General features: G+C 44.7%; 3 protein-coding genes across 17 annotated transcripts in view; all 3 read left to right on the plus strand.

The window, feature by feature from the left end:
• The first annotated feature begins 2,979 nt into the window (after positions 1–2,979).
• On the plus strand, positions 2,980–15,551 carry LOC130852643 (zinc finger protein 425-like). Its single transcript, XM_057733812.1, is given in 7 exon segments — positions 2,980–3,654; positions 6,461–6,588; positions 11,147–11,302; positions 13,537–14,527; positions 14,530–15,005; positions 15,007–15,126; positions 15,128–15,551. Coding segments are annotated over 4 exon segments (1,221 nt in total). The 5' UTR covers positions 2,980–3,654; positions 6,461–6,588; positions 11,147–11,302; positions 13,537–14,049; the 3' UTR covers positions 15,275–15,551.
• A 5,783-nt stretch (positions 15,552–21,334) lies between these two features.
• ZNF786 (zinc finger protein 786) lies at positions 21,335–36,626 on the plus strand. Of its 15 annotated transcripts, XM_057733826.1 has the most exons (7): positions 21,948–21,971; positions 23,389–23,435; positions 28,056–28,182; positions 29,919–29,965; positions 32,677–32,728; positions 33,013–33,165; positions 34,367–36,626. In XM_057733826.1, the coding sequence occupies exons 3-7, from the start codon at positions 28,149–28,151 to the stop codon at positions 36,190–36,192; spliced, it is 2,112 nt and encodes a 703-aa protein (XP_057589809.1). In that variant the 5' UTR covers positions 21,948–21,971; positions 23,389–23,435; positions 28,056–28,148; the 3' UTR covers positions 36,193–36,626. The 15 variants fall into 15 exon arrangements, with proteins under 15 accessions (XP_057589805.1, XP_057589806.1, XP_057589807.1 ...); XM_057733822.1 differs by lacking the exons at positions 21,948–21,971; positions 23,389–23,435 and adding an exon at positions 21,335–21,473; XM_057733824.1 differs by lacking the exon at positions 23,389–23,435 and having other exon boundaries at positions 21,354–21,971.
• A 20,418-nt stretch (positions 36,627–57,044) lies between these two features.
• PDIA4 (protein disulfide isomerase family A member 4) overlaps positions 57,045–71,105 on the plus strand; it is an 18,542-nt gene continuing 4,481 nt past the window's right edge. Inside the window, exons 1-7 of the mRNA XM_057733416.1 lie at positions 57,045–57,432; positions 63,080–63,257; positions 64,401–64,606; positions 66,697–66,835; positions 67,795–68,000; positions 68,131–68,289; positions 70,795–70,946. Of these exons, the coding sequence (XP_057589399.1) occupies positions 57,345–57,432; positions 63,080–63,257; positions 64,401–64,606; positions 66,697–66,835; positions 67,795–68,000; positions 68,131–68,289; positions 70,795–70,946 (1,128 nt within the window). The 5' untranslated portion in view covers positions 57,045–57,344. The remainder of the gene's footprint in view (positions 57,433–63,079; positions 63,258–64,400; positions 64,607–66,696; positions 66,836–67,794; positions 68,001–68,130; positions 68,290–70,794; positions 70,947–71,105) is intronic.

Raw genomic sequence — 71,105 nt, forward strand, 5'->3', positions numbered from 1 at the left:
GAAGGGCGAGGGACCTGGACTGCCAAAGCTCATCCGAACCAGCTGCTTTGGGTCTTCCTACGGAGACAACTGAGTCCTGTCTGAGATCTCCAGCCCTGCTCTAGTCACTCCAGGGCTGACTGGTCTACGCACGGCGGAAGCTTGAGGAATTCGACGAGGGACATCTGAGAGTCAGGGTTATGATAACACCCTGCCTTGTAGGGCTTGGTTGCACCACTGGCCTTGATGTTTTCTATAGGCTAAACACAAAAGGTCATGTTGGCCATAATCTACCCAAAGGTAATGGAATCCTGGAGAACTATTTGGGGATTGGTTTTCTTACCTAGGGGGATTCAAAACACTTGTGGGAATAGTGCTACTCCTCCTTGGGACCTGTCTCCTTTTACCTTGCCTCCTGCCCTTATTTATGAGGGTAGCTTCCAGCCTAACTGGGGCCACCGCTAGGAGGGCCACCACACGTCTCCTAGTCCTAAGAGGTTATCATCCCCCAGGCTTAGAAGATCAAGAAGTTGATGCCTTATAAGATTTAAGGGGCATCAAGAGGGGGGATTGAAGAGGAAAGTTAGAAACTTACACTCAGCTAAAAACAACTCCATGCTTGTTTTGCTTTTGTGAAATATGCTTGCTGTGCCAAGGAAAACAGGATGACCTAACAAATCAATGTAACTTTAAGATGTTTTGCTAAAAAATGGAATGTACTGCACCTGCTCTTGTAAGTTTCTGTTTAGAAACTTCCATGCTCTGTAAACATGTGCACTATAAAAGTAAAGCTCACCCTGAGTTCGGGGCCCAGAACTTTGGAGCGTTAGCTTGTCTGGTGCCACCAGTTTAATAAATCTGAATTCTCCAACCCTCCAAGTGTGGTGCTTGGTTTCTCCATGGACCAATTTCTGCAACAGTGTCCGTTTCAGGTGTATAACAAAGTGATTCAGTTATACATATACAGATATTCATTCTTTTTCAAATTCTTTTCCCATATAAATTACTACATAACATTGAGTAGAATTCCCTGTGCTACTTGTTGGTTACCTATTTTATATATATAGTAGTGTGTGTAGTTAATCCCAAACTCCAAATTTATTCCCCCCTATGTTTCCTCTTTGGTAACCATAAGTTTGTTTTCAAAACCTGTGAGTCTGTCTCTGTTTTGTAAATAAGTTCATTTAAATCATTTTTAAATTAGATTCTCCCACTCGTAATATATGAGTGATACCATATGATATTTGTCTTTCTCTGTCTGACTTCACTTAGTATGGCAATCTCTAGGTCCACCTATGTTGCTGCAAATGGCATTATTTTGTTCTTTTTTATGGCTGAGTAATATTCTATTTTAAACCACATTTTTGTTATCCATTCCTCTGTCAATGAACATTTAGGTTGCTTCTCAATTATTATAGCAACTCTTCAGATATGGAAACTAAGGCTCCAAGCATTCAAATGATTTGCTTCGTGTCACAAAGATGGTAGGTGGTAGAGCCAATATCCAAAGCCAGGTTTTTCTCACTTTAAATTCAAGCTGTTTCCACCATAGCTGGCTTTCTTGTGGGATAGGACTTCCTAAAGTCAGTCAGAAAGAACTCTGGGGAAAATGGAGATGTTCGAAGTTGGTTTGGGGTGGGCTAAAACTTGTGCAGGATTCTTGTGAGGCCATGTAGGGAAGCACCTTCCTGCTCATGGAGAACAGAAGGGCTGAGCTGGTGTGGGTGATTTAGGAAGCTAAGCAGAATTTTACAAAAATAGCCATATTCATGCCTATTCGTGATTTCTTTCCTTCTGTGTAACAGACATCCAGAGACTGGGCCACCATGTAAACACCAAGTGTGTAATAGGTGGTGTGTCCTTCACGTACTCACCTTTCTGGTCTCTTGGGAATAACACATAAATGTTCCAGTAAAAGACATCATAAGCCCAGAAATTTAATTAGGCTGAAAACCGTAATCACTTAAGACCCAGCAGCAGCTTTAGGAGAAACAGTCACTGGCCACCACAACAACAGTGACACGCTTCTTGGCAGCAGCAGAGGGACAACACTGGAGACACTACAAGAGCCACTAAGGAAGTTTGTGATCCCTCCGGACGTGCATAAAGGGGAAGGGGCTCCAGTGGCTTTGAAGGCTCAGGAACTACTTGTTAAGGGTGTAAAGCAAATGTCACTGAGATAGAGCAAAGGCTGTCCAAGTAGTACAAATAGGTATTAGAATAATAAGAACTACTTCAGATCCATATCCAACAACATAAAATGGATAGTTTTACATAGCTGAAGGGTTTATCAAAGAAAATAAATTTGTATTTATTAGGCACTGTATATACAGAGAAATTCTAAATACTGAAGTATCAGATTACAGCAAAGACAAAAATAAGTGAATTTGAAAATATACATTTAAAAAATCTGATAAGTCAAACTACTGAATGAGAGATATGCAAAACGTGGTTGGATCATGTGATGTGAATGTGATGTGATATGAAATTTATATAAATATGTATGATAATTTTTGAGGATCAAATAGGGAAAGAAGCCTTACAAAGGAGGAAAAGTAAATTAATGCATAGAAAAGCCTATGGCCTCACGGAACTAAATACCCACACATACAAATGAATAGAAGTAAAACATGGGACCTTTCTTCATTATTTCTTATAACTGCATATAAATCTACAATTATCAATACATTTCTCAATTTAACAAAGTCGACAGCTTCAATAGTAATTAAAGAAATGTAAATTAGAACAAACTGAAAATAAGACTTGTTGACGTGAAGAGACATTTCACCCAAGAGGGCCTGTGGGTGAGAATTAAGCACGTGATAAGGTGCTGAGGGCGGGGGGAGGGGGGAGGGGGGCGGCATCCACCCTCTCGCACTGCGCGGGCGGCTCCTGCGGTAGGCGTTCGCTCCTCCCGGCAGCAGGGGGTGCTGTTGAGAGTGAAGAGGCCGCGAGTCCCAGCGTGCACCGCGCCCCAGCTGGGCCGGCTGGTCTGGGCGGAGCGCGAGGCCGCCGCGGGGGAGGGGTCGCGGGGCCGCCTGGACGGCCGGGTGGCGGGGGCCGCGGCCGGGGGGACCGCGAGGGGCCATGGCCGAGCCGGCTCTGGTAAGAGGGGCTGTGGAGGATGCAGGCCCTGCCGAGTCTCCGGGTGCTGTCGCGATCTGGAGTGGGCTCCCAGTTCAGGGAGTGAGGCGGTGGGAGCCCCGGCCGGGGATGGTTCCGTGAGCAGGACTGAGCTCCGAGCCCGGACCGGAGAAGGCGCTGTCTGGGTGCGCGAGTTGTTTTGCACTTGATCTGGGAGAAATGCGCCCCGGTGGAGAAACCCAGGGTCTCGCCCGTGGTGTGCTCAGGCCCCCGCCGTTCCCTCCCTGTGTCGGGCCTCTCTGAACCTCCTAGTTGCTCTTGGGCTCACGTTCTGAGCTCTGCTGGAAAATGTAGCCTCAGAGAAGCGCATCTTCATCAGCACATGAGGAAAAGTTAGAAGGAAGACTGGAGACTGCCTCCTTTAGGAAAGAACGGAAAACTTAACCAGTTTGGGTCGTTATCCTAATTCACATTTACCACGAAAACTCTAGTGTTTTAATGGAAAGTTTGAACACTGGTTGTAGAGTTTGAAAGGCATATCCGGAGCCTAATCCAGGAAACTCTACGTTGAATTCAGTATAACCTGTCTAGGTATGCAAGTTCTCCTTGTATCTCCACTGAGATTTTCTGTCTAATAATCTCACTAATGTAATGCGTTTTCTTCCCTTCTGCTTCTTACCCCCTCTCCCCCAGCATTCCTTGGCAGGTACCAGTTCTGTTCCGATTTCTTCAAGCCGCCTGCTTCTCACCCCCTCTCCCCCAGCATTCCTTAGCAGGTACCAATTCTGTTCCGATTTCTTCAAGCCGCCTCTCTTCAACTTCCAGGAATATCCTTCTCTGTTCTGTGAAAGCTGGTGGTTTGTAGTAGTTCTTCGTTGGCTATGAGTTTGAGTCCACAGCGAAAGCTCAAGTGATGTCAGCTTCTTGGCTGTTGTATTATTGGGGGTAGGCAAGGAAAAATCAGCATTTTCTGGTTGATTTTCTTTTACACTGGAGCAGTTCAGTGCTAATTGTGAGACTCTTACAGAGAAGTCTTTTGTATGTGGAAAACACGTGGGTGAGTTGTAAATAGTAGAGGAATTTTTTTTGAAAGCCCCACCTTAAAAACAACACCAAGTTTAAACTTGTTTGTTGTACTTGCTGATACTTCAGGCTTGGGGGCCTGTAATAGTTTTGATGATGGAATTTTATCCCTGCAACTTTTCAGAAAGTGTCAAATGGCCCTGGTTGTGGAGTTTCCTAGATTCCTTTATTGGGAGAGTTTACTTTGTAGCATTTGGGACCAACATTTTTCGTATACTTGGGAAGAGCCCTAGCTGTCTTGTGAGTTGCCCAGCACTTGCCCTGGTTGGCGCTCATCTACGTTTGTAGCACAGATTTGAAGGGAGTGAAATGGAGTCTTCAAAAATTAAATTATGTATCTTCTCTTCCTTCCCTATTGTCACAGTGCATCTGTCCTTCGAACCTCCCGGAAGAGCAGTCCTGGTTAGTGATTCCATCCCAGAAGTTGTAGATTAAAGGTCCATGTGAATGAATTATGGCTTGCAGCTGTGTGTTTTGGATTTTTTGTTTGTTTTTAACCATTCCTTATTAAAATTGTGAATTTTAATTGCCAAAATGTAAAAATTAGGAGAGTTCACATAAAACTGTCACATCCAAATGTAAAGTGTTAAGCTATAAGATGACGTTGGAGAAAACCTTTGGGACCTAGGGCTTGAGTTTGTAGATGTGGCACCAAAAGCACAATCTATAAAAGAAAAAAAAAGTTGGATGTCATCAAAATTAAAAACTTTTGCTCTGGGAAAGATTCTGTTAAGAGGGTGGAAAGGCAAGCTACAGATGGGGGATGGCATATTTGCAAACCACATATCTGACAAAGGACTTATATCTAGAGTATATAAAGAACTCAAAATTCAAAAACAACAGCAGCAACAACAACAACAAAATCCAATTAGAAAATGGGCAGAAGACATGAAGAGACAGTTCACCAAAGAGGATATGTGGATGAGAAATAAGCACAGGAAAAGATGCTGATTATCATTCACTAGAGAAGTGCAAACAAATCACAATGAGATCACTGTACAACTATTAGAATAGTGAAAATAAAAAATAGCAACATTGGGGCTTCTCTGGCAGTCTAGTGGTTAAGTCTCTGCACTTGCAATGAAAGGGGCGCAGGTTCGATCTCTGGTCAGGGAATTAAAACCCCACCTGTTGCACAGCAGGGACAAAAAATAAAATAAAAAGTAGCAACATTACCAAATGCTGGTGAGGGTGCTGAGGAGTGATCTCTCATACATTGCTGGTAGGAATGTAAAAGGGTTCAGCCACTCTGGAAAATAGTTTTTTAAAAAACAACCTATACTTCCCAGCAGTTGTAGACCTCGGCGTATATCCCAGAAAAACAAAAATGTATCCCCATCAAAACACTTGTATGTGATTGTTCATAGTCATTTTTTTGGTAATAGCCAAAAATTAAAAACAACTACATTATCCCTCAGTAGGTAAGTGGTTAACCAAACTGTGGTATATCCATACCATTGAATATTGCTCATCAATAGAAAGAAGTGAAATATTGATAAACAGTAAACACAACTTGCATGGCTTTCAAGAGCATTATGATGGCTGAAAAAAGTCAATTTCAAAAAGTTGCATACTGTGACTTTTTTTTTTTTTTGGCCATACTCTGTGGCATGCAAGATCCCTGTCCCCCCACCAGGAATTGAACCCAAGCCCCGGGTAGTGGAAGCACAGGAGTCCTAACTACTGGACCGCCAGGGAATTCCCTGACTTCATTTTTGTAACAGTCTTGAAATGACAATTATAGAGGTGAATAATAGATGAGTGGGTGTGATTATGAAGCGGTAGCCCAGAGGAGATCTCGGGTGACAGAGTGGTTTTGTTCATGATTGCACGGTGGTTACGTGAGTCAGCACATGTGATGAAATCACTTAGAATTATACACACACTACCAATGTCAGTTTCATGGTTTTGACAGTGTGCTATAATAATGTACCATGTGACCATTGGGGTAAACTGTGTGAAGGATACGGGGAACCCTTCTGTACTACATTTGAATCTATAATTGTTTTAAATTTAAAAAGTTACTTTAAAAATTGACATATCCAGCAACACTGGCCCAGTCTTACACTGCAGTAATTGGTTGCTGCTTTGTAAAGGATCCTCCTTTAAATGGTACATGTGCTCAAAGGCCTGCTATTCATTCATTCACTTTACTTAGTTCCAGTAGTCCTCTGTGACCTCTTTATTTTGTTCATGGCACCATCCAGAGATAACTGTTTTAATACTGTTTCTTCCTGTCACTTAAAGACATGGATGTTGAAAAACACAGTAGCCTGAAGGTGAAAATATATGTATGTACCATTTGTGATTTCAGTTAACCATGGCATTTGATGATGTGGCCTTATACTTTTTCGGAGCAAGAGTGAGCAGTCCTGGAGAAGTGGCAGAAGGAAATGTATCAGCAAGAAATGAAGGCCAATTATGAGACCCTTGATTCCCTGGGTAAGATGGGTTTCTAAGGTATCGCTTTTTGGGACCCAACCTAACATTAATAGGCTTTCTTCCCTTTATTGGCTATTGACTGGTTGAATATGATACTGTGCCCAATTCACGTTCAAAACATCTCTTTAACTTCCTATAATAGCCTGGGAATATTGCCCCTTTTTATCCAGTGATGTCAGTGCCTCCCAGCCTTTTAACACTCTTAATTCTCTGTCTCCCACTCCAGCCCTCCCCCATTTCTCCCACAGTTAGAATTACCAAATAATCTAATTGCCCCTCTCTTTTTTAAGTGTGTTGTTTTATTTCTTTTTTAAAAATTAGTTTATTTACTTATTGACTACCTTAGGTCTTCGTTGCTGTGCATGGGTTTTCTCTAGTTGCAGTGAGCAGTGGCTACTCTTCATTGCAGTGCAGGGGCTTCTCATTGCGGTGGCTATTCTTGTTGCAGAGCACGGACGGGCTCTAGGTGGGCAGGCTTCAGTAGTTGTGGCACACGGGCTCAGTAGTTGTGGCTCTCGGGCTGTAGAGCATAGGCTCAGTAGTTGTGGCTCATGGGCTGAGTGGCATGTGGGATCTTCCTGGAGCAGGGATCAAACCCATGTCCCCTGCATTGGCAGGCAGATTCTTAACCACTGCACCACCAGGGAAGTCCTGAGTGTGCTGCTTTCTTTCTTTAACTGATACTAGTGCCTGGTTATGTTGCCTGAATAAGATGCATCCTTATAAGAACTATGGCTCTCATAAAGGGGGCATAGTTATTATATTAGAATAAGCTGAGGACTCAACACATTGCACAGCGTGGATACAACAGGGGAGAGTTTCCCTGGTAAAGGGAGAGAGAAGAGAGCAGGGAGATGGGGTACTTAGATATCTCCAGGGAAGTACACTGGAAGTGGCTTGGAAGAGAAATTTGGGGAGATTGTACCTCGCTGCTTACCCATCTTGTTCTAACTCCGTCTGTATCATTAAGAATATTTCTCCTCTTACCAATTTAATAGGTGATCTCAGTATCCCTGAAGGATTCTTTCTCTCTTTGGGGGTTTATAATTTATTCTATCTGACATATGAATGACAAGAGGGAGTCAACCATGTGAAATCAGGGGGAAGAAAATTCTAAGCAGAGAAAGAACTAGTGCAGAGGCCCACAGGTTGGAGTGAATGAGCTCAGTACATTGTGGGAACCACAGTGAGGCTACTGTAGCACTTGCACACAGGGTTAGCACAAGAGTGATGGGAGAAGAGGACAGGAAGGTCAGCAATGCTGAATTGTGACGGGCCTCTAGGCTGAGGTGCAGGGTTGGATTTTATTCTAAAGACAAAGGGAAGATGATAGGGGGGTTGCTTCCTCCCTCCCTCCCTTCCTTCCTTCCTTTCGCCATGCCCCACAGCTTGTGGGATCTTATTTCCCCAACAAGGAATTGAACCTGCACCCTCGGCAGTGAAAGCACAGAGTCCTAACCACTGGACAACCAGAGAATTCCCATAGGGGGATTTAAATAGAGGAGTAATATGTCTTTTTTTTTTTTTTTTTAATGATTACTTGGGTTGCTATGTGGAAAATGAATTGTGTGCATAGAAATAAAGGAGAGACCAAGCAGGAGCTTTGGCAGCACTGGTGAGTCTTTATGGCAGCTGAGGCAGGTGGGCAGTAATAAAGCTAGAGAGCAGAAGGCAGTCTCCAGGTATGTTTTGGATGTAGCATCCCAGATTTTGTCAGTGGCTTGCAGTGGAGTCTAAGGGTAAAAGAAGAACCAACTTCTAGATTTCTGACTTGAGTATCTTTTTTTTTTTTTTAAAGCTCTTTATTGGAATATAATTGCTTTACACTCTTGTACCAGTTTTTGAGGTACACCAAAGTGAATCACCTGCATTTATACATATATCCCCATATCCCCTCCCTCCCGCAACTCCCTCCCACCCTCCCTGTCCTGGCCCTCTAAGGTATCACCCATCATCGAGTTGATCTCCCTTTGTTATACAGTAATTTCCCACTATCTATTTTACATTTGCTAGTCTAAGTATGTCTATGCTACTCTCTCACTTCGTCCCAGCTTCCCCTTCACCATCCCCCCTCCAACCCTGTGTCCTCCAGTCCATTCTCTGCATCTGCATCCTTATTCTTGTCCTGTCAGTGGGCCCATCAGTACCATTTTTTTAGATTCTGTATATATGAGTTAACATATGGTATTTGTTTTTCTCTTTCTGGCTTACTTCACTCTGTATTACAGTTTCTAGGTCTATCCACCTCATTACATATAGCTCCATTTCATTCCTTTTTATGGCTGAGTAATATTCCATTGTATATATGTGCCACATCTTCTTTATCCATTCATCTGTTGATGGGCATTTAGGTTGCTTCCATGTCCTGGCTATTGTAAATAGTGCTGCAATGAACATTATGGTACATGTTTTTTTTTTTTTTTCTTTAAGAACTTTTATTGACATACAATTGACATACAATAAACTGCATATATCCAAAGTGTACAATTTGATATTTTTTTCCTTATTAGTAAGGTACGTGTTTCTTTTTGGATTATGGTTTTCTCTGGGTATATGCGCAGTAGTGGGATTACTGGATCATATGGTAGTTCTATTTTTAGTTTTTTAAGGAAGCTCCAAACTGTTTTCCATAGTGGCTGTACCAACTTACATTCCCACCAACAGTGCAGGAGAGTTCACTTTTTTCCACACCCTCTCCAACACTTATTGTTTCTAGATTTTTTGATGATGGCCATTCTGACCAGTGTGAGGTGATACCTCATTGTGGCTTTGACTTGCATTTCTCCAATGATTAGTGACATTGAGCATCTTTTCATGTTTTTGTTGGCCATCTGCATGTCTTCTTTGAAGAAATGTCTATTTAGGTCTTCCACCCATTTGTGGATTGGGTTATTTGCTTTTTTGGTATTAAGCTGCGTAGGCTGCTTATATATTTTGGAGATTATTCCTTTGTCCGTTGCTTCATTGGCAAGTATTTTCTCCCATTCTGAGGGTTGTCTTCTTGTCTTGTTTATGGTTTCTTTCTCTGTGCAAAAGCTTTTAAGTTTCATGAGGTCCCATTTGTTTATTCTTGATTTTATTTCCATGATTCTAGGAGGTGGGTCAAAAAGGATCTTGCTTTGATGTATGTCATAGAGTGTTCTGGCCTTACGTTTAGGTCTTTAATCCATTTTGTGTTTATTTTTGTGTATGGTGTTAGGAAGTGTTCTAATTTCATTCCTTTACATGTTGCTGTCCAATGTTCCCTGCACCACTTATTGAAGAGGCTGTCTTTTTTCCACTGTATATTCTTGCCCCCTTTGTCAAAAATGAGGTGCCCATATGTGCGTGGGTTTACCTCTGGGTTCTCTATTCTGTTCCACTGATCTTCCTATTTTTGTGCCGGTACCATATTATCTTGATCACTGTAGCCTTGTAATATAGTTTGACTGACTTGAGTATCTTGATGGCAGTGGTTTTATTCACTGACATGAGGAAGGCTTGGGAGAGAGCAGGTTTTGGCCACATTAAGTTTGAGATGCTTATTAAACATTTATATGGACATATACATTAGATAATTGAGTGTGTAGGACTGGAATTCCAAGTGAAGATCAGGACTTGATTCACACATTTGGGGTCACTATATAGATGACATTTAAACCACAGGGCTAGGTGGGATCATCTGGGGAGAACATGTCAATAGGACAGGACATCCCCAGTAGTTAGGGATGAAGCTAAGGAGACTGAGGCCAGTAGGGTGGGAGAAGCTGGAACCCTGTGCTGATCCAGTGCTGAGTTTTGAGTTACCAGAATTAGTGTCCTTGGGCTTGGAGAATCCAATCCGATTTTCCCAAATGTTAAAAACCAAACACTATTGTTTGCAAATGATTTTCTTTATAGGATGTCCAGATCCTAACTCCAGAGATTAGGAATTAGCAGGTCCGGGCTCAGGCCCAGGAATCTACATTTTTAAAAGTGCTTCAGGTGCTGCTAATGCTGGTGGTACACAGTTCACTTCGAGAAACACTGATCCACGGGCTGAGCCACAGGTGACACCACTGCAGGGTATCTGATGCATCTCCTAAAATCCTTCCACTGCTTTGTAATGAGCCCTCTTCCCTTCAGGCTGATGTCATTAGACACATTACTCTCCACCTCTTCATAATCACTGTCATTTAACAGCCTCCTGGTTCTTTCACTGCATTGATCAAGAAAGAATGTGGGCACCTCAGTAATTAGTTCCTTAGATGTGCAGTCTAATCAGAAAAGTTTAGTCATCTGGGTTCCTTCCTTGAGCCCCACCCCCACCCCCAGCTGCTTTTTATTCTGCTCACATTGTTATCATAATGACCCCTTTTGAATACTTTCTGCCTGGGTCCTTATCATCCCTAACCTGTTTCCTTTAATTTTATGTAATATACAGGGAACATTTAACAGTTATTCATATAATTTCAAGGGTTTCCATTTTTTTAACCTAACTTTGGTCTCATGTCTCCAGGAATCAAAGTCAGTGATGAAAATTGTTTTTAGTCAAGTACTCAGGAAACCCAAACTGAGTCGCTGTGGACTCTCTTTGCAGGCTGTATTTCTTCAAAACCAGATTTGATCACTTGGATGGAATGAGGAAGAATGCTGTTAATCAGAGGCCAAGGACACTTAGAGAAAACACAAGTGACACTCAGCCTTTCTACTGATCAGCAGTCAGACTTGAATGCTGGCAAGTTGCCATGTGTTGGTGAGTAGATGAATTTGAGGGCCTGACTCATTTATTCTCCTGGCCTTGTTTGCTGATCTTTCTGCAGAGTCAGCAGGATGTAGTGAATAAGAAATATTATTTTGATAATGTTCTTTTTTTTCACTCAAGTGCATAGCAAACATAAGAATATCTTACTTTTATAAAGAAGGAGGTTGTGTATATTTCATTAAAAAAAAAACAAAACCCACAAAATAAGAACTGGCTTTAAGAGAACAGTAAGGATCTGATTATCCAGTCCTGAGGAAAAACCACCTTCCCCATCACATCACTGTGTCCATTTGAATACAGAGAAGTGAGAAGCCTTCCGATTTTGTACAATATATTTTTTTATTTTACAGATTTTTAGAACTTGGGATTTTTTAAATTCCTTTTGAAGGATTACTTTTTTAATTCCTTGTATCATAAGGAAAACATTTTAAATATATTAACACTTTAAGTATTTAAGAGAACGTGTCATTTTTTAGAGTATGTTAATGCTTTACTAAATGGAGATCTGCTAAGTCCCTGGGTATCAAGAACTCGCCTGAAAAAGAGGGAATTTAAACCCAGGCAGTGTGTGGCTAGCTCCATCAGAGGATAAAAGAATCCCAAGGGCTTCATTTTACTGCTACAGTCTGTTAATTCATTCATCTAATCAGTATTGTCCTTACCATGTTCATAGGACTATGTTACATATTACTTAGGCCAGGGGTTGGGAGGGATACATATACATACACACATTCCCCTCTAAGAGTTTATTGTCTTACTGACCTACTGCCATGGTAGTTAGGTTAGTCAGTTATATTGAACTATTGGATTAGTCAACTATAAAATAAGACTGTATATAACTTCTAAATAATAAGTGGCAGTGGTAATAAGCACTGTAGGGATTTAGAGGAGAGAGCAGAGGGGAGACAGCAACATCCCAGGAGGACTTCTAAAGGAATTGGGATGTAAACAGCATAAAATGGGCAGATTTGGTTAAACAAAGAAGATTCAACAGGGGGTCATACATGGGCTGAGGCTCAGAGGTGGGAACAAGCCTGTTATATTTAGAAGATGGAAGATGCTGAGTATAGCTAAATGTTATTTATGGGACACAGTGGAAGATGGGGGTGGGGGGCGTAGTGGTAGTGGCACATAATTGGTATCAGAGGCCAAAAATGCCATGGTGAGAGTTTAATTTCATCTGTTAGAAAGGGCCTGGAAAGGTTTTTGAGTACCAAAGAATGAACTACGTTGGTGGCTGTCCCTAAAAACAAATGTTCCCTTTGTACCAGGTGGTACTCACCCAGTAACACAACTACTCCCCTGCCTGGGATAAACAGTAAGTGACAAGAAATAGGATTCAAGGAGACAGGATCATGCTTTTCTTATCATCCAGGCAAAAGCTGTGGGTGCTAACTTAGTAAAGACGTCATCTTGTTGGAAACATAATCTGTGTTGTTGTTGAGGTGGCCTCAGAGCAGTATCATTCTTGCTCTAGGGCAGGCCTGATAGGTGAGGTTTCCTCCCACGTTAAAAGGTTTAAAAAAGGAGGGCCCTGTGACCCAACAGGATGAGGGAGAAAAAGGTTCTGGAATACAGTAGCTCAGGTGAGTGTCAGGAATTGTCCTCTCTAGGTGTAGTGGGTGAGAATAAGGTACCAACTCAGCTCCCTCTGTTCCCTGTCATCATGGCTTTTACTTTGGGAACAGCAGTGACTTTCTTATAATTTGGAGTTCCTTGGGAAAGGGAATTACTTCCACAGTGTTCTTTGTGAATTCAGTAAATTGCCATTTCACATTCCTATGAAAGATACTTCCTATTATCATTTCTTCAGAGAACTTTTCCTGAAATTTGTGGTGGAAGGGTGCAAGAATATGACCCAAAGCCTTCCTACTTAAATACTGTGCTATTTATTTCACAGATTTAAGGAAATATTATAATGAAATGGTCAGATTCTCAGAGTAACTCATTTTTATTTTCTTCCAACTTCTGCTTAGCCTCTGAGGGTCCTGATAGGCTCAAAAAATGTATTTGCCTGCCATTTTTTTCATGCTAAGCCATTTCTTAACACATGATGAAAGGATTTGTACATCGAAGTTAACCTTCAATATAATTCACCTGTGGCAGGCAGATTCACAATACCATGGGACAATGGGAGTCCCTTTCCCACATTGTTAGTGATGTGAAGATGGTCCTTGACCCCAGAGACACATCACTGATGAGGGGGGGTGTTTTTGTCTCTCCAGGTGACCAGGGAACTCTCCGGGCAAAAGAGAAGGAATGCCATTTAAATGGTCTCCAAGAGCAGGGTTCGTATGCTCTCTTATCCAAGGAGAAAAGAAAGATTTTATCAGATCAAAGGGCCGCCTTACAAGTCTGCAAGAAACAGAGATTCTAAATAAAAATCTCGACATCATAACATCTGATCAGGACAAGAATGATCCACAGCATAAACCGACGGGAACCCCAGGTCACCTGGAGATTCCACCAGGGCCGAGACTTTATCCCTGCTTTGTCTGTAGGAAGGTCTTCCAGATAAAGAGAGACCTGGTGAAGCGCAAAAGGAACCGCTCTGAGACCCAGTGCTGTCAATATCCGAAGCACAAAGACAAGTCCAGGGGGAAGGCCCAGCTCAGGTGGCCCCGGCCGGTCCCGTGTAATAAGCAGCCTTTCCGGTGCGGCGGGTGAGAGCAGAGCGGCCGGCTCGGGTGCAGCCCGGTGCGGCAGGGCCTTCCCGTCCGAAGCCACGCTGAACAAGCATGTGTGTGCGCACAGAGGAGAGAGGCCGCTTTCCAGCGAGGAGCGCGGCCGGGGGTTCACCCATCAGGGCGAGCTGGCCGAGCACCTGCGGGTGCACAGCGGGAGGACACCCTTCCAGGGTCCGCAGGGCAGCAGAGGCCCCTCCCCGGAGGCGACCGCGAGAGCCCCCCCGGCGGGCGCCCCGCGGGGAGAAGCCGTTCTCCTGTGCCGGCTGTGACCGGAAGTTCACCCCCAGGCGCAAGCTCACCGAACTCGTCCGGGTTCACAAGCGGGAGAAGCCCTTCCGGTGTCCCGAGTGTCAGCGAAACTTCTGCCTCGAGAGCAGCCTGCGGGCCCCTCTCTGTCAGCACAGCGGGCGGAAGCCCTTCCGGTGCCCCGAGAGCGGTCGGGGCTTCTGCTGGAGGAACCCCGTGAAGGCGCCGCATTGTCTACACAGCCAGGAGGAACCCTTCTCCTGCGGGCAGTGCGGCCGGGGGTTCGCCACGGCCGCGTCCACGCCAGGCGGATGGCGTTCCCCTGCGAGCGGTGCGGGAGGGCCTTCCCGCGGCGCTCGGGACTCACGCGGCACGTCCAGGTCCACAGCGAGGAGAAGCCCTTCTCCTGCGCCCAGTGCGGCCGGGGCTTCCGCCGCCATGCACACCTCGCCGAGCACCGGCGACTCCACGGCGGGGCAGAGCCCGTCCGGTGCCCCGAGCGCAGCCGGAGCTTCTCCCGGAAGGCCTCCCTGAAGCTGCACCGGCGGCGGCACGCGGGCTTGCGGTCATTCGCGGGCGGGGAGCGCCGCAAGGCCTACGCTCGGCCATTCCAACTCGCCGAGCATGCGCGGGTCCCCAGCGGGGAGCAGCCCTTCTGGTGCCCCAAGTGCGGCAGGGGCTTCCGGCTGGAAGGGAACCTGAAGGGCCACCTGCTCCAGCACAGCGGCCCGAAGCCCTTCCTCTGTGCGACGTGCAGCCGCAGGCTTCGCTCAGCGGTCCCAACTCACAGAGCACCTGTGCGTCCACAGCGGTGAGAGGCCCTTCCGGTGCCTGGAGTGCGGCAAGCGCATTCTCCAGAAGCGAAGTCTGAAGGCCTATCTGCGCCGCGCGTCACCGCGGGGAGAGGCCTTTTTCTTGCGCCGAGTGTGGGCGGGGCTTCACATACCTGGGGGCGCTCACCACCCACACGGGCGTGCACGCCAGGGGACAGCCCTTCAGCCTGGAGGTCCCTCCACTCAGGAAGCAGTGACCGCTCTGCCGTGGGGCCAGCGGCTCTGTCGGCTCTGGTTGAGACAGGACAGAGAATTCATCCCGCACACTTAAGACGCAGTGGCCGGCATGGAGCAGGCGACCGTGAGGGCTCCTTGACGAAGGTTCTAGATAACTCAGGCATAGAGTCTAGAGACTGGAGGAAGGCAGGCTTTTTTGGAAAGGCATTCTAGTCATCCTGATATGAGATTCAGGTTAGAAGTCCTCCTTTAGACTTTCTTCGGTCTTTTTTGTAATAAAGCTTCTTGTGATAAAAATTCCTTACATTATGGGTGTTTTAGTCTGCTTGGGCTGCCATAGGAAAATGCCACAGAGTGAGTGGTTTAACCCAGAGAAATTTATTTTCTTACAGTTCCAGAAGACCAGGATCAAGGTGCCAGCAGGGTTGGTATTTTGTGGGGCCTCTCTTCCTGGTTTGCAGATGTCACCTTCTCCATGTCCTCATGTGGCTGTTCTCTGTGTGGGGGTGGGGATGGGCGGATCTCTAGTATTTCTTACTCTTATAAGGATACCAGTCCTATGGGATTAGTACCGCAATCCTATGATCTCATTTAACCTTAAGGAATTAATTTTGGAGAACGTGGTCATATAGTCCTGGACCTGAATGAAGTGAATGAGGAGGAAGAGACTAGGAGTGATGTGTTGATGGAGCCTCCCTGAATGGAAAGAAATACCAAGAATGGGGAAGAAGTGCACCCCACCAAATCTAACAGCTGGCTGTACTTGTCCATTCACCTGTTTGGCTCTCCTGAGTCACACCTTGTGCAGCAATTTCTTCTGTTATCTCTGAGGTGCTGATGCCTTTCAAATGAGTAAATCCATCTCCATATTTCCAACTCCCCCAGTTATTTCTGAATTCCAAAAACACAAAAGGCCAAAATAAGACTCATTATCAGTACCAGCCCTCACGCTACACCTTTTTTTTAACACTTCCCTGTTTTTCTTACCTCAGAATTATAACTAATCCCCCAAACTGAAAATCTTACAATGATTCTAGATATTCCTATACCAATCTACTAAATTCCTCCCAAATAAAAGCGCTTCTCTATCTGTGCTGCCACCAACTAAGCTCACTTTTTTAAAACTTTTTTTCAAGTGTTTTTCTTAACAGATTTCCCTGCCTCTGGCTTTTTCCTATAATGCATTATTACCCTTGTGACAAATCAGTTTTCCTAAAATGTAACTCTAATGTTATTCTCAAAAAAAATTTTTAAGAAGTTTCTAATTTTGTTATAAATGAAAACTCATTTCTCCAAAGAAGACATACAGATGGCCAACAGGCACAGGAAAAGATGCTCAACATTGCTAATTATTAGAGAAATACAAATCAAAACTACAATGAGGTACCACCTCACACCAGTCCAAATGGCCATCATCAAAAAGTCTACAAATAATAAGTGCTGGAGAGGGTGTGGAGAAAAAGAAATCTTCCTACATTGTTGGTGGGAATGTAAATTGGTGCAGCCACTATGGAGAACAATATGGAAGTTTCTTAAAGAACTGAAAATAGTTACCATGTGACCCAGCAATCCCACCCCTGGGCATATATCCAGAGAAAACTCTAATTCAAAAAGATACACGCACCCCAGTGGTCATAGCAGCACTACTTACAACAGCCAAGACGTGGAAGCAACCTGTGTGCATTGACAGACAAATGGACAAAGAAGATGTGGTAGATACACATAGTGGAATATTACTCAGCTGTAAAAAAGACTGAAATAATTCTCTTTGCAGCAACATGGATGGACCTAGAGATTATGATGCTAAGTCAGAGAAAGACAGATATCATATGATACTGCTTATATGTGGAATCTAAACAATGATACAAATGAACTTACTTACAAAACAGATTCACAGACATAGAAAACAAAATTTTGCTTACCAAGGGAGGATATATATATATACCTGAATCACTTTGCTGTACACCTGAAACTAACAACATTGTAAATCAATGTTTCAAAAAAATTTTAATTACAAATAAAATTTAGAAATAAATGCAAACTCTTTAACATGACATAAAAGAATCTCTGAGCTGAACTGGACCTGCCTTTTCAGCTTCATTTTGTTACCTATTCACAATATGAACTTCACTCGTATCAGATGACTTTCATCTTTCCCAAACACATTATATTCTCATGAGAGCCTCCTCTGTCTGGAATGCCTGGCCTCTCATCTTCCGAACTCCTTCATATTCCACCATTCAGTTCCTCGACACCAGGAACATTTTAGGCATGTGCGCATCTCTTCATAGCATCCTCTCAATACCTCTCTCTAATAGCACTCTCCACATTCAACTGAAACCTGCCTGCTTCCCCCACAGACTGAACCCCTGGAGGGCAGGGATTTGATCTTGGTTTTGCGTTTTCTCCATCCAGACCAAGACATTCTCTTGCTTAATGCCCGGATCTGTGATATATCCAGTGACACTGTTGGGGAGAAGCACTGAACCGCTGACAGTACTTGACTGTGGATTTGAGGGTCCCCGGGAACCAGGGAGAGGCCACTGCAAAACAGCTAGACAGGAAGTTAACTGTGCACATATCACACATATGTGGAACTGACTCCCCCCAATCAAAATGATCCTGTAAACTAAAATTCTAAAGCCCATAAAGAGATCCAAGTCTATACACACCAACAGCAAGCAAATCAAATGAATTTACTCTAGGTAAATTTAAAATAAAGAAGTCTGCAAAATATCTTTAAAACAGTATTTTTTTCATGACCTTTTACTCTTTTAATTATAAAATAGTCTTCCTTTATTTTTATTGAAGTATAGTTGATTTACAATATTATATTAATTTCAGGTATACAAATAGTGATTAAATATTTTTTAAAAAACTATTTTTGATTCACTAGAATATAGTGAGTTAAAACATTTTAAAATATTAGGAAATCTTGGAAACTAAAAATATACTAAATATCTCAATAGTTTGAAGAGACTCAATGCAATTTTAGAACTGAACAGCATTGACATTTCTACATTTCAAATATGTGAGGTGAAGTTAGAATGACACAGAGATAAATCATATTATGTGTGTATACATATATATTTTGAAATACATAGTGAAAAGATTAGTTTCATGGTCAACTCAAAAAGCTAGGATAAGGAGTTTTTCAGTGAGCTCTTCCTCTAGAGATTACTAGCCAATCCCGGCTCCGATGCTCCCATAGCGTTTGTGCTTTCCTCTGTTAATAGCAGTTGTCAAATATTATTTTGACATTGTTCCTTTACAAGCCTATGTCCCTCCCGGCAAAACAACAAATAGTCAGTGATGACTTGAGTAGTTTAATTAAATATGTCTTGAAACATTCAAACTATTTAAAGGGTGTAAAGGATGTTCACCTGTTTGTCTTTGGCTAAACTTGAGTCATAACGCATTAGTAATACTGATGGAGCACCTGTGTGACCACCCTTGTTTCTGTCATCTCTTCACCACTCCTCCCGCACCCCGGTTCCCAGCGGTCACCACTATCTCAAATTGGGTGTGTATTCCTGAAGAAATCATTATCATTTTCCCAGATATGTAGTACTGCTAAATAACATGTAGTGTTATTTTATATGTCCCAAAGTCTCTATAAATGGTACCATACTGTGTGTAATCTGCAATATGCTTTTTCACTCAGCATTATGTTAATGCTATTCATCATGGTACCTTTAGCTGCAGTTCACTAATTTTTACTGCTAGTTTTCAGTGTATAGGGAAAAAACTCCACAAGATATCCATCCTCTGGGTGATTGGACAGTTAAATTATTTTACTGTTTTTACTTTTAAAACAATGCTGCTTTAGAGATTCTCGTATATGGCTCTTGTGTAAATATGCAAAAATAGCTCTGAGATAAGAATTGCTGGTTGATACGGTATACACATCTTCATAAACAGATACTTCATTTGCCAGACTAACAATGAGATAGAATATTGTTGTGCGTTTATTGCCTATTCATTTTTTTCCCTTTCTGTGAATTCATAATTTTGCACATTTTCCTCTAGGGTTGTCTATGATTTTTAGCAGTTATTTACATTTATTTATATGCTATTCCATGTTGTGAATATTTCTTACCAATCTGTGACATGGTTTTGGCTACTCTATCACGTCTTTTGATGGAAAAAGTTTTAAATCTTTTTTTAAATTGAATTACAGCTGATTTACAATATTATATTAGTTTCAGGTATACAACATAGTGATTCAATATTTTTATAGATTGTACTCCATTTAAAGTTGTTACAAATTAATGGCTATATTTCATTGTGCAGTATGTTATGTGCTTGTTTATTTTATACATAGTTTGTACCTCTTAATATCATTCTCCTGTCTTGCCCCTCTTCCCTTCCTTCTTCCTGCTGGTAACCACTAGTTTGTTCCCTATATCTGTGAGTCTGCTTCTGTTTTGCTATATACATTCATTTATTTTATTTTTTAGAATCCACATATGAGTGATAGCGTAGAGTATTTGTCCTTGTCTGACATTTCACTAAGCATGACTCTGCTTCAATTCTAAATGATAATCTTGCTGTGTAGAGTATCCTAGGTTGCAGGTTTTTCCCTTTCAGCAAAGTTTTAAATCTTAATCTAATTTAATGTATTGATCTATCCTTTGCACTTTGTACTTTTTGTATCTTAAGCCTATGTGTATGAAAATATTCAAGCAGTATTATTTATGGCCACAAATTTTTTTTAACTGTCTGTAAATATTTCATACTACCCTACCTGTTAGGTGCTTATTTGTGTTTCCAAACATTCATTTGTTGAAGTTCTGACCTCAGGTACCTCAGAATGTGACTATATTTCAAGATAGGGCCTTTAAAGAGGTAATTAAGGTAAAATGAGGTCTCATAGGTGGGCCCTAATCTAATGTGACTGGTATTCTTATAAGAGGAGATTGGGACCCAGAACACCCAGACTGGGGGGACAACCATGGGAGGACAGGGAGAAGGCAGCCATCTGCAAGCCAAGGAGAGACTTCAGAGGAAACCAACCCTGCTGACACCTTGATCTTGAACTTCTGGCCTCCAGAACTGTGAGAAAATTAATTTCTGTTGTTTAACCTGCCTAGTCCATGGTACTTTGTTATAGCAGCCCTAGCAGATTAATACACTACCTTAAATTACAGCCATTTAAGAGTATAATTCTGAGATTATGAGAAACATGGAAAACTTTGATATAAGTGGAAAACAAAAGAAAAAAACAAAAAAATTGTGTGTCTTTGAACCGTGTAAAAAGTACATGTCTTTGGGCAGAGATTGGAAGTCTATAGGAAACAATAGAATACCAGAGTTATGGACAACTTTCACTTCTTTTAAAATTTGCTTTATTGTTGTTAAATTGTATTTTGTTCATTAAGAAAACCTTTAAGGTAGGGATAGCAATTACATATATCTAAGCAGCTCAACCATACTGGCTGATGAAGAGTGAAAGGCAGAGTAAATTTAAGATCCTTTTCATATTTAGGTTATAGACCATTTCTTAGATTTTACAGACTATGAGTCATGTTCCTAACTTAAGTCCATGGGGTCAGCGATGCCATGCCTCTGCCTGACTTCCTGAGGATGAATACCCAGCCTCCTTACCCTTGGCTGGACAATTCTGATAGGTGGTCTGCACCCTCTGAGTCCCCAGCAGGATGGACTCCCAGGTGCCCACAGAGGGGACCTGCTCGTTAATGCCCCTTGAGTTCTCATCTCCCTCACTTGATTCCTGGGATAACCTCACAGATGACCCCTTGAACCTAATCCTTGGCTGGGGTCGGCTTTGGGGAGGAATCAAACTCCTGCACTACTTTTCATTGTCTCCATCTCAGTAAAGAGTGAGTCTCCTATCCATCGATTTGCAGTTGACAGTGCATTTCCCCCCTCTCCGTCCGCGTCTCTCTCCCCCTGCTGGGACCCCCAAGAGAGTGCGAGGATCTGTCACCCCCAGGCGGATGAGGCTTGCGACTGGTGCCTGGTGGGAACAGCGCGGGCTGCTCCCACGGGCGGCGCTCGCTCCTCCCGGCTGCAGGGGGCGCTGTTGGGGCGGAGCGGCCGCGAGTCCCAGCGTGCACCGCGACTGGGCTGGGCCTGGGGGTCGGGGTGGAGAGCTAGGCCGCTGCGGGGAGGTGCCGCAGGCGGGACGCCTGTCTTGGCGGTAGCCCGGTCCGGGGCCGGGTGGGACCGCGAGGGCCCATGGCCGAGCCGGCTCCGGTAAGAAGGGCTCCTCCGCGCGGACGCCCGGTTCCGGCTCGGCGGGCCAGCATCCTGGGGCCCTCTCGGGGCGGAGGCGGACGGGTGGGGCATGGTCTGAGGGTCGCTTTATGCGCCTGGTGTGGGGTCTGGACCCTGGACGGAGCCGGGGACCGCTGCTCCTGGGGCTCGTCCGTGGCCAAAGCCCTAATCCAAGCCGAGCGTGGAACTGGAGAGTCTGGGCGGTGGGCACCCGTGCGTGACGAGGGCGGACGAGGGAAGGGATCAAAATTGATGTGGGGCCGGCGATGAGGGTTATAGTTCAACTACTTTTATATTATAGTTACGGAATTTAGAACAAGTGTTTTAAAAGATTTAAGATTCTGAGTGATTGAAAAGATGGTTGGCAGGGGCTTAAATGTTAGAATTTAGCGCTAACGTATTGAAGTTTGTGTTGAGTGTAAAAAGGAAGGAGGACACGTTGGAAGGAATAGAAGCGCTTAAAGAAACCTAAGTAAGGTACACATTATTTGATTATTTAGTGTTTTGTTGAAATTGAGGCTTTATGTTTTTCTGTATTTTATAAACTTACTTATTGAGCATTTTTGCAAATTACTAAATGAATTCATGAGATCATTACTTTTAAGATACTGTTAAAAATCTCAGCAAAACAAAAAGTTAAAAAATAAAAAAAGACGAAAAAAACTGAAGAAGTGAAATAAAAAGCAATCTCAGCAAAAAACTATAATTCCTAGGACTAAATATGCAAAAGCTATGCAATACCTTTATACCAAAAATTATAAATGCAGGCATATCTCAGGGATATTTTGGGTTTGGTTCTAGGCTACTGCAATAAAGCAAATATCACAGTAAAGGAAGTTATTTATTTATTTATTTTGGTTTCCCAGTGCATATAAAAGTTAAGTTTACACTATACTATAGTCTATTAAGTGTAAAGTAGCATTATGTCTTAAAAAGCAATGTATAAACCTTAATTAAAAATACTCTATTGGGCTTCCCTGGTGTTGCAGTGGTTGAGAATCCACCTGCCAATGCAGGGGACACGGGTTCAATCCCTGGTCCGGGAAGATCCCACATGCTGCAGGGCAGCTGAGTCCGTGCGCGGCAACTACTGAGCCTGTGCTCTGGAGCCCTTGAGCCACAACTATTGAGCCTGTGCGCCGCAACTACTGAAGTCCATGTGCCTGGGGCCCGTGCTCTGCAACAAGAGAAGCCACCACAGTGAGAAACTCACGCACCGTAATGAAGAGTAGCCCGTGCTCGCCACAACTAGAGAAAGCCCATGCAGCAACGAAGACCCAATGCAGCCAATAAATACATTTAGTAAAAAAAAAAAATACTCTTTTGGGACATCCCTAGTGGTCCAGTGGTTAAGACTTTGCGCTTCCATTGCAGGGGGTATGGGTTCAATCCCTTGTCAGGGAACGAAGATCCCACATGCTGCATGGCAGGCCTAACAAATAAAATAATGGTGTAGTTTTTTTAAATTAAAAAAAGATTAAGAAATACTCTGGCTAAAAATGCTATCATCTGAGCCTCCAGGAAGCTGTAATCTTTTTGCTGGTGGAGGATCTTGCTTCATGTTGATGGCTGCTGACTGATCAGGGTGGTGGTTGCTGCAGGTTGGCATGGCTGTGGCAATTTCTTAAAATAAGACCACAGTGCAATTTGCTGAATGGAATGACTCTTCCTTTCAAGAATGATTTCTCTGTAGCCTGCAATGCTATTTAGTAGCATTTTACCCACAGTAGCACTTCTTTCAAAATTGGAGTCAGTCCTCTTGAATCCTGCCACGGTTTTATCAACCAAGTTTATGTAATATTCTAAATCCTTTGTTGTCATTTCAACAATCTAAATGGCACGTTCAGCAGGAGTGGATTCCATCTCAAGAAACACACTGTCTTTGCTCGTCCAGGAGAAGCACCTCCTCATCTCAACGTTTTATCGTGAGATTGCCACCAGGTTTGTGGTACTTTGTCATAGCAGCCCTAGGAATCTAATTCATAGTGTTGGGACAACTGATCTTTCCATTTGGAAAAAAAGCACTAAGGTAGATCACTGCTGTATACCACAAAAAACTTACGTTCCAAATAAATTAAAAATCTAAACATGAAAAGTAAAACTTAAGCCTTTTGGGAAGAAATGTAGGACATCTTCATAATCTTGGTGTAGAAAAAAATTTCTTAAGCCACAAAGGGCAAAATGAACTAAGAAAAATTGATATATTTGCATTATAATTGAAAATTTTATGTACAGTATAAGACACCATAAGTAAAAATAAAAGGTAAGAGATACACTAGGAGAAAGTATTTGTAAACTAATGTAGTCAACAATTAATCAATACACAAATTATATAAAGAAATCTTAGAAATGAAAGGACAGATGACCCAGTAAAAAATATAGGCAAAAGATATGAACAGGCAGTTCACAGAACTAAAAATAAATGGTCAATGGATAAAACAATGAGTTAAAAATTGTGACATTCAGACAATGGAACACTATACAAAATTAAATCAGTTCTATGTATATCAAGATGGACGTATCTCAAAATGTTGCATGAAGAATGCAAGTTGCAGTATAATGAAGCATTTGTGTATAAAAGACGAAGCAATACTGTATATTATTTATAGGTACATATATGTATTTTAAAATTAAAAAACATGAACTGAAAAGTTACCACGTGCATCATCATGTTTGCTTCTCAGAAGGGAGGAGAATAGGACTGAGGGTAAGGATAAGATTGAAGAGGGGGCTGAGGGAACTTGAGTTTCATCTGTCACATTCTATTTCTTTAGAAGGCAATCTGAAGAAAAAATGTTAAATTTGTCAAATCAGTGGTAAATACTCAGATGCTTGTTATAATGTACTTTGTAATTTTTTGGATCTTTCAAACTTCTGAAGATTAAAGAAATAAACAGTGAAGGCTTTTTGAGCATTTTTGGAAAACATTTTAAAAGTAATGAATTTAATCAAAAGAGAAAAATAAATATATTTAACACTGAAATTAAAACATGCATTCAGTTCTGCTATCATACATTATATGCATTTCTAAAAATCACAGTGCAATGCAAAATCAGGGAGTAAAAACCACAGAGTTTATGGGAGAAATGGTGTTAGGCACACAACACTCTAAAAGTTTGTCAGTGTCAAGTTAAAAAGAAAAAATAGAAGCATAATAAAAACAACACAGTTTTATGTGTGTTAAATGATTAAGAAATAATTACCTTCAAAATGATCTGAAATTTGCTTGTGGAAGTGGGGGTAAGAAGGGATGGAGGGCTTCTAAGCTATGCACTAAAACTACTGTGCTCTAGAGCGTGCCAGCCACAACTATCGAGCCCATGCACTGCAACTACTGAAGCCCTCGCGCTTAGAGCCTGTGCTCTGCAACAAGAGAAGCCACCACAATAAGAACCCCACGCACCACAACCAAGAGTAGGCCCCGCTCTTCACAACTAGAGAGAGCCTCTGAGCAGCAACCAAGACCCAATGCAGTCAAAAATAATTAATTAATTAAATTTTAAAAAAGAAGGGGTGCAGCTTGTGAGTTATTGTGAAGTAGTGTAAGGAACATTATCTGAAATCAGATGGAACGTTGTAATACCAGGTGTGGCTAGGTGGGGCTCACCACAGGGTAATCTGAGGCAGCTGGTAGATGCTTGAAGGGTATGCATGTTGTGTGCTTTGTATATTCCTACTCAGTTCAGTTCTCATAAGCAGCAACAAGAATTCTAAAATCTCTGGGAATGAATCTGTCAAGAATTACATAAGATCTATATGAAGAAAACAATAAATTTTACTAAAGAAAATTAAAAATCTAGATAAATAAAAGATGTGTTTCTGGATGGGAAGATCCCATAATTTAGAGACCCAGTTCTCTCAAAATTAATTCATATATTTAGTATATTCCTATCAGAATCCCAATAGAATTTATACAAATTTGATAAAATATTTTCCTGTTTATTTAGAAGAGAAAAAAGGAAAGTCAAGATAGTTTCCTTTAAAAAAATGATCAAGGTGGTGGTAGATGGCCATATCCTCTTAAATAGCAAATCATTTGATAAAACTATAAGAATTAAACAGTCCACCAGTGGAGCAAAAATGTAACCTAGTATAAATGGAAAACTAGTTTATGAAAAAGTGATCCAAATCAATGGTAAAAGAATAGAGTAGTCAATAGGTTTTGTGACAATTGAATATCTCTTTGGGCAAAGAATTATGTCCCTTCTTGTTATAATATACAGAAATAAGTACCAGATGGAAAAAGATTTTATTCTAATAAACAAAGCCATAAAAAATGTTATGATGAATTCAGAATATCTTTCATATTTTTAGAATAGGGAAAGTCTTCCAAATTAAGGTACTAAACCCTGAAGCCACAGAAGAGGTTCTAATAAGTACAACTCTATGAGAAAATAACAGTGTATATAATTTGAAAAGAGATGGAGAAGTTATCTTTGAGAATTATGATTGTTCCCACCAAAAACTTAATACTATTAGAACTGATAAACAAATATGGTACATTAATTGGATATAAAATAAGTTTACAAAAATCAATTTTTAAAAAATACTAGTAGTAATGACTTGAAGTGGCAGGGGTGGTCCCATTTATAACTGTTGGGAAAACTACATAATACCAGAAATAAAGTTAAATAAAAAAGATTCAGAACATTTATGAGGAAAATCATTAAGTTTATTAAAGGATAGAAGCAAGATCAAATAAATGAAGTGGTAGAGCATGTTCCTAGAGGAGCTTAGTGTCTCCTAAATACACATATAAATTCAATGTAATTAAAATTGAATCCCAATGCACTTTTTTAAAGTGGACAAAATTATTCTAGAGTTTAGAAGGAAGAATAAATATTCCAGAAATTCACAGCAGTAGCTTGGCAGAGAATGGGCATGGGGGGAGACTTATCGCATAGGTACTGTAATCAGATACACACAGATAGTATAACAGAATATACATTAATGTATATTAATGCATTAATTAAATATGAATCTTCACATACATATGAAAATCTAATATATGCAAAGGGTGAAGGTCAGGGTTTTAATATAAGGTGAAAGAATGGTGCATTTATTAGTGTTCTGTGATTGGCTGTCCATATGTACATAAAGATGCCAATATCGTATGTAGAATTAAACTGCAAATCTAAACATAAAATCAGTAGAATATTTGTATAATTTTTTGATTGTGACAAATACTAAAAATGAAAGTAAAAGCTGGAAACAATAGGGAAAAGACTCAGGTTTTAACTAAATAAAAAGGTCAAAATGTTCTCTTTTGGCAGAAAAAGTCAAAATACAAATGACAAACTAGAAGAAAATGTTTGTTAACTAGTCAAAGGATTATTAACCCTAATGTAAGAAAGTTAATTCAGGGACTTCCTAGGTGGCGCAGTGGTTAAGAATCTGCCTGTCAATGCAGGGGACACGGGTTCCATCCCTGGTCCAGGAAGATTCCACATGCTGAGGAGCACCCGAGTGCCACAGCTACTGAAGCCTGAGTGCCTAGAGCCCATGCTCCACAACAAGAGAAGCCACCGAAATGAGAAGCCCACGCATCGCAACAAAGAGTAGCCCCCACTCACCACAGCTAGAGAAAGCCTGCATGCAGCAACGAAGACAATGCAGACAAAACAAATAAATTAAAAAAAAAAAGTTAATTCAGTGGTGGTCCAGTGGTTAGGACTCTGCGCTTCCACTGCAGGGGGCCCAGGTTCCATCCCTGGTTAGGGAGCTAAGATCCCACAAGCTATACAGCACAGCCAAAAAAAATAAAACAATGAAATACATTTTTTTTCACCTATCAGGTTGGCCAATAAACAAACAATAAGGTTTAAGAACATCCTGTGCTGGCAAAGTTGTAAAGAAATGTCTCTTCTTATTAGCAAGGGTAAAAATGCTAGATTCCTTTTGGAAGGCAGTCTAGTGGTATCTTGTAAGCTGAAGATGTTTCTATCCTTTGATTTAGCAGTTCTCCTTTTTAGCCTTTTCCTGCAGAAGTAAAACCACAAATATATAAGGAAGCATATCAGAGCATTGCTGGTAATTTATAAAGGAAATGGAAACAATATATGTGTCATCAGTGGGGTATGTGTACCCATGGAATATAATGCAATTTACACAAAAACAATTTTGCCTATATAAATTGACCCGGAAAGATGACATATTAAGTGAAAGAAGTTACACAGTGATTTGTTCCCATTTTTGTTTAAAAAAAGAAGAAAAATGAAAGAGTTCCATGCTATACATATGCATACGTAGTTGGAACAAGCATAGAGAAACAAGTGGAAGGGATGGTCATTGTCACCAACAGAACCACTTGATGTGAGTCGGGAAAGGAGCAGTTCCCAAGGAAGAAGCTGCCTAACAGACAAAAACACTGTCCACTACAAAACTCTTTTTTTTTTCTTTAAGAACTTTTATTGAGATACAATTGACATACAATAAACTGCATATATTTAAAGTGTACGATTTGATTTTTTTTTCTTATTAGTAAACTACAAAACAAATTGATGAAAAGGAACTGGAGTTTTGAAGCAATTATGACTGTTTGTATTATGTCTATAATTTCAGTTACCTCTGACATTTGAGGATGTGGCTGTTTATTTCTCGGAGCAAGAATGGAGGAATCTAGAGGCATGGCAGAAGGAGCTTTACAAGCAAGTAATGAGAACCAATTATGAGATTCTTGTTTCTCTAGGTAAGAAGTGTTTAACTCTGTGGGTAAGGCACACAGGGTCCTGTTAGGGGTCTCAGTCACTAGATACTCCTGTTTGTCAGGTAGCCAGATTTCTCAGAAATTAACTTAGGCATTTTTACCCAGGATCTTTTGTTAGTATCTGTAAGCATCGCTAATCCTTACTCAAGGGTAGACATTGCTACATGAGAATATTGTGACAGCATGTAATGTAAGGTGGTCAGAGATGACTAAATATATGTCAGGGCTTTTAATCATGTATACTCACAGGTTGCCATGATTTTCCACCTGGGCACATACCTTGCCCATATCCATAAAGTACCCCATATATCTTTAACCTAGGATGTTCCTGCCGGTCAACTTTTACAGTGGTGTCCATATGCCTCAAAAAAGCTGATGTTAATTTTCCCTGCGATGAGCTTTCAGAAGGCTATACACTCAGGTGTTTTAACTGCAGTTGTTTCTGCAAGCTTATGGTAATGGGGTTCTTTTTAGTCTTTTTGTTTACTTGGTCCTTACATTTTATTATTAAATATGATTTTTAAAAAATCAGTCTCTTACAATAATGTTCCAATCTTGAGCCTCCCCCTTGCCCTTGCTCAACATTTGTAAGGTATTTTATACTCAGCAAAGATATTTTTTGCTTTGTAAATCTGGTGCTATGTTATCCATTTCTTCTATGCATTCAATAAATATATTAATGAGTAAAAAAAAAAAAAAAAAAAAAAAAAATCAGTCTCTTTGGAAAAGCAGCAAATTGAATGATAAAAGTCTCTTGCTTCTTTCTCACCCCCCACTCAGTTAGTTCCCCAAAGGCAACCACTTTAATCATTTCTGTTTTAGTTTTTACTGTGGTTTCCTTCAGTCTGTCGTGCTTACATGTATATTTCTTGGTTTATCAAGTTTAGGCAGTATTAACTCCTTACTAGGAAAATTAGGGTTTCACTCACACTGTCTCTCTTCTATATCTATGTTCCATTTCTTCTAAAATTTTGATCGTTTTTTTTAAACTTAAAAAAAAACTTTTTATTATATATGTTACATATACTTCTTTCCAATTTGTTATATATCGTGTATATATATATATGGTGGTGGTTGTTGTTTTACCTTTTGGCTGCACCCCGTAGCGCATGGGATCCTAATTCCCCAACCAGGGATCAAATGCGCACCCCCTGCATTGGCAACACAGAGTCTTAATCACTGGACTGCCAGGGGAGCCCCTGATAGTTTTTTATTGTTTTGTTTTTGGTTTTTTGGCCATGCCGTATGATATGTGGGATGCAAGATCTTAGTTCCCCAACCAGGAATTGAACCTGTGCCCCCTGCAGTAGAAGCATGGAGTCTTAACCACTGGACCATCAGGGAAGTCCCCCTGATAGTTTTTTAATGCCACTGTTGGCCACCTTTATAATTTAAATAATAAAGTTCTAGATCATGTTTCATGAACTTTATATCTCTTGATTCTGTTAGCCTATAAAAATAAGGTAATTAGTTCTCCTATAGTCCCTCCACTTCTCTTGCTAGCATCTGACAGCCATACCACTTCTTATATATTGCAGTGTTTCTAATAATTATATTCTGTTCCATTACCTTAAGTTTTCCAGTCTCTATAGAGTGTCTCTAAAACATTAATACAAGACATTACATTATTTTTATTGTTACTAAAGAACCAATTAAAGCAATTGAATCTATAGAGAAAGAAAAATAATCCTGTCATGAACCCTGTGCCACCCAAAAAGAGTGTTCCAAGCATCAAGATCAAATGGATGTGAAGTGGTGTATCATTGTGAGTTTGATTTGCATTTCCTTAATGGCTAATCATGTTGAGCATCTTTTCATTTGTGTATCTTCTTTGGAGAAATGTCTATTCAATTACTTTGCCCATTTTTAAAGTGGGCTATTTGTCTTTTTATTGTTGGGTTACAAGAGTTCTCTATTTGTTCTGAATACTGAACCCTTATCAGATATATGATTTGCAGATATTTTCTGTTTCTTAGGTTGCCTGTTCCCTTTTTGATGGTGTCCTTTGAAGCACAAAAGTTTTACATTTTATGAATTCTGGTTTATTTTTTCTTTTGTTGCTTGAGCTTTTGGTGTCATATGTAAGAAGCCATTGCTTAATCTGAAGTCACAGAGATCCACTCCTATGTTTTCTTCTAAGAGTTTTATAGGGGCTTCCTAGGTGGTGCAGTGGTTAAGAATCCGCCTGCCAATGCAGGGGACACAGGTTCGAGCCCTGGTCCAGGAAGATCCCACATGCTGCAGAGCAACTAAGCCTGTGAGCCACAACTATTGGGCCCATGTGCTGCAACTGCTGAAGCCCACGTGCCTAGAGCCTGTGCTCCACAACAAGAGAAGCCACAGCAATGAGGAGCCCGCACACCACAATGAAGAGTAGCCCCCACTCGCCACAACTGAAGAAAGCTGGCGCACAGCAAAAAAAGACCCAATACAATCAATAAAATACATAAATAAATAAATAAATTTATAAAAAAAAAAGAGTTTTATAGTTTTAGTGCATATATTTAGGTCTTTTTCTTAAAGATTTATTTTATTATTTATTTATTTTTGGCTGTGTTGGGTCTTCATTGCTGTGCACAGGCCCTCTCCAGTTGTGGCGAGCGGTGGCCACTCTTCGTTGCGGTGCACTGGTCTCTCAGGTGCGCCAGTTTCTCATTGCGGTGACTTCTCTTGTTGCAGAGCACAGGCTCTAGGTGCGTGGGCTTCAGTAGTTGTGGCTCATGGGCTCTAGAGTGCAGGCTCAGCATTTGTGGCACGTGGGCTTAGTTGCTCTGGAGCATGTGGGATCCTCCTGGCCCAGGGAGTGAACCCATGTCCCCTGCACTGGCAGGCGGATTCTTAAGCACTGTGCCACCAGGGAGGCCCATATTTAGGTCTTTGATCCTTTTTTTTTTCCTTCTTTGATCCATTTTGAGTTAATTTTTTTACATGGTGTGATATAGGGATTTTTTGCTTAAGGATATCCAGTTGTCCCAATACCATTTGTTGAACACTGTTCTTTTCCCCACTGAATTATCTTGGCACCCTTTTGGAAAACCAATTGACCATAAATGTCAGAGTTTATTTCTGGATTCTCAAGTCTGTTTCATTGATCTATATGTCCAGCCTTACAGCAGTACCACACTGTTTTAATTACCATTGCTTTAGTATCAGTTTGTCAATTTCTGCCAAAAAAGAATAAAAAAAAGGCTGATAGGATTTGGGGAGTATTGTCATCTTAACAATACCAAGTCTTCCAATTCATGAACATGGGATATCATTTTGTTTATTTAGGACTTTTTTTTAGGAGTTTTAAAATTAGTTTCAACATTTTATGATTATTATTGTGCAACTCTTATGTTTCTTTTGTTAAATTTATTCCTAAGTATTTTACTCTTTTTGATGTTCTCATAAATGGACTTGTTTCCTTAATATTTTTTGAAAAACACTTTTATTTTGAAAGATGCTGAGAGTTCAATCCAGATGAAGACTGAGAATAGGTGTATGGATTTATTTTTTTTATTAATTTTTATTGGAGTATAGTTGCTTTACAATGTTGTATTAGTTCCTGCTGTACAGCAAAGTGAATCAGCTATATATATACATATGTCCCCTCTTTTTTAGGTTTCCTTCCAATTTAGGTCACCACAGAGCACTGAGTAGAGTTCCCTGTGTTATACACTAGGTTCTCATTAGTTATTTATTTCATATATAGTGGTGTATATATGTCAATCCCAACCTCCCAGTTCATCCCACCCTCCCTTCCCCCCTTGGTATCCATATGTTTATTCTCTATGTCTGTGTCTCTACTTCCACTTTGCAAATAAGCTCATCTGTACCATTTTTCTAGATTCCACATAAAAGTGATTTATACCTGTTTTAGGTGTATATGGATTTAAATAAAAGATAGTGATTCCTTTTTTCTTGAGAGCAACCTTGGAATTCTTTTGGGGTTGAAGTCAGAGTTCAGAAGGCTAATGAGGAATCTAGAATCAAGTCTCCACGTGTACTACGCCACTCTGACATTCTATCCCTAAAATCCCTAAGCGTTGCCCAGCTTACCCTCTCTCTGATCTGGACCATCTACTAGTCTCCCTTTAGCAGTCCACGAAGCATATTTTTGGTTCTATTAAATATATATATTATTTTTTTGACATACAATAAACTGCATATATTTAAAGTGTACAATTTGATATTTTTTATTAGTAATATAAATATATATATTATTGAAAGAAAGTTTTACTTGAAAATACACAGAGTAAACATTTTTTACAGGGAAATGGGAATCTTGTAACTATTTTAATTTATTCATTTCATTCATTGCAACCCCTTCTATTCTAGCAGAACTCAACTGTGTTTTAGGTTGTGCACTGTCAGAGGAAGTACTCAGAATATTTTAGCTGAAGCTACCTACTTTGAATATTTTAGCTTAAGCTATCTACTTTGTCCTAGGACAATCATTCCAGTCCTTATTTTCAATTACCCCTTTTTCCCAAGATATCTCCAGTTGTCTCAAGGGTTGTCCCACCGTTCTCAAAGCACGCTACAGGTGAGTTTTAAGAAACCTATGACAAAATGCAACATTGCTAGATGTATTGGGACCCAGATAAAATCAAACACACAACTCATCTAACAGGTCCAGGTAGATTAGGAACCACTGTTATAATGTGTGGGCAGTTCTGCTTTTCTTTGTGTAAACCTATAATCTATTTTTTAACATCTCTTCTCATACATTTTCCCAGGAGTAAATTTGAGAAATTTAAAAGTAACTCATTGTGCTTTAAATTTAGTGCTCAAGGAAACCAAACTACCCTGTCTGACTTCTCTGTACAGATGATGGACTTCCCAAACCAGAACTAATATCCTGGCTTGAACAGGGGAGAGACCTCTTCAGGAACTGGGGAGAATCACAGAAATCAGGAAACATAATTTGCTCCTGTGCTGATATGCATTTGGATCCAGTTATTGAGGGACAGTTGTTTGGGGGTGAGTATTAAGAAATCAGGGCCCTGTCCTTAAGTCATCACTTTCAGGTTTCTTAGTTCCAATTCTCTGACCTTGACTTCCTGTTTGACTGGACTGAGGCTTAACATCTGGTATATTCTAGAGAAAGGCAGTAAAGAATAGTAGTTAGGATTGTGGGTTCTGGATCCTGAGTCTGAGTCCTGCCTTTTCCAGTGACCTTGCACAAGTTATTCAACCTCTTAGTATTTCAATTCCTGACCTATAAAATGAAGATAATAAAAGTACCTACATTATAGGATTAAAAGGGTTAATGTATATAAACTGTTACAATGATACCTGGCAACACAGTAAGAGTTCAACAAATATGAGCTATTCTCAGTAGTAGGTGGGGGAAAAATCAGACTCCTCTTTTGTTTCTTGTCATGATGGGAGAGCATGAGAGTTTTGAGAATCGGTATTCTTAAGAGTCAGTATTAACTCAAGTATGGAAAGAGAAAGTCAAATGGGAGCATCATTCCAAGAAATCTTGCCAATAGTTTATTTAGTTTTCAGCTGCTTCTTTCAGGAGAGTAAGAGAGTTTTCTTCACAAATTATTTCACTTTTTACTGTTATCAATTCTTCCAAGAACCCTTTTTACAAGGTTGGTAGGAATTGGGGTGAGGAGGGAGGAACAGCTGGTCTAGGACAGCTCCTGGAATATATGGAACCATAGTGTTAGCAAGGGCCAGTCAGTAAACTGCTGTCATTGTTTTTTGACTCCAGGAATGTGGTCCTGAGGTCATAATAATGGTGAACATTTACAGAGAACATGCAGCATGCCAGGCCCACGCTACGCCCTTTACACACATTAACTCATACAGTTCTCACAACAATCTTATGTATTACCGTTTCCATTTCTACTGGAGAAGGAACTGAAGCCAGAGACAAAGGCTGTACGGTGGACAGATGGGATTCGAATCCAGTTTGATTCCAGAGCTTAGGCCCTACATTTGTGACTATATGTCCTCTTTTCAATATTATTCTAAGATAGGTCTGTTCAGTTTAGTTTCAGCAGACTCATCAAACCCCTGGTCATGAAACTGACTCCCACTGAAAGGAGCTGCTGGTTTAACTCAGCTGAGGCTGGGCTTCTGGGCCACCTCAGGTCACCGCTACTGGCCACATAAGGCTCACTCATGCCATAGGCTGGGATACTGACTGAATTTTTGTTTTCAATTTCAGGAAGCCAACAAGCTGTGAAATCAGGAGAAGCTCATTGCCATTTCCAAGTAGATCCTCTTCAGAGCCAGTGTTCCTCTGAACGCTTATTAGGAAAAAGTGAAGATGTTTCCTTCAGGCCTGACCGAGTCGTCGCCCTCCTGAACCCACGCAGAGATGATACTCGGGCTCTCGTTCCAGTCGTCCACAGCTCCAGGGAACCCACCCAAAGTGACAGAATCACAAGTCCCAGGACTCTGGGTCTCCCAGGCTTCCAGGAAACCTCCTCCGGGGAGGGCCCCCCGCACCCTTGCCCCGTCTGCGGGGAAAGCTTTTGGAAGAAGAACCACTTAGAGCAGCACCAGGGGAGCCTCTCGAAGGACCCGGCCTGGAAGCAATTCAGCAAACAATCCGAGGCTCGACAGTCGCGGAGCGACCCTCGGGGCCAGAGGCGCTTCCGCTGCCCGGAATGCGGGCGGGGCTTCCGCCGGAAGTCGTGTTTGCTCAGCCCACTGGCCGTTCTTTTCGCAGAGGGCCCGCTGTGGGGCCCGGAGTGTGACACGTGCGGCCACCACCCCCCGCGCCCGGAGGCGAGGCTTTCCCTGTGCCCCGACTGCAATGAGAGCGGCCCCCGGAGCCCGCCCGGCGCGGAGAAGCCAGGCTCCCGGAGAGAGCGCGCCGGGGCCGCCTCCAAGAAGGCGGAGCACCAGCACGCGCCGTCGGGAGAGAAGGCGGGCCTGCGCCCCGCTGACGAGGAGCGCGCGGAGGCTCTCGAGCCCGAGCTTGGCGGCGGCCCCGGCGGGCAGAGGCCGTCCTCCGGCGGCACGTGCGGGCCCGCCGGCCACACCCGCGCGCACGGCGCGGAGCGGCCGTTCCCGTGCGACGTGTGCGGCCAGGCCTTCCGCCAGCGCGGGCGGCTGCGCCTCCGCCGGCGGCTGCCCTCGGACGAGCGGCCCTTCGCGTGCGCGGAGTGCGGCCCAGGCTTCCGGCTGAGCAGCCGGCTGCGGCTCGGCGGCGAGAGGCCGCTCTCCTGCGGGGAATGCGGCCGCGACTTCGCCCACCCGTGCAAGCTGCGCGAGCACCTGCGGGTGCACAGCGGCGAGCGGCCCTTCGGCTGCCCCGAGTGCGGCAAGAGCTTTCGCCTGAAGGGCATCCTGAAGGCGCACGAGCGCACGCACAGCCGCGAGCGGCCCTTCCAGTGCGCCGAGTGCGGCAAGGGCTTCACGCGGCCGTCCAAGCTGGCCGAGCACTTCCGCGTGCACAGCGGCGAGCGGCCCTTCGGCTGCCCCGACTGCGGCCGCCGCTTCCGTCTCAAGGGGCAGCTGCGGAGCCACCAGCGCCTGCACACAGGCGAGAGGCCCTTCCCGTGCCCCGACTGCGGCAAGAGCTACCGCGTGAAGGCCGACATGAAGGCGCACCGGCTGCTGCACGGCGGCCGCATGCCCTTCTCCTGCGACTGCGGCAAAGGCTTCGCCAAGCAGTCCAAGCTCGTGGAGCACGTCAGGACGCACACGGGCGAGAAGCCCTTTCAGTGCCCCCAGTGCGACAAGAGCTTCCGCCTGAAGGCGCAGCTGCTCAGCCACCAGGGCCTGCACACTGGGGAGAGGCCTTTCCGCTGCCCCGAGTGCGATAAAAACTTCCGGGAGAGGGGACACATGCTTCGGCACCAGCGCATCCACAGGCCCGACAGGCCGTTCTCCTGTGCGGACTGCGGTAAGGGCTTCATTTATAAGTCGAAACTGGCCGAACACGTCAGAGTGCACACGAAATCCTGTTGTGCCCCCAGTGAGCCTGACGTAAAGAAAAGGCTCAGCCAGCTGTTTGCGATGATCGAGGCCGACTGGAGTTGAGGCGCCCAAAGCGCTCAGCAGGGTCGGCGTTGCCTGGGAATCCGCAGCCACCGCAGCCTGACTCCAAACCTGGTAAGACAGGTTGAAGGAACAGAGCAAGAATGTAATAGGTGTATAAGAAACCACAGAGATTCTCTCATTTTATTATCCATTGATAAAAAATAGCTATTTGTTCTTCCCACCGTCTTAAGAGGTAATTTCCCCCCACGTGCTAATAAGCTAACTCGGAAATCCCAGCTTGAATTTAGACGGCAGGAAACCGCTCCAGTATTGTTCTCGAAGCTAAAAGGATGGGGTGACTGTTAAATGTTAACTCTTCTTTTTTTCATAGTATGATCGCAAAAAGGGGGTTTAACCCAGCGAATTTTGTTGCAGGCCTGATATGATATTGGGTTTGGTTTTGACTTATTTGAAGCTAACAGCAATAAAATGAGTTCTCCAAATCGTGGTTTGTCTATGTGAGTGCTGAAGCAGGTTCCGTAGCAATTATGCATGGTTACCTTTAAGGAAAAGCTGATAATTTAAGCAAAATTTGGTTAATCTGGGTTGAAAATAGAACTGAAGGTGCTAAGTTGTATGGGACTATAGTTTTGGTTTTTTAAATTGTTTTTAGTGAAGTATAATTGATTTACAATGTTTTAATTTCAGGTGTACAGCAAAGTGATTCAGATATACATACATGTATATCTTTTTTTTTTTTTCAGATTCTTTTCCCTTACAGGTTATTACAAAATACTGAATATGGTTCCCTGTACTATACAGTAGGTCCTTATCGATTATCTGTTTTGTGTATAGTATTCCAAACTCCTAATTTATCCCACTCCACCCCCCTGGGGTGGGGAGCAGCTAGAGCTTAGATAAGAGATTGGGACAGGAGGTAGATTTGGGAGTTCCAGAACACAGGTGCTGTTTGCAACTGACAGAGTGAATAAGATTCCTAAGAGTGACTTTCTAGGCAGGTGACTAAAGTCTGAGTTAAGACAAAATAACAAAGCTAAATAGCTTTATTAGGGAGCATGACAGGCAACAACAGTTTGGTCTAGAGAGTTTTCAAGCAAACGTTCAAAATAAACATAATACAAATAGAAGTCCAGGAAAATACCCCATTTGTTACACTAGGTTGTGTGAAGGTTGTGTAAGCACAGAATGTTTCTACCTCAGAGACAGAGTTGTACTCCTTCCAAAGAATTCCTGACTTTCAGAGGGTTCGTGTTTCATGTAAAAGAATGGCTGACCTAAAATTCTAGGACTGATAGAAAATGAGATGATGTCAGTAAACTGTAATAGACATAAACCAATGGTTCACAGATGATTTTCTCTGGAACACTAGCTCCAAAGATATTCTGGGGGGAAAAAATTACATTTCTGATTAGTTTAAATAAGTGAAACAGTTCCCCTCCTACACATACCAAGAGTCTATGACTCTATTCTGAGATATTTGACCTTTTTGACCTTGGGATTCCTTTTGGTCTCCCCCCCCCCCGCCCCCCGCCGGGAAAAAAGCCACTCTGATCTTGTGGATGTAGAGTTCTGCAGGACTCATTCCGGAAAATATTACTGAAGAGTAGTCCTGGCTCCAGCCAAGTAGCCCTTAGTCTAAGACTGAGAATATCGGGATAAAGGCCCTCAATTTTAGGTGACAAAACAGAACTTTAAGTCAGAATAAATTTTTAATTGGTTTTAGAGCACCCTTTTTTCTCATGTGATAGGACAATAACAAAGGTGACTTGATGGTATTAAGAGGTGATATGATTTAGGCAGGTTTATAATCAATAGACATACATGGCTATGTCGGCTTTGTTCCCAAGGCAGCCGACCTCACAGAACATGAGGAAAGAAGAGGCAATGGCCCTGCTGCAGATGAGGGCCTGTGTTGAGGGAACAGGAAGAGGAGGAGGATCCATGGTGGGGGAAGGGGAGGAAGAGGATGTGACAATGGCCAGTGTAGAGGCTTTGAGGGAGATAGAAGGCCAATATGTTCTCACATATTGCTTGTTATGATTGGAGGATCTCAGAGATAGTAAAAGAGTGTTTGAATTTTGTTAGAAACTGGAAGTGTTTTGGAGGAAGTTGAGAAAAAGGACACAACCCAACTAAACCCCACCACCCTAGGCTCTCCACACTACAAATGAAAAAGATACCAGAGTGGTGTTTGAAGGGGATTTCTGGGAAAGAAGATATTATAAGCACAAGTTTCTAAAATTTCTCTTCCTTTCCTGCACAAAATTCCTAAAAATAAAAGAAAAAAAAATCAACGCTGAGATATCCTGGTGAAATCCCTGAACTTCCAAAAAAAAGGAAAAAAAAAACAAAAAGAATCTTGTCACCTACAAAGGAAGAACTCTGACTGGTCCAACAGTGAAGATCATATTAAAGGGACAGAAAGGTTAAAAAAAAAAGTCCATTAAAGTCAAGAAGACAAGGTCTCTGCTGAGCCATTATTTAGCATTATGGAATATATCGTATTGTTGTGTACCTGGAACATCCAAGAGAATCAGCTAGGTAACTACTACAAGTGAGAAAAATGAGCCTATTCACAAAAGTCCAGTTACTGTCTTGATTCAAGATAGGAATTAAGCACACACTTACGTTTGTGTCTTCTGACTCTCAATATCCCATTGAAATTACAGTAAAGGGATTTTTCTTCAAAGGCTGTAAATCCACAGCAAAGATCAGAGTTCTGAGGAGACCATCACCAGATGAGAAATTTCAATAAATTTCAGAAAGTTATTAGAAGAATGGAATCTAATGAAGAGGATCAGAGGACTGAGCTGAGGTGGGGTATTGATTTGCTCAGAAGAAGCTCAACCCAGGGAGCCAGGCAGGAAGGAGGCCAGAAACCAGGGCATTAACTGAAAGTCTATACAGTGAATAGTCCAGCCCCATTCCATCCACTACCACTACCAACACCAGCAGCAGTAGAAAGTATGTCTGGCGGCTGGGTATTTGCCTTATATGGAAAAAAAGGAAATGAACAGCATCTGGGGATAGCTAGAGCAATATGGATGTTGTCTGAGATAAAAGCCCTCATTCTAGCATGACTCCTAAGCAGTCAGTCACCCTGGAGTAAACTCACACAAGACCCACCCATGGACATAAAGATCCTAATTGACTTGTCTACTGCTGCATTCTCAAATATGGACAGGCAAGATTATCAAACATTTGAAAAAAAACTTTTGTGTGAAAGGAATGACCAAGACAAGCAAGAGAAAAAGTATCCCAGAGAAACCATAGCCAATTCGGGAAGTAAAAGCCATATTTTAAAACCCCTAATGGGTCTTCCCTGGTGGTGCAGTGGTTAAGAATCTGCCTGCCAATACAGGGGACACAGGTTCAATCCCTGGTCCAGGAAGATCCCACATGCCGCGGACCAACTAAGTCCGTGAGCCACAACTACTGAGCCTGTGCTCTAGAGTCCGTGAGCCACAACTATTGAGCCCGTGTGCCATAACTACTGAAGCGTGCCTAAAGCCTCTGCTTCTCAACAAGAGAAGCCACGGCAGTGAGAATCCGGCGCACTGCAATGAAGAGGAGTCCCTGCTCACTGCAGCTAGAGAAAGCCCCTGTGCAGTAACACAGCCAGTAAACAAATTTATAAAAAAGTCTCTAATAAAAGTATTCAGAAAAATTGGAGAACGCTGTTTATATAAAACAATAACAATGTTATGAAAAAGGAAGCATCTGGAAACAAAAACAAATTCTAGGAAGTTAAGTGATTGCTAAAATAAAAACATCTCGGGCATTCCCTGGCGGTACAGTGGTTAGGACTCTGCACTTTCACTGCTGGGGCTCCAGGTTCAATCCCTGGTTGGGGAACTAAGATACTGCAAGCTGCATGATGCAGCCAAAAAAAAAAAAAAAAACCACCAGAACACACATACACACAAAAAGATCTCATAGTAGGATTACAGAAATCTGCCAGAAAACAGAACCAAGATCCAACAGGTAGAAAATAAGAGTAAATAGGAGAAATTGAATTGTGCAAATACTAGCCTCTGCCCACTTTTCTGTAGAAAAAAGCGTATCTGTACATATCTTAATCATAGATACATATATGATATAAAGGTAGCAAGGGAAGAAAGTGGGAAAAAGAAGCAAATAAAGGGAGAAAAGTACAATAGAAAGCCCCTCATATGATGTGATTACCTTTAGGCATCTCTATAAAAATGTGCATGTATGTGATTATAAGGAAATTTTGAAATTTTAAAAAGAAATATAAAAATGAAATATAAAACTCAGTCCTAAAGGAGGGCTGGACACTCATTTTAATTCTTTTTAGAATTTAATTTTAGATTTTTAAAATTCCAATCTCTAATATTTACAGAGAAGGAAACCAAAGCCACAGTCAGTGTCTCATCCACAGTCTCATGCCTAGTTAGTCGTGGGGCTGAGACTGTGCGGGTCTCCTGAGTCCAGGGCAGGGATCCTTCAACCACACTTAATTGGAAATCCAGGAAACGCATGTTCTGTGGATAAGAAATACTGCTTAAACAAACAAAACCAGCACAGCTACCTAAACCAGGGAAAGAAGATTACAGAGAAAGGAAACAGAGAAAACCACAAAGTTTAGACCAAGGGAGGTTATTAGCAGCATCTTGGAAGAGAGCAAAAAATTAATGAAAGGGATTCTTTGTTAAATAGGGAAGAAAAGTAATCAGAGTTAATGGAAACGCTTTATGATTTGGGGAACAAAGGATTATTTAGGAATAGAATAGAATCTTCTTTCTGACCAAATGTAATTCACTACCTAACTCTTGACCAAGATAGGTTTGGAGGGAGGTTTCCATCAACCTAAAATACAAAGTTTGGAGTTATTAAATCAAATAACCAAAAATCCAGAAACTTTTAGTTATAATTGACAAAGGGGAGCTTGTCAGCAGGAGTTTAAAATAAGTTGGGAACAAACCATCACTCTCATGGAAACTAGAGGGATTTTTAACTGTGACCTCACTGTATGAGAATAACCCCCCAGAAACCAGTGTGATTATATCCTGATGAGAATCGCCTGGTAAAACCTACAGAAAAAGATGCGCTCACCAAACAGGTAAACAAAGTAAGTTGTTGAGGGAAAGGCAACAGTTTCTATTTTGCCTGTTTGGTGTATCAAGGGAATAAAAAGACATCCACTTGGATGTCTAATAGACTTCTCAAAGACATTTCCAAAACCAAACTTCCAATTTTCCTCCTTTATCCTGTTCCTTCTGTAGTCTTTTCCATCTCAGTGAATGGAAACTCCACCGTCTAGTTTCTTAGGTAAAAAAATCTTGATATTGTCCTTGCCTTGTCTTTCTCAAAAATCTCACCTAATCCATCAACATGTCCTGACAATTTCATCTTAAAAATAAATCTAGAATCTTATGTCTTCTCACCACTTCTTCTAAGATCACCTGGCTCGAGCTGCCATCACCTGGTGCCTGATTGTTTCAATAGCCTCCTCACTGATCTTCCTGTTGCCACCCTGGCCTGCCCCACAGTCTGTTCTCCAGAGAGCAGCCAGAGTAATCCTTTATAAAAGTCAGATCATATTGTTTTCCTGCTCAAAACCTTCCTGCAGCTTCCTTTATTAGAAGCTAAAGCAAAGATGCAAGTGGAGTGGTTTAACAGATTTGTGAGTCTGGAGCTCAGAGGGGAGGTCTGAGAGAGAAACTTGGTTATCAGCATTAAATATTTAAATTCACTGGTATTGAGGTTACCTAGAGATCAAGGGTAGACAAAGAAGAGAATCCAGGACCAAGTCCTAAGTAACCCCAATAATTTGAGGGTCAACAGATTTCAAGAAGTAAGAGACCAAGAAGGAGAGAACAGTGAGGTGACAGGGATCCCATGAGAACATGGTGTCTCACTAGCCAAGCAAGGAGAGTATTCCAAGAAGCAGGTCAACAGAGATGAGCGCTGCTAAGGAGTACAATGAGAGCAGGGAAATGGTCAGTAGAATTGGCAACGTACAGATAAATGTTGACCTAATCAAGAACAGTTTCATTGGGAGCAGTTGGGGCAGAAAGGCAAAACTCAGTTGATTGGTGCAGGAGTGTGAATAAGGCATTGGAGACAGGCTACTTAGAAAACTCAAGTTTGAAAGAAGTTTGGTTATGAGGGGAGAAGAGTATTTTGCAGTAGCTGGAAAAGTTATTGATACTGGAGCATGTTTGCATGCTAATGGAGAAGGATTCTGAAAGGGGGAAATTGATGATGTTGAGAGGAAAGATAATAGAGGAAGTGGAGGAATTGGCTTTTGATGAGGGAGGCACATTTTCTCCACTGTAACTGGAGGATAGGAAAAGAGGAGAGGGAGTCTCTCTCCCTTTGAACTACCACCCTCTCCCCTTTAGTGTGCATTGTGTATCTGCATTATGTATACATTAACTAGATCCCCTTATAAGACACAGTAATGCCTACTCGCCAAAAAAACCTCACCCAGTTTCCTCCTGGCACCAGCAAGGTAACCCCTTAGGAGTTAATAGTCAATCCTGTAAGGGGTCACAATAACCCACTACTCGCCTGGTTGGACTATGTAAACTGTCAATACGGTACTTTGGTGTATGACCCTTTGTCTCAAAAACCTATATAACTGTGCTTTGACTTCTGATAGGTGGAACAGTCTTAAGAGCTTTCTGAAAGACTGTCTCCCCTGCAGCAATCCTCAGATTGGCTCACATAACATTGTCCGTATCTTTATGAGATTGACTATTAATTTTTTTCACTGACAGGAAGTTTGGAATACCAAAAATTGAAGCAGAAAAAGGCAACCTTACACATGATCCAATTCCCTGATTGATACGCCTATCAATTTTAGGTCCAACCTTGTGCAACCCTCAAGGAGGAAGGAGCTAGAGTTTAAATTCCAGTCCTCTCAGTTCAGAGAGCCTGGGAGATATGGACGCCTACTGGATGCACAGCGCTATGACGAGACGCCTCTGGAGACTCTTGGTTCCCCAGTTTGCAGGCGGCGCTGTGCGAGCCCAGTTCCCAGGATGCCCTGCGTGTCCCCATGGCAACGGCCGCCGCGGGGCGGGGCTGACGGGCGCAGGCCCCACCCCCGGGCAGCCAGCGGCGCAGCCTGGTCCTCCGCCGCAGCACCGAGGCGGCGCCGTCGGGGCATTTGGAAGGGATACCCCGCGTCCAGCCGAGGCCCGGAATCCGGCCGAGGGTCATCCCGGGGGCGGGCTCAAAGGCCGTGCCTCGGGTCTCGGGCTACGCAGGCTCTGCAAGTGTCACCAAGTGTGAGCGGTGACCTCTTGGCCCGGCAGAGGGGGCGGTCCGCTGTCGCGGGAAGAATAATCTGCCCGGGAGGGAGCCGGGCCGGGGCGGAGGCGCGGGCCGGGATGCTCGGAGTGACTGTGAAGTCTGCAGCCCTAGCCCAGCCGTCTAACCCGAGGTCGCTGTTGGAGTCCAGAGAGGGCCGTGCAGGGAAATCCGTGCTCTCAGCCCTGGGCACCAAGTTCCTCGAAGCAGAGCCTGACTTTTTTTTTTATCTTTGTTACCCCTGCAGTGTGTGACCCCAGTGGGCGCTCTACGAACATTTGTTGAATCAATGAATTAACCAATTAAAGAGTTCTACACATGGCCACTGAGTTTATAGTCAGACCAGGGTTTTCTGAGTGTTCCTGTTTCTCTGAAGCTCAGCTTGTGTGCTGGGAGTATTGTTAGTAAGTTACAGAATGGGAAAAAGAACAGGAAATTACCGCTGAGAAAAGGAAAAGAGTCCCATAGGGGGACATATAGTACAATACTAAATTGCAGTGATATGGACTGTTACTTTAACATGCAACTCTTTAGAAAATGATAATGATGGTTGCAACTCTTAGTTTCAAGTCTTTCAAAGATTCTCAGAGGTGACAGTAATTCAGTTTCCTGATACTTAGCTTAAATCAAAACAATGTTCCCCAAGAAACATGACAATTTCTTTTTTTTTTTTTAATTGGGGTATAGTTGTTTTACAATGTTGTGTTAGTTTCTACTGTACAGCGAAGTGGAGTTCCCTGTGCTATACAGCAGGTTCTCATTAGTTATCTATTTTATACATACTAGTGTATATATGTCAATCCCTATCTCCCAGTTCATCCCACCCACCCACCCCCCTTTCCCCACTTTGGTGTCCATACATTTGTTCTCTACATCTATGTCTCTATTTCTGCCTTGCAAACCGGTTCATCTGTACCATTTTTCTAGATTCCACATATATGTGTTAATATACAATATTTGTTTTTCTGACAATTTCTTATTGCCTTTTTCACTAAGATACACACCAAAAAAAGTGGTATTCAGAATAGACTCTTTAGAGATCATAATCCAACTCCCTCATTTTACAGAGGAGTAAAGTAACTTGCTCCAGGTAGTATAGCTCCTGACTGAGAATACAGCCTAGGCTTCTTGAATTCCAGTTCTGTGCTCTCCCTTCTTCCCGTCAACACATACTTATTGGAACTTCTTTCCTTTAATAAATTTTAATACTCACAATATTGTTTCTCTTGGGTTGTGGCTGCTTAATCAAGCTTCTGTTTCACATTTTTCAAGTTATCAGGAAACTATAGGGCATTCTCCTTATTCCGCTTTGTCATCTTCTAGGGAAAGCGGTTTGATTTTCTGGTGCAAATGGTCTTGAAAAAGATCATTGATGATTTATCATTTCTTTCTGATATTTGTAACATGCTCATGGGGCAAATAGTTTTCAGTTTAAATTTCATTTCAGTGGAGTTAAACTGCCAATTGTAGAAGTCTCTGTAAATGTAACTTTATGTATTTCTTAGAAACACATGAATGGGTTTAAGATATCTCACAGGACATGTTAAAGATGGTTCCATGCATACTTTATCGCACAGTATTTTAACACACTTAAATGACTGTGTCCTACAGTAGGTACTTACATGACTGTGTCTTATGCTATGTGCTCAAGTGTCTTTTTATTTTATTTTATTTTATTTTTTATTTTTGGCTGCATCCGCAGGTTTGCAGGATCATAGTTCCCTGACTAGGGATCGAACCTGGGCACCTGGCAGTGAGAGTGCTGAGTCCTAAGCACTGGACCATCAGGGAATTCCTTCAAATGTCCTTTTAATTGAATCAGACTACTTGTTTCAGGTCAAGTTTCTCCAATCAGAAATGAGTGTCTGTAGCAGTTCCAATGACTGACTTCTTTATGAGTTCCCTCCTCCCTCACTGTTCCAGCAAAACAAGGACCTGTATATTCAGTATTCCACCTCAGTCAGGGTATAAATCTGCTTTGTTTGCAGCAAATGTTGAGTTTTGGAAGGAGGACCAGCAAAACCATCACAAGCTCTTCCCAGAATTATATCATCCAAACCTTGCCCATTTTACATATTGAGAAGTCTGGCTTCTCAAGATCCATGTTGTAACTTCTTGCCTGATATGAACAAAGGTAGAAGGCTTTTAAACATTACTGATGAGAAGTGTGAAGCCATCCTGAGAGAGAATGAAATGCGTTTGGGTGCAGTGCCCTTTGATGATGGGGTCATCTGTTTCTGAGCCCAGGAGTAGGAGAATCTGCATAAGCATCAGAACAAACTTTACATGCACGTGACGAGGGGTATGGATGAGACTGACCTGTCTAGGCATGAGGTGTTTTTTTTGAAAATTAGAGAGGAATTCGTGAAATCAAAGACTAAGCAAGTCTCAGCAAGTCATCCAGGCTTTCTGTCTGCTACTTGGTCAGCCTTTAAGTGACAGCAAACTTGACTTACCCATCCAGTGTCTTTTAAAGTCACATATATTTATATTTAAGTCACTTTTGCAATTGAAGATCCAGCAGTGATTCCATGATTCATCCACATAGCGGTGAAAGAGTGTAACTGGACAGAAAATCATCCCCTTAAGAGTTTTCATGCTGACAGTGCTGATGTTAAAGGCAGTAGAAAATGCCACCTGTGAGAGAAGAAAACTACCTGTGCTTTTGCTATTTGGAAATTATGTCATAAATTCCTTATTCTATGAGAACGACTTACATAGGGGAAAAAACCACCCTCCTTCCTGATGGATCTGAATGAAGAAGGATGCGGCCCTAAGAAATGCTGAACCAACACACGGAAATGAAACCTCATCCTGCTAACATTGTTTGAGGCCTGCATTCAGCAGTGCCTGAACTTATCCTACCCCTGATTCTTCCCGTATGTGAGCCAGTAACATTTCCTTATTGTTTAAAATGTTTTGGAGTTGCCGTTCCTCTTACAAAACAGAGTCCTAAAACAGCACTCCCCAACCTTTTTTGACACCAGGGACCAGTTTGGAAGACAGTTTTTTTTCCACAGATGGGGGGCTGGGGGTGAGATGGGAGATGGTTCAGGCAGTAATGTGAGCGATGAGGAGCGGCAGATGAAGATCTGCTGCTGCTGATCTCCTGTTGCTGATCTCCTGTTGCTGATCTCCTGTTGTACGGCCCCGTTCCTAACAGGCCATGGACCGGTACCAGTCCTCAGTCTGGGGGTTGGGGACCCCTGTCCTAAAAGACATAGAAATTGTTAACAGAATGGGGGTTTCTGAGTAACAGATCCTAAGGTATGGAATTGGCTGCATAGAAAAAGTAGAATGGAAGGAGTAATGACTGTCCTGGCCTGAGAAAGTGACAGTCTTTGTTAGGTAGTAAGTGTCACCTCTTGTATCTTGGGACTCAGACTGTGTATGTACTAATATGAAGCATTAGGGACTTGGTAGGGAGAAAAAAGTCCAGGTGTTGCAGCTTGTTTGTTTTCAGCTCTCAATACGTTTCTAGAAAAAAGAGACAGCCTTAGGCTGTCAAGACTTTGATACTTTTCAAGGTTACAGGGCAGTTATTTTGTAGAATGTCCCTAAATCTGGGTGTACCTGATGTGTCTTCATGATTAGGTTCAGTTTATTTGCCTTCAGAGGGTTAGCCAAGATGTGATGCTGTGTTTACCTCATTGCATCTTATCGGGTCACGCGTGATTTCCATTCATTCCACCCTGATGATGTTCCCGATGATCACTTAAGGCAGTGTCTGCCGGACTTCACTCTGAACTGGCTGTCCCCTCTTTGCAATTAATACGTATTTCATGATTTTGTGGGAAGGTACTTTGAAGTTATGTAAGTATTCCATTCCTCATCAAATTTTCCATTCGTTTAGCTATGTGTTTTATATCTCTATGGACTCATAGTTTCCTATTTTTATTCCTGTTTTGTCCAGTGGGTTATAATTCTAGCAGTACTTATTTTAATGCTCTCGTTGTCCCAAATTTGGCTGGTGGGAGCCCCCTTATGCAGGCTTCTGTGTCCTTTTGACATGTTCTCATTATTCTTGAGCAACTTCCTTGCTGTCTTGGTCACAAGTTGTTCCGGGTTTGTCTTCTATATTTTCCCTGTCCCAGCGCTGGAGCTGGCCACTTCTCCAAGGACCCCTGGTTCCTTTTAACGGAGAATGGGTTAGAAGCCAAAATCTGGCACTAGGTGTGCCCATGGCTGTTTGAGTGTCCTACTCCCAGGCCCTCTAGGTGGACAGAGCTAGGACATACACACATACAGCACAACACATGTTTACACACTTATTTCCATAACTATCTTAATGAATGATTCCACACAAATACTACCATACCAGTGTCCATTCTAGTTTTGTCCCTCCCCGCATCTGTAACTCTCATCTCCAACAGTGAGCTTTGCTCCCATTACCCGTAATATATGTGTTTATCTGATCAGCCTTCCTGTGTGTCAGCCACCTCTTCTGGCCACTGCCACCCCGACCCCTGAGCAGATGCCCTCCTCACCCCACTGGGGCTCTGACACTTTGCTCTGGGCCACCCCCCCCTCCCCCCCTCCCAACCTGGTGTGGATGCTTACCTTACTCAGCTCCACGTGATGATTTTGGAACTGCATTGTTCAGGAAAGGAAGGGAAGAGAAACAGGAAGGAAAAAAAAGAGGAAACGGGAAGGAGAAGATGGTGACACTATTAATGCAAATGGTTTGGTTGACAAAATGAATCAATGTAGAAGTGAAAAATATCAAATAATATAATACGTGAGTGACTATATGACTGAAATTAACCAAAAGTAAATCTAGAGTTACAGATTTGGGAGTCATTTAAGTAAAAGTGGTTCTAATGCTATAAAATTAGGAGTAATTTACTAAGATTATAAACATCAACAGCCAATTGCAGATAGCCACGGGCAGAGGCTTGGAAAGCACACCCAATCCAAGGGCAGCACCAGGAAGAAGAGCGGTCCAAGCCATTCAGCAAACATCGATGAGGCTGGGGATCGTCCCTGCCCCCAAGAAGCTCACAGTTGAATGGGGAGGAAGACGAATAATGGGCAGATACAGGAAAGTGGGATAAGTGCCAGGCGACAGGGAAAGCTGATGCATGAGGATAGCACACGGGACGGGCACTTAACCCAAACTCAAGAGGTCGGGGAAGTTGTCCCAGAGAAACGCACACCTCAACCAACAAGAAGTAGGTTGCACCTGCCCAAGAAATAAACTTGAAGTTGATTAAAATGCAGGTTAGATAGTCTAACGGAGCCAAGGAGAAAAGGAAGGCATGTTTTTGATGAAAGGGGTCCATGTGTGTTCTGTGATAGAAGGCAGAGTCCAGTCATTGGAAGGAGGCAATTAAGACCAACACGTGGTGCAGCTACACCCCTCCAATCGCCCCCCTCCTGGACCATATGCCAGGTTCCCCACTGCCATCTGGCATCTGCTTCCTAAACTACAATCAGTCAACTGCTCTGCTCTTTTCTTGGACCATGTTGTTCAGCCCCTTAGAAAACAGTTGAAACAGTCTTTCGATTCTGAGCAGCCCAGCCGTATTATTTGGGTTAGATGCTGATGAGAACTCTTACCTGCAGTGTTCCTGACATTGTTTCTCCTGGAGTAGTGTTTCTACGACAAGCAGAAAACACATACCTTGCTGGGCTTTTTAGTTGCGTAAGAAGTGTGGCAAGATGGGTACCACAATTCCACATAAAGTTTCCAGTGCTGGGGTGTGGATGGTTTCATTACCCCTTCCTGGCACTGAAGGGTCCTCAGGTTTTTTGGATTTTGTTTTGATTTTTCTCTCTCCCAGTATCTTGTGCCTTTCGTAAAATATGGGAATTCTAGCTCCCCTGGACGTGCTTTCAGACATAAGCCAAATCCACCCCGTTGTGACTTTTCTAGGTGAGAAAACGACACTATTCCCAAAGCAGGCTTGATATCCCAGATTGGAATGGGACAAGAGCGACTCACTTTTCCAGGACTGAGGGGGAAGGGAGAAGACAGAAAGGAGGTCACCCCCATGGTGGGAAGCTTGGATTTGAAGAGCATCAAAGTGTGGCTGTTTTCGGGTAAGAAAGAGTTGGAGCACTGACATTTGAGTCTGTGCATTGAGATTACATGCATTCCTTAAGTCATAGTGGCAGCATGTAGAATTCTGTGATTCCAGCCTTCAAGATGAGGCCCTTCTTTAATAAGAATTCAGCAAGTTCCAGAAGAGCCACGGTAATAGCACAGATCACTTGCACTTAAACATCTAACTCAGGTTCATCTCTCTCTCTTTTTTAATGTTGTTTTTGTCTCTTGACATCTGTTCATCTGAGAATGCCCCTGGCTATATCCAGGTATCCCCAATGCTCAGCCAATACTGGCTTCCTTGGAAAATGGTGCTACTCTTCGCAGTGGTTTCTCTTGTTGTGGAGCACGGGCTGTAGGCGTGTGGGTTCCAATACTCACAGCACTTGGGCTCAGCAGCTGTGGCTCGAGGGCTCCAGAGTGCAGTCTCAGTAGCTGTGGCTCACAAGCTCAGCTGCCCCAAGACATGTGGGACTCCCAGACCAGGGATCGAACCCATGTCCCCTGCATTAGCAGGTGGATTCTTAACCACTCTGCCACCAGGGAAGTCCTCAATTATTTTAAAGTACCTACAAAAATGGGAAAATGCTTCAAATATGTTAATAGGAAAAGAAAAACAAACAGCACCCAAGACTGGAAACATAGTATCTCAGTTTGTAAAAGAAAACAATAGTGGTGTGTATTGGGTATGCACACTGATAGAAAAAAAAAAAGACTGGAAGACCATAAACTACAACATTCACAATAGTAATCTTTGGGATTTTTTCCTTCTTATATTTCTTTAGACCTTTCTGTACTTTCCAAATATTCTACAAATAACATTAAAACTATTTTTAACAATAAAAAACTCTTTTCTAATAGCTCACGGAAAGTGCATGTTATTGTGTTGATAAATCTAATATACACTGTTGTTGTTCCTTGTCTTATTGTTCTCTCTTCCATGAAACTTTTCTCTTTTGCAACAAAGTGATCACTCTTACCTCTCTTGCATCCTCTGACAATCCCTGAAATGTTGCTTCCCAAACTTTCATCACTCAACAACACCCTCTCTACAGGCAACTTCATCCGCTTCACTTTCCAGTCATATACTAGTATGTCTCCTAAGCTCCAAACCCACGTTTATACCTGCCTACTATAGATCTCTTCTTGGATGCCTCACAGGCATCATAAACTCAACACACCCCAGGAAATCATTCCCGGCTTCACACCTCCCGTTGTCCCTGCCCGACAGTAACATGTTCCTCCTGTCTGTTCCCCATCTCATTGAAAGGCACCATCAGCTGCCCTACTGACCCTTCATTCCTCCTCCCCAAATGTCTTGGTCAATCACCAATTCTTACACTGATTTCAGTTCTTTACTATCACTTTAATATTCCTGCTTTGCTTCATCCCCACTACCACCGCCAGCTCTCCCCTGGATTAGCACGAGACCATCTCCTATCCAGTGTTCCTGACTCCAGTCAACTTCCACCGCCACATGCCCACCAGAGTGATCTTTATAAAATGCAAATAATTCCACGCCACTCCCCCACTTAAAATTCTTCACTGACTTCTTATTACCCTCAGGCTAAAGCCTTTTGTTTTCTGGACCCCTCTCTCCAGCTTCATCCCTTGGACCGCCTCCCACTGTATCTCAGGTTTACTAAATAACCTGCCTTTCTCCAAATTCTCCATGTTTCAGTTATTTACACGGGCCTCCCTTGCATAGACTATCGCTCACTATATATTCTAGCTATATTATGTTTCCATCCTTCATGTTCCAATTCTTTGCATGGACTCCTCTATATCCACTGTCTCCACCTGCCTAATTCAAGGTATAAAGCCACACCTAGGGGGAAGTTTATGCCTACATTAGGCATAAATGTAGATAAAAGATTAAAGATAAAAGATTAAAATGCCTACATTAGAAGATAAGAAGGGTTACAAGTCAATTACCTCAGCTTCCATTTTAACAAACTAGGGGAAAAAAGGAGTAAGCGAAACCTAAAGTAATCAGAAGAAAGGAAATAGAGATTAGAGTTGAAATCAATGAAATAGAAAACAGAAAAACAATAAGGAAAATCAATGAAACAAAAAGCTGATTCTTTGGCCAGTTAAGAAAAATCATAAACCTCTAGCCAGAGTAATCATAAAAAACAAAAGACAAAAATTGTCAATATCAGCAGTAAGAGAAGTGAGATCACTACAGATTCTACAGTTACTGAAAACATACAAAAATATACAACTGTATGCCAATAAATTTGACAACTTATGTGAAATGGACAAATTCCCACTAATTACCAAAGCTCTCTTGAGAAGAAGTAGATAAACTGAATAGCCCTAATATCTGTTAAAAAAAATTGAATTTATAGTTAAGGTCTTTCCCACAAAGAAAATTTCACTGGAGAATTTTACCAAACATTTAAGAAAGGAAAAAATTATTTCTACACAAACTCTTCTAGAAAATTAAGAGAGAAGAGAATGGACTGGAGAACTCGAGGTTTGGGAGGGGGCGGGGGGTGAAGGGGAAGATGAGACGAAGTGAGAGAGTAGCAAAGACATATATATACTACCAACTGTAAAATAGATAGCCAGTGGGAAGTTGTTGTATAACAAAGGGAGTTCAACTCGAGAATGGAAGATGCCTTAGAGGACTGGGATGGGGAGGATGTGGGGGACTCGAGGGAGGGTGGGGGGGGGGAGTCTATGGAGGGAGGGAATACGTCGATATGTGTATAAAAACAGATGATTGAACTTGGTGTACTCCCCAAAAAATAATAAATAAAATTAAAAAAAAAAAAAGAAAATTAAGAGAGAATACTTCCCAACTCAGTCTATGAGGCCAGCATTACTGATTTATCAAAGTCAGATAAAAATATAACAAGAGAAGAAAATTAAAGACTGATATTTTATACATAGATTTATAAACAATAAAATTTTAGCAAATCAAATCCAACAATATATAAGAACGATAATAAAATCATGACCAAGGGCAGTTTGTCTCAGAAATGCAAGGTTGGTTTAACATTTGAAAACCAATCAATATATTAATCTATATAAAACTAAAAAAAAAGAAAAACAATATGGTCCATTCATGATTTTGATTTTTGTTTTTTTTTTAAACATTTTTATTAATTTATTTTATTTTTGGCTGTGCTGGGTCTTTGTTGCTGCATGCAGGCTTTCTCTAGTTGCTGGGAGCAGGAGCTACTCTTTGATGCAGTGTGCGGGGCTTCTCATTGCAGTGCCTTCTCTTGTTGCAGAGCATGGGCTCTAGGTGGATGGGCTTCAGTAGTTGTGGCACACAGGCTCAGTAGTTGTGGCACACGGGCTTAGTTGCTCCACTGCATGTGGGATCTTCCTGGACCAGGGATGGAACCCGTGTCCCATGCATTGGCAGGCGGATTAATCACTGTGCCACCAGGGAAGTCCTGATTCATGATTTAAAAAAAAAATCTCTCAGAAAACTATGAATTAGAAGGGAACCTCCTCAACCTCAAAAAGTGCATCTGCTAAAAACCTATAGCTAACATCAAATAATGGGAAAGACTGAATTCTTTCCCTGAGATCTGGAACAGAGCAAGGATATCCTTCCTTACCACTTCTCTTCAGCATTGTACTGGAGATTCCGGCCAGTGAAATAAGGAAACTAAAAGAAATGAAAGGCATCTGTAAGAAAAAAAGAAGTAAACTGTCTTTATTTGTAGATGACATGATTTATGTACAAGATCCAATGGAATCTAAACAAAGCTACAAAAACTTTTGTGAGTTTAGTAAGGTTGCAGGAGACAAGGTCAATACATAAAAACCAACTGTATTCTACATGCTTTCAATGAACAATAGGAATTTGAAATTTCTAATTTCAAGTGAAATTTAAAGATTCACTTTAAAATAGCATAAAGTATATCAAAATATAGTCAGACTGCACACTGAAAGCCACTTGTCACATAGTAGGTACTCAATAAATATTGAATGAGTAAATAAAGTTGGTAGGGTCTAAACTCAAGGCCATGAAATCTGACTACAGAGCCTCTACTCCTAACCTTTCACAACAAACACAGTAAATATTTTTTATTTCCAATATAAAGTATTCTCTTTCAGTTTTACTATTTAATTTCCACAAGGGCATTGGTCTTTTTTAGTAACAGCTACCAAATGTCTGGAACCTTCTAGCATTTGGTGACAGTAAAACTTGAATACTAAAATAACCTCAGTTTGAGTCTTAAAACATCTTCCTAAGAATTCCTTCACTGAAGGGACTTCCCTGGTGGCACAGTGGTTAAGAATCCGCCTGTCAGTATAGGGCACACAGGTTCGAGCCCTGGTATAGGAAGATCCCTACATGCCTCGGAGCAACTAAGCCCATGCGCCACAATTACTCAGCTTGCGCTCGAGAGCCATAACTATTGAGCCCGAGTGCTGCAACTACTGAAGCCCATGTGCCTAGAGCCTATGTTCCGCAACAAGAGAAGCCACTGCAATGAGAAGCCCGTGCACCTCAAGGAAGAGTAGCCCCCGCTCACCACTAGAGAAAGCCTGCATGCAGCAATGAAGACCTAATACAGCCAATAAACAAATTAATTAATTAATTTAAAAATAAGAATTCCTTCACTGTAGAACAATGAGAAATAGTGGCCAAGACCACTGGCTTAACCAAAAACAAAAGCAAAAACAAACAAACAAAAAAATGGCTGTGCAAGTTACCTATATTTGCAGACTTGGAAAGAATGTCTTGTCACAAACAATCTCCTGCAAAAATGTTGGCTTAATCTTACTCTCAATGGTTGGCCACACCTGTATGTGTGAACATTTCACTGTTTTGAACCACATCAAAGGCAGTAAATACTCAAAGTTATTGGAAGATGCAATAAAAGTTGGAGCAGCTGAATATCATTACATCCTAAAAGGTAATGACAGAGTCTGAGTACCACGTCTCAGGTGTCCACAGGATGGAGTTAATGAATATGGTAGGCATTCTCAGGCAGCTGCCTGAGGAGCTAAAGGAGGTCTGAGTGTGTGCATGGGACCTCATTTCAGTTTCTCATCTTCTTGAGTCAAGGTGGACCCTTCAAGGGAGAGATCAGTTCCTTCAGAAGACAATGTAAGAGCGTGGGGTAAATGAATATGATGTGATATTAAGGTAAAAATGTAGGGTAGAAAAGTACATGCAGATTGTATCTCTGGCTATAGTAGTGTTTGCCTGAAGAGTCAGAGATTTCTGAAAACGAATCCCTTTATTTCCAAGAACTTCAGCTTTTCTTTCCCCTTTCTACTGAAAGGGAACTACATCAGAACCATGGGAAGGTAGTCAGGACCATTCCTGAGTTCTCCTGCAAATAGAAGAAATGGTTTCATCCCACAGGATTTAATTCCCCAAAAAGATTGATCATAAGCCTCATGCATTCAGGGCATGCAGATATGCAGCTGCCTGGTTTCGGTTTACAGTTTTCTGACCATATATTCTTAGCTTGTGAAAACTGACACAAGTGCCAAGATTGGTAATGATATTGTCACAGATCCATTTGGAGACTATCTAGATGAGGAAGATTATTTCCCCACAGGTCACTTCTGTAGAGAGCGCTGTTTGGGAGAAGAGGGAGGCACATGTTCAAACTGATCTGTAAACATAACCTCACAGTGCTAAATGGCAGCCCTGGGGACAAAGGCAGCCTTACTAAGTTCACAGCTAGTTATGATGATAATCACGGAAATATCTGTCTCCATTCTGACCCTGAACACAGTGGTCTCCCAGCCTCTTGTACCCACAGCCAAATCGGGTGAGATTTGGGACTAACAAAAAAACAAGGAGCTTTTCAACTTCATAATGTTTTGCTGTTGAATGAACTTCTGTTATACACTAAATGTTTTTTTTAAATTGTTTTTAATTAATTAATTAATTGGCTGCTTTGGGTCTTGGTTGCTGCACACGGGCTTTCTCTAGTTGCTGTGAGTGAGGGCTACTCTTCATTGTGGTGTGCAGGCTCCTCATTGTAGTGGCTTCTCTTGTGGAGCCCGGGCCCTAGGTGCGTGGGCTTCAATAGTTGTGGCACTTGGGCTCAATAGTTGTGGCTCAGGGGCTCTAGAGCACAGGCTCAATAGTTGTGGCGCACAGGCTTAGTTGCTCCACAGCATGTGGAATCTTCCCAGAGCAGGGCTCAAACCCCTGTCCCCTGCATTGGCAGGCGGATTCTTAACAACTGCACCACCTAGGAAGTCCTATACGCTAAATGTTTTTTAAAAAGAAAATATTACTTTAATTTCACAAGTAATATGATACTAATTTCATATGTGTGTGTGTATATATATATATTGCATTTTGAGAGGTTTCCTATCATACCTTTGATCAACAAAGGGTCTTAGTGAAATTGGTTGCATTTGTCCCTCATCTGGGCACATGGGGTTCTCAAGCCTCAGTTTAATAAGGATTCAGAGGCAACTACCAAGAAAGATGAAAATTTTGGCTGGGCACACTATCTTTTTGAAGAGTTTCTTAAAATGATACTGAAATGTTTGATATCCTACATTCATAACATTCTGATAAATCAGTGCATACTCACCCTGTGGTTAAAGAGAATTGAATGTCTTCCTGTCCTACAAAATTGAGCGGCTGGGGTACCATCAGATTCAATAGTTCAACAGAAATTTATTTAATTTAATAAATTAAATTAAAACTTTCTAATTGCTAAAGCCTGTGAGTAGTTAGCTTTCTTTCTTCCTAACAATTTGTATACACATAAAAATACTTCTGGACTCTTGAGTTTTGTTATTTTGACCTATTTGTCTTCTGTAACTCTTCAGGCATACAAATCCCCAGGTATTAAAGAAATCTCAAATCCTAAGACACTTCATGGCTTGACATACAAAAATCATTATCTATCTTAACCTAGTTTTTTTCCTTCTAAATTGTCAAGAGGGGAAACCTCAAGCCTATATTTAGACTTCTGTAAACCGCTAGATTGCCCATCTGATATTTCACTTTTGCAGAAAATCAGGAGAGAAATTGATAAGATGAAGCAAAGTTTAGACACGCACCAGATGGCCAGTTCATAGATGAAATCCTAGAGAGACGCTTCCCCCAATCCTAGTTCTGGATTCCCTTTAGCTGCATGCTACCCCCGCCCCCAAGGCCAATTTGTGTTTTAATCCAGGAAAGAAATGCAAACGTTCATTCGCTCAAGCAGAAACCAAAAAGACCACGAACATGAAGCCGACCCAGGAGCCCCGTTCTCTCTCTTTCCCACCAACAGACTAGTTCGGGCCCCTCCGCTGCTGCGCTCTTGAGGCCCCCGGGGTCCCCAGGTGTTGTACAGACATCCTCTCCTTGCAACGCTCCGCTAAGGACACGTGTTCTTCCTGTCGGGTTCAGCAGCACGCGGCCCCGCCCGCCTCGCGCTTCCCAGGCCCCGCCCACCGCACCGCCGGCCAATCGCTCCCCGAGGCGTAGCGCGATCCCGCCCCTCCGGCCCCAGCCCGCCGCCTTTGTTCTCCCCCGCTCCCTCTCTCAGCCTGTGCGCTCTTGGCAAACCGAGTGGCAGCCGCTGATTGGAGGCTGCGGTTCAGCCAATCAGAAGGGGGCACCTCACGTTAGCGCTCAGAGCTTTAAACGCGGGAGCCGCGGGGCGCGCGCAGGAGGCCCGGGAGGAGGGTCTGCGCGGAGGGCGGTGCCGCGGGGCTCGGACGCGCACCCCAGCGCTCGCGGCCCGCGCCCCGGGTCGGGTTCGGATTGGCCGGCCGGCCGCTTCCTCCGCCCCTCGTCAGTTGCCGGCTAGGTCTTCCGGGGGGGTTTTTTTTCTTCCCTCTCGTTTCCCTTCGCGAGACCGGAGCCCGAGGTTCGGGACCGCCCCGCGGCCGCAGGCGTTGGGAGGCCGCGCTCCGCACCGCCGCGATGAGGCCCCGGAAAGCCTGTCTGCTCGTCCTGCTCCTGGCCCTGGCGCAGCTGCTGGCGGCGGCCAGCGCCGAGGGCCCGGACGAAGGTGAGCGGCGGCGGGCCGGGCCTGCGGGCCCCGGGGATGGGGACGCCGCGCGCGGGCAGCGGGGATGGGGGCGCCGCGCCGCCCGCCCCCTCGCTGGGGGTTGGGGGCTGTAGCGCGGGCCAGGATCGCTTGGGAGATCCTGGAGAGGAGGGCGGCGAGGGGACCGGGGCTGCCACCGAGGCTTGGGGGCAGCGCGGGTGTACAGTGCCGCCCCTGCACGCTGGCTCCTTCGCCCTGACTCTGTTCAGATTTTCTTCGGGTCCAGGCTGACTGCCTGCTTCTGGGAAGGGCTGCTTGGGAACGGGTGAAGCATTTGAGGCTAACACGCCCAGGGAGCGTGAAGGGAGAGGGGCCCCTGGTTTCAAAACAGATCTTAAGGCAGGGGCGAGGGCGTGAAGCCCCAGGTGGGAGCCCTCGGGACAGCCGCGGGCAGCAAGCATTGTACGTTTCAAAAATGTGGTTTGTCGGTTTGGATACAAGTAATTCAGGGGTTCTGGTTTGAGGGAGAAAGGGGTGGCTTGGTTTGCATCTTTTGGAAACCGGAGGTAGCATTGCTTGTGCGAGCATTTATTCAGCACCTACTGCATGTGCCAGTCACTTCGCTGCGTTCTGGGAGTTAAGGATGAGTGTGGCCCCTGCCCTTACAGCACCCGCTTCGGGAGGAACGTTCGCAGCTACTGGTCATCGCTCCTGCATTTTTCTTTGACATCAGCTAGCTAACAGCAAATGGTGTAAGAGAACTTGGAAAACCAGAAAGTTTTAGTCAAGAAAAGAATGCTAATTCCTAGAGAACAGGGCATCGCATTACTGGTCTTAACCTTCTTCCTCTCTGGCCTTTCTCCAGATGACTAGAGTGTTTTCCTATTGAGTTTGTTCCAATATAAACCTCCTTTTCTACTATTACTGTGTAAGGGAAGTGTGAACTTTATACTTAGATTGAGTAACTTTTATGCAAGTCACTGATTCAAGAGTCTACCCACATAGAAAAAGAAGTTAAAAACCAGCGATTGGTGAAAAGAACACCTGCCAGCAGGATAGAGAGCAGTGTTACCTACAGGCGTGTCTTAGAACCTTTATCCAAATCACCTGGTGCTTATTTAAATACAGAGTCCCAAAATACACCCAAGCGGAATGCAGGGGTGGGCCCTCGAATCTACATGTTAAACACATTTCATTGATTCATGGGCAGAGTAAACTTGAGAGGTACATTAAAGTTTGAGGACCAGTGGGAATGGAAGGTCTTTTTTGGAACATAGCCAAAGAGCAAACCAGCTTTGGCGGTTCTGATCCAATGATTCTTTTTTATGACGATTCTTAAGAGGCCTGGAAGGGTGGTAAACATGGGTGGACACCAAGGGCTGTTAGGGTGAGTGGGTCTGTCATTTGGGTCACGGGTCTCTAAGGCACTCGAGACCCTCTGGGGTGAGCTCAGGAATCTGTGGGGTGGGGCTTCCAGTTGTCACCTGGACTCTTTCCCATCCTTGGCCCTTCAGGTTCAGCTTCTATCACAGATAACTCATCCTGTGGATTTATTTTAGGACCACACTTCCCTCTACCCCAGATGGTCCTAGTCTTTAGGGGCTTTCCCCCCTTTTTTGCCAGGCGTGCATTTACTTTTTTTTTTTTTTGCTGAGCTTTGGGGCATGCAGGGTCTTAGTTCTCTGACCAGGGATCAAACCTGTGCCCTCTGTAGTGGAAGCATGGAATCCTAACCACTAGACCACCCAGGGAAGTCCCCGCCTCTCGTGCATTTTAGACTCAAACAGCTCAATGGTGCCGGGGCCCGTCAGTGCCCCCCAAGAATATGGTTACTAAATAGAGCTTAAGCTCTACTGTGGAAGCTTCCGGTTGTCGGGCTACCCATGTCTCTGATTAGAAGCCACTTGTACTCCTCACGTCTTTCCAGCCAGAAGAGTAAAGGAAGATACTTTGCTGCTGGTTGTTGCCTGCTTTTAGTTTATTTTATTATGTATGTATTTACTTGGCTGCGCCGGCATGTGGGCTCTTAGCTGCAGCATGCGGGACCTAGTTTCCTGACCAGGGGTCGAACCCGGGCCCCCTGCATTGGGAGTGAGGAGTCTTAACCGCTGGACCAGCAGGGAAGTCCCTTGCTTGCTTTTACTTGGGATTGGTTTAGATTTTAAAGTAAGTGGAAATTCACTTGGGTGCAGTGCTGAGAAACTGTCCAGTTGCCCCTCTCTTTTCATTTCCGGGAAGTAATCATTACACGAGTCCACGTAAAACTTAGGGCATCCAGGAAAGAAAATCTAATGTGACAGCATGGCATAGCAGCTCAGTGGGCAGGACCTTCCACTCAGTAGCCTTGTGATCCTTGGGCTGGTGACTAAAGCTCTCTGATCCTTCACCTGTAAAGTGCATGTAATATGTTTCCCTCAGGGGATGAGATAGCATGTTTATGTCCTCAGTACAGTGCCTGACACATAAAACATATCAGCTGAATGATGTTGTATCTGATAACAAATTTCTCTTTTTCTGTTCAGTATTGACCTAAAGGTAAGCTTTACCCAGCTTTTACGGGCACTTCCCTGGTGGGGGTTAGAGGAGCGGCGGCAGAGGAGGCAGGTGAGGATGTGCTGGAAGGAGCGGCCACCGTCCTGGCTGGGCAGGCTCCGGTGTGGTCAGATACACTGGTGGGAGTGGACTGGGGTTGCAGTGACCTGGTTAGAGGAGGGGCCCACATTTCAGGAGTGGCCTTACCAGGTGGGCTAAGCACTGCATGAAGATGATGCAAGAGGCTTCATTGACTGCACGCTGAGGAGGATGGCACCCTTCCAGAAGGTGCTGGAAGGCTCTGGATATATTTCTGTCCTAGAATGTCCAACTTTAAAAGTGAAGCCCAGTGAAGAGTGGTCTCCTCATTAAACTGTGAGAGATTTTCCTTGTCGGGATGTGTGGGGTTTTAGTCCATGGGAATATAGAACCAGCACCTTCTCCACCTGCAGAGGAGTCAACCCTGGGGATTGTCTATGACTTTGGGAGGAGTGGAAAGTGGGGGCCATGCCTTAATGTGATTGAGGATCCTTAATTATCTAGGGAATGTTCTGTCATTTTGTTTTTCCTTAAAAGTATAAAATCAAAGTCAATTTTTAAAAAAGTATCAAGAAGTGAATTCCCTGTTTGGAGCTCTGTCCCGGGATAACTCATGGACCCCCAGTTAATCGTGAGAGCCCCATCACTAGTAATTCTCACAGACCACTTCGGGCTGAGTGTAGGTAGGAAAGCATCTTTGCCTTTCTGTTTCGTAAAATTCACCTTATCCCTGTGCATTGATCAGGTCGCTGAGTTCCTCTTCCTCCCCAAGCTGTTTCCTAGCTTGAAGAGAGGATTAAGTTCCCTTGAGCTTTCTTTCCAACCTTCCTCCAATCTTTCCATCTGCCTGCAAGTAAACTTGATTCTCGGACTGAGCTGAGCAGCCAGGCGGTGAGAGTGGAGATGCACTGCCCGAGGCCCGCCTAACTGGGGCAAGGCATGTGGTGCCTCCTAGGCCCCCGACTGGAGCAGAGAACCTGCACAACATCCTCACATCAAGCACCCCCAGTTTGCAGCCCCCACGCGGGTCATTTTGGGTGGAACTTTTAAGTGAGGGATGGTCAGACTAGCCTTTTGGAAAGCCACTGTGACCAGGGTTCCACAGGCCAGCACGGGTCAGCCAGTACTTGCCCTACAAGGTTGTTGTAGGCAGTGTTCCTAGAAGTACCGGCAGCTGTAAATCTGGAGGTTCTCAAGCATTAGGCCCTCGGATTCCCGAGGACCTGGGTGTGTGGTGTTGGCTGCTGGTCACCAGTGGAAGGGGATTCATTGTGGTGTGAGTGTAAAGAAACGAGGTGAGGTCACCAGCCTGAGAGGTGGAGATGGGATTGAGCCTAGGTTGTCTTCCTCAGGGTCCTGCCCCCTCCACGTGCAGGGAGCCTGGTTCTCATCGCTCTCCCTGAGCCTCCTGCTGACCGTGCTGTGGGCCTGGGGCTTCTGTAGGCCTGTCCACCCCGCAGGGTCCCTGCTGTGGAGGAGGGAGGTGGCGAGGTGGCTGGGGAGCTCAGGGACGGCAGGAGGAAGACGGCAGGGGAGGCAACCTGCCCCAAGAAACATGGGAGTCTGCTGGGTCTGTACTCCTCAGGTTGGTGTGGGGGTTTTTGTTGTTGTTTGTTTGTTTTTTGATTTTAGGGCTGTTTCTCCCACCCCCACATGGGAGGAACTTATGCCTTAGACTGGAGAGGGGGATGTGAAAGGAACAAGCAGTGGGTGTTTGAAGGGACAAGTGTGGAGGAAAGTGGGATGTGGGGGGGCGCAGAGTGGGTCTTGGTCTGCTCTTGATGATGAGTGTGCAGGCTGGCAGATTTTAACGACGGTGAGCAAAGCTGCCGCCCTGCCCGGACCAGTTCCTGGCTTGTCTGAGCAGCTGCAGAGCCAGCACTGGATCCGTTCGGGGGCGGTTAAGATTGGGCAAGTCCCAGGGGTTCCCGGGTCCTGAGGGCAGGTTGTCCAGCCCTGACCTCAGCCCTGCTATCAGTGGTTTCTCTCCTGGGAGGCATCTCCAAAAATAAATAATTGGCCCCTTGAAACATTCTGCCTTTGGAGCTGATGGAATCGTGTGGGCTGCACTTCTGTTGGCTGATGTGGTAGCAGCTGGGGAAGCTGGGTAACGAGCACTGCTGTCCAGGATTTCTGGTACCTGTAGTTCAGCAACAAATTCAGTTGAACCTTGATAATAAGATGGGCTCATATTCTTGCGTTCTGGAAAGAGAACTTTGCTTCCAGGCAGGGCATCCTACAAAGGTACGAGCAGGAAACAAGTACTGGTCCTCAGCTTTTCATTGTGGGGAATGCGGACTCCTAATCCGTTTCTGAAAGGGGTGGCATTTTACCTCCTACGTATAACAAATAGCCCCACAGGTGTCATAATCCTTCAGCACAAGGTTGAAACGTGAAAGGAAAAGGTGGGGAATCGTATTTTACTTATAAAGTCGGCCCAGGTAACCTCCAGGGTGGAAAAGTTGAGAGCCAGTACTTGTTTCCTGTTTGTACTGATTTGGGGACCAGGCAGCCAGTCATTCATTCGGGGGCAGGGATTGGATGCAGTCCTTCCTACCTGTGGAGACAGAGAGGGTGAGGAAGAGGAACATGGCTGTGAAAGTTAGCCTGGCCCTTGAGCACAGACATTGGGGACCCACAACGTGAGGAGCCCGAAACGCACAGCGTGGGTGTGGGTGAGGAGCCTTGCTGAGGGGCGGCGCCGAGGAGTGGACCAGATCTCTATGCGGGCTGCAGGGAGGAGGGTTCTCTGTGCCTCGGCCGAAGGCGCGCAGAGCAAAGCCGGGGACTTTATCTGGAGAGGGGGCCGGTCCCACCCTCCAAGTCCTGCTGCAGCGTTTAGACTTTAAATTCTAGAGCTGTACTTAGTTTTCAACCGTCTTGTAACCATGACCTCCCTTTAAGTGAAATCTTAAGTGGCCACCCAGTATGCAAATTTCTGGGGTCGGGGAGGCCCGAGGACACCACCGCTTCTTGTGCTGGTCACCCCCAGGGACCACTCAGGACTCTTGACCATTTTGAGGGTTTTGGGTGCTAGGAAGGTTTTTAAAGAGGAGGGTCCGCAGTTTCCTAACCAGTCTGGGTATTTTCCGCACAGATTCTTCTAATAAGGAGGATGCCGTTGAGGAGGAAGACGAGGAGGAGGAAGATGAGGATGAGGATGACGATGACTTGGAAGTTAAGGAAGAAAACGGTGTCTTGGTCCTGAAAGACGCGAATTTTGACACCTTTGTGGCTGACAAAGACATGGTGCTGCTGGAGTTCTACGCCCCGTGGTGAGGACCCACACTCTCCCCCAGGCCCGGTGGACCAGGGGTTGCTCTGTGTCCCAGGCTCGGCCCCCCAGAGGCATCCAGGCCCTGCAGGGTGGGCGTGTCCGGGTGAGGAGTGCCAGCAGCTCAGCGTTCTGCCGCTTCGCATCGCGCTCCACTGAGCCCGCCCTCGCGGACAGCGGGCCCCGCTCGTTTCAGATCTGGGGGTTAAAAATATGGACATGTCCTCTGCTAGTTACAGCTGGGGGCGGCCAACGAGCTGGGATGACACAGAGACCCACGTGGGTGACAGACACAGACACAGCCCTTGTTGCAGATTCGGCCCCCCCCCGCCCCGAGTCGGGCTGCTGGAGGACGGGCGAACGGGCCCTGAGGGAGCAGCCCTTCTTGTCCCGTCTTTCACCCTCATGGTGCAGAGCACATCACGATGCGTGGGCCCCTTCCCCCCACCTCTCTTCTGCTGTTTTTTCCATCTCATATTCCCGTCTTCTCTCTCCCCTTTCTGTTGCCCTCCTTGGCTCACTTTGGAGACAGAGTAGTCAAAATAGACTTACACTGTTTGTCTAGCATAGTACGAGATGCCTCGTAGGAAATATCTAAACAGTCCTTTGGACACAGGCCTATGAGGTTCCATCATTCTGGTTTACAGATCAGCCGTGCTCAAATATTTTGGTCTCAGGACCCCTTAACACAAAAATCGAGGACCTCAAATAGCTTGTTATGTGGGGCATGTTTATCAGTGGTTACCATATTGGGAATTAAACCTGAGAAATAGAAAAAAACCATCTTTAAATAACAGTAACCCCCTTACATGTTAACATCAGAATGCTGACATCATGGTTGGTCACGTAACCTCTGGAAAACCCTGCTGTACGTGCTGAGAGGAGTGGAAAAGAGGGCATCTTTCAGGAAGAGTTTTCTCCTCGTACTGGGGTGTAGAGCTGTTGAAAGAACCTGCCCTCAGCAGAGCTGGGATTCGGACCTGGATCTGTTTGACTTCCAGCCGCCTCAGCCTCGCCTGTTTTGTGTTTCTTGTTAACTGCAGACATTTTGGGTCCCAGTGCCCCAGTGTTTGTGCACATTGCTGGATTTAAATCTCCACGGGGACAGTTAACCTGCTTCTCCTTCCTGAAATCTAATTCTTAGGTGCGGGCATTGCAAGCAATTTGCTCCAGAATATGAAAAAATCGCCGCTACCCTGAAGGAGAGCGACCCTCCCATTCCCGTCGCCAAGATCGACGCGACCTCGGAGTCGGCGCTGGCCAGCAGGTTTGACGTGAGCGGATACCCCACCATCAAGATCCTTAAGAAGGGGCAGGCTGTCGACTATGAGGGCTCTAGGACCCAGGAAGGTGAGCGGCCCTGAGCTGCTGGAGGACGTTGGGGCCAGGGCTCCCTTCCCCGGAAGGGAAAATGGCGGGGGGGAGCGGGGAATTGGGATAATAGAGAGGAAGCCACACTGTGGCGACTGGGAGTGATCCGCGCTGGAACGTTCATGGGGACTCCGATCAGCATAAACTTGTCCTTGGACGGGAGGGGGTATCTTCTTCCATTGACGACCGCGAAACTCAAGATCTGGAGCTCGGTAGTGTCCTGGCGCAGTGCTTCTGAACGTCTAGCTTGCATCCCACGCAAGGGGGCTCATTAAGACAGGTTGCTGAGCCCAGCCCAGAGCTTCTGATGCAGGAGGTTTCAGGTGTGGCTCAATACCCTGCATTCCTCGCATGCGCCCAGGGCTTGCCAGGCTGCAGGTGCAGAGCCCCATGTTGGAACCAGTGGTGTGCGGAGCCAGACGGCGTTTTTAAAATCAGGCCCAGTGGACACCTGCCTGGTTCACATCAGGCACTAAATAAGTTTCTTTAAAGGAACGAACAGATAACATTGTGGTAGCCTTTAGCGTATCACTTAATCTTAAAAAAAGATTGCTTTATACTGCGTTTTCCATTCCCCGTGTGGCATAGTGGAAATAGTGCTGAATAGGTTTGGGGTCTTTATTGCCATCACGTAGCCTGTGTCCCCCACAAGGGCCTCCCTTGCTGGGCCTTGGGCTCCTCATCACGGAGTGTGAGGTCATGTGGACTCGATCTCAAGGCCCCCTTCGAGTTGGTGCAAGAGTCTGTCCTGTGATCCTCTGAGCACCGGAACCCCACGCGGGAAGCACTGAGAAAACACGATCGCCCCCAGTAATGTTTATCTTCGCGACATGTTTGTCTGTGTTGACTGGATGACGTGTTTATGTGGTTCAGAATTCAGAGAGGCGGATGATGCGTAGTCTTTTGACCCTGACCCTGGTTATCCAGCTCCCCTCCAGGAAGGCTAGTGTAAGAGGTTTCTCCTGTGTCTGAAGATGCTTTGTACACATGAAAGCAAATATGTGTGTGTGTGTAATATCTGCACAATTGTTAGCATATCTTACATACCATCTGCACCTTCATGGGGTTTTTTGATGGTTTTTTGGTTTCGTTTTTCGTTTTTTGGCCGCACCGTGCAGCTTGCAGGATCTTAGTTCCCCTCACCAGGGATTGAACCCGGGCTATGGCATTGAAAATGCAGTGTCCTAACCACTGGACCACCGGGGAATTTCCTGCACCTTCATGTTTTTACTTAGCAAGTATGTCTTAGCCATCACAGTACACAGGGAACTTAATCTACAAACAGGCTGAAAATGGTATACTTGTTGTTTAAAGTAAATAGGCTTGTACAAGGGTGAGTCAAAAATTATCCACACTCGGGACTTCCTAGTTGGCACAGTGGTTAAGAATCTGCCTGCAAATGCAGGGTACGTGGGTTCAATCCCTGCTCCAGGAAGATCCCACATGCCGCAGAGCAGCTAAGCCTGTGTCCCACAACTATTGAGCCCATGTGCCACAACTACTGAAGCCTGAGTGCCTAGAGCCTATGCTTCATAACAAGAGAAGCCACTGCACTGAGAAGCCCGCACACTGCAACTAAGAGTAGCCCCCACTCTCTGCACCTAGAGAAAGCCCACGTGCAGCAACAAGGACCCAATGCAGCCAATAAATAAGTTAATTTAAAAAAATTATCCACACTCTGGCTGTAGAATGTACAGCTTTTAATATAACTGGAGTGCGGATAATTTTTGACTCATACTTGTATATTTGGAGGTCTGTGCTCAACACTTGACAGGGACGTGGCCCAGTTTGGAATCTTGAGAGCAGCGTTTGCTAACGTGGGCTCTGCAGGTGCCAGCCCTCCCATTGCGTGTTAATAAGGGGGCCTCCCCACGTTGACATGTGACGAGTGGTTGTTGGAAACAGTAGACCTTCAGCACTTAACTGCACAGAGTGGCCCTGGCTGTAGATGTGATTGGATTTCGGGAAGTCAGATGTGTCCTGTTTTGTGGCCCTACTTTCTGCACCCCTCCCCTCCTGCCTCTGGAGCTGGGGCCTACACATGCTCAGGCTTGTGTGGTTTCTTCCAGAAATTGTGGCCAAGGTCAAAGAGATCTCCCAGCCCGACTGGACGCCTCCACCAGAAGTCACGCTCGTGCTGACTAAAGATAACTTCGATGAGGCGGTGAATGACGCGGACATCATTCTGGTGGAGTTTTATGCCCCATGGTAAGATGGTGTCCATCTCCTGTTACCGGGTACTGGTCAGGCCCATCCTGTATTCGGTACAGGCACAGGGCAGGGGTGGCAGAGACAGACCCTGCACGTGAAGCAGGGCTAGCCAGAGAGCAGGCGGCTGCAGAGTCCCCGCCGTGCACAGCAGGCAGAGTGGGGCGGCTGCGTGTTCCGGAGAGGGGTGGTCTTACAGAGTCTTTCCTGGGGGATGGGATGAGGCTAAAATGTGGGCCTGGAGCGTGGACCCCGCAGGGACGCGTAAGCCACATGGGCCACATGAGGGGGTTGCCCAGCGGTTCTGGGGCCCCTCGGAGCTGGAGGACACGCCGTGCGCCAGGCCCTGGCTGCTGTACCCTGGGCCTTGCTTCTCCCTCCTGAGGTGTTTGAACCTTGGTTTTCTCTGTCGTCATCTCTGCTCTCAGCTGTTTGTTCTGGGGTGAAGCTCGGAAGTGGACCCTGACCCTCGCTTCACACTCGAGACGTGCTCCCTTCTCGTGCCAGGGCCCCGGGGTTCGCTATAGTTTCCGGCCTTCTGTCCCCTCCCTCACCCCCCCTTCACAGGCTTGCATCCACTTCCTGCCCATCCCTCGTGTGCCCGCTAGCCTTATCCTGGGTGAAGTCATCCCTGACCTGTATCCTTGCTTGCCCCAACTCTCCAGCCAAGAAAAGTGTCTTGGCCTTTCCCACATCTTACCCCAAGTCATGGTTATGCCCCTGCCTGCCCGTGTCTGGTGTCTGTGTGTGTGCACATCCCCATCCCCCCCCCCCATGAAGGAGGAGGCAACGTCCTGCTGGCCCCTGGGGAAGGGCCCAGGCCCCGCCCTCACCTGGGGGCATCTCCAGGTTGGCTGGATCTCTCCTGTCGCCGGGAATGCAGGCTGGGTGTCTGTGCTTCACTTAGTTGGGAGGCAGCGTTCGGAACAGGCCCCTGACAGAACCGTTTCCTCTCACAGGTGTGGACACTGCAAGAAACTGGCCCCCGAGTACGAGAGGGCCGCCAAGGAGCTGAGCAAGCACTCTCCCCCAATCCCGCTGGCGAAGGTGGACGCCACTGCGGAGACAGACCTGGCCAAGAGGTTCAATGTCTCTGGCTACCCCACCCTGAAAATCTTCCGCAAGGGAAAGCCTTTCAATTACAACGGCCCACGGGAAAAATATGGTACTGCCGCCGCCTCCTTCTCCGGTCTTGGTGGGGAGGGAAGCTGCTGGCACGTGTGGGCGCTGGCAGAGCTGCGGGTGCAGCGCCCTGCAGCCCTGAGCCGCCACTCAGGTGTGCGCTTTGCTCCCAGGGATCGTGGACTACATGATCGAGCAGTCCAAGCCGCCCTCCAAGCAGATCCTGGCTCTGAAACAGGTCCAGGAGTTCCTGAAGGATGGAGACGATGTCATCATCATTGGGGTCTTTAAGTCAGAGAGCGACCCAGCCTACCAGCAGTACCAGGACGCTGGTAAGGAGTGGCCCTCAGGCTGGGCAGAGTGCGCGCACCCAGGTTGCTGGGGAGTCTGCTGCTTTTGTATAAAACTCCCGGGCGTCAGTTTAGGGAATGGCTTGATGGAAGAAGTGAGATTACATGTGCGGGAACGGGCTTTCCTTTCTGGGTTTGGGGGTTGGTTCTCTGTTGCCTTAGTTGCACGTGGATGATAGGATCTCTTACTAAGTAGACGAGAGGGGTGCGCAGTCCCTCTCCTGGCCTCTGAGGGGAGGGGAAGCGCATGGTCAAGGTCATCCAAGGTTACCATCTACCTCCCACCCCTTCCAGGGGCCCCTTCCCAGAGCCAGCCCCGCTGCTGGGGGAGGGTCTTGACCGGAAAGTGAGGGTTTCTGCATCAGACCTGGGTTCGAGTCCTGGCTCTGCCAGTGGTTGGCACTGTGTGACCACAGCCAGCGACGTGATCGGCCTGGTGGTCTCACGTCCAGTACGGTGACCTGCCCTTCTCGGAAGGTGGTTATGTTAGTTGAGGTAAAGTGGAGGAAGTGCTCAGCAAAGTGCCTGCTGATGCTGAGCCCCCAGGGAACGCTGGTGTTGCTGGTCTGGGAGGCGGAGTTATCACCAACGGCTGTCCGCGGTGTCCCGCGGGGCAGGCGTCCTCACTGCCCTGATGGCCCCTGGGTTATGAACAAGAGATGGCTTTTCAGGGGCAGCCAGGATGCTCTTGGTCCTCGTCGGCTCCTCCTGAGTGCCCTCCACCCCTCACCCCAACCCGGCTCCCGCACGCACACCAAAACGGCTTGGTTTTCTACTTCAGGGTAGCGATTGTGATCTGTCAGCGGCACTGCTTGCCACTTAGTGCTGACCTCCGTGCTGCGCAGTCACCGTTGTGCATGTGTCAAATGCGGGTTAACGCTGCAAAACTTACAGTAGAGCTAAAGCCTGTCCGTGCTTCCTCAGTCTTCACTGATTCAGTACCTCTGTCATCCAGTTGTGGTGGAACTTGCAGAGGGGTCCCCCAGCCCACCCAGGGCCCCAGGCAGCCTCGGAGTTCCCCCAAACCCACACATTTGTGTGCAAGCGGATCCCCGGGGATCTTGTCAGAATGCAGGCTCTGGTGCCGAACGTCTGGGTGGGCCCAGGTGCTGCCCATCCAGCCACCTCGCTTCCGGTCTGACGTGTGACTCCACGTGGCCGGTCGGGTGAGGCTCAGGCAGGGGTGACCGTCACTGGGCCTGGCGTGTGGACTGCGGGGAAGAAGCCAGAGACAGTCCCGGGGATGCAATGTGGATGCCGGCAAGGCTAGGGCAGGAGCAGGGGGGAGGCTGGCGGGAGGAAGGGATCTGTGAGCGTGGGGGGCGGACAGGAGGTTCTTGAGGTGATCCTGTCTCCCCACCCACGGCCACCTGATAACAAATACCTGGGGCGCCTGGCAGCTTAGAACAGGTGGGAGCCTGAGCTGTGCACGCCTTCTGGGCGGGCCATCTTGATTCATTCTTAAGATGGTCTGAGAGGTGCCCTGTCCTGTTTCTCCAGAGGAGGCACTGGGGCTCGGGGTCACACAGCTGGCAGGTCGAAAATTATGATTTCAGTCTAAGTCTGTCTTAGATTCCAAAAGGTGTGAGCTTGTCCAGGCTGCCCCCTGCCTCCCTCGAGACACGTGCCATGCCCTCGGCCGCCTGTTGGAGGCTGCCCCCCAGGGGTGAGGCGATACCTCACCCAGTGCTGGGACCACAAACTCCGCCCAGGGTGGGTCTGGATGCTTCGGCGAGGACAGAGCAGAGGGAATGAGGTGGTTCCCCTGTGGGGCATAGGGCAGGGGTTAACAAGCTGGCCCAAGGGCCAAATCCGGTCCTCACCTGGTTTCGTAAGTTCTGTTGGAACACAGCACAGTCACTGGTTTGCATGTTGATCAGCACAGAGCTGAGTGGTCATGGCCGTGGAGTCCACAAAGCCAAGGGAGTTCCTGTCTGGTCCTTTGCAGAAAAGCTTGCCAGCCCGTTCTAGAGTATCCTCAGACAGTGGGGTTGCATCTGGGAGTTTCCCCAGATTTAAATAGAAGTGTATATAGCAGAAGAACTGCAGGCCACAAAGAGTCCACCCAGCAACTCAAGGAGGAGAAGTCAACCCCCTGTGAAGGGTGCTGGATTTTTCGTGAAAACTCCCTGTGCGGTTAGGGGGTTCTCGTAACACAGGAGGGTTCGGGTTCTCTGTCTGGGGTTAATGTGCTTCTCAGCATCAGAGACCATAGTCGGCTGTAGTGCCTAAGTTTTTCTGTGACGGTTCAGTTTATTTATTTTTCAAATAAATTCCAAGATACATAGATTTTAAGGTATTACATTGTATCGAGTTAAATCCAAACTCCTTTTAAGTGTTTAAGCTCTGGGTATTGTCTGCACAGTGTTGATGATTAATTACACTATTTTCTGGGCATTTGCTTTGGCTGATGTGGATAGAGAGTTGAATCTAGATCATTTAAGTGATTTACTAAATTGTGTATTTGTCATCCTGTTAATTTCTCAGCTAACAGCCTGAGAGAAGATTACAAATTCCACCACACTTTCAGCACTGAAATCGCAAAGTTCTTGAAAGTCTCCCCAGGGAAGTTGGTCGTCATGCAGCCTGAGAAATTCCATTCCAAATACGAGCCCAAGAGCCACGTGATGGACATCCAGGTGGGCGAGGGATGCCAGCCCCGGGGCCTCTGATCGTCTGATGGGCGTGAAGGTCTCTCGGTCAGGGTTCACAGGAAGGACAGCGGTGGTGGTGGGGGCAGGGTTGGTCTCACATACCTGGTGGGGCGTGGGGCCAAGGCCCTGGCAAAGCTCCAGCTG

The sequence above is a fragment of the Hippopotamus amphibius genome, chromosome 4 (genome assembly GCF_030028045.1).
Source record: "Hippopotamus amphibius kiboko isolate mHipAmp2 chromosome 4, mHipAmp2.hap2, whole genome shotgun sequence".
NCBI classification, from domain to species: Eukaryota; Metazoa; Chordata; class Mammalia; order Artiodactyla; family Hippopotamidae; genus Hippopotamus; species Hippopotamus amphibius.

Coding starts and splice junctions, on each gene's coding strand:
- ZNF786 (XM_057733822.1), top strand. Junction 29,966..32,676: donor ATGTGAAGTGGTGTATCATT/GTGAGTTTGATT, acceptor CTTTTTCCCAAG/ATATCTCCAGTTGTCTCAAG. Junction 33,166..34,366: donor TGAGGGACAGTTGTTTGGGG/GTGAGTATTAAG, acceptor TTTCAATTTCAG/GAAGCCAACAAGCTGTGAAA.